Source organism: Somniosus microcephalus, chromosome 1 (assembly GCF_052327205.1).
Source record: "Somniosus microcephalus isolate GS21.2 chromosome 1, FLI_Smic_1.0, whole genome shotgun sequence".
NCBI classification, from domain to species: domain Eukaryota; kingdom Metazoa; phylum Chordata; class Chondrichthyes; order Squaliformes; family Somniosidae; genus Somniosus; species Somniosus microcephalus.
Window position 1 is genome coordinate 75,162,357 of NC_140987.1, and position 72,089 is coordinate 75,234,445.

General features: G+C 45.0%; 1 protein-coding gene across 1 annotated transcript; it reads left to right on the top strand.

The window, feature by feature from the left end:
- Positions 1-31,713: 31,713 nt before the first annotated feature.
- dusp4 (dual specificity phosphatase 4) lies at positions 31,714-57,558 on the top strand. Its single transcript, XM_085983187.1, has 4 exons — positions 31,714-32,289; positions 44,803-44,939; positions 47,953-48,172; positions 54,127-57,558. The coding sequence occupies exons 1-4, from the start codon at positions 31,929-31,931 to the stop codon at positions 54,510-54,512; spliced, it is 1,104 nt and encodes a 367-aa protein (XP_085839313.1). The 5' UTR covers positions 31,714-31,928; the 3' UTR covers positions 54,513-57,558.
- Positions 57,559-72,089: the final 14,531 nt, after the last annotated feature.

The following is a 72,089-nucleotide window of genomic DNA, read 5'->3' on the forward strand; positions in this document are numbered from 1 at the left end:
AATGATATGGGACACGGATATTACTAGCAATAATGTTATAGGACATAGGGTATTGCTGGGAATAATGATATAGGACACAGATATTACTGGAAAACATCATATGGAACACGGATATTACTGGGAATAATGAAATCAGACACGGGGTACTACAGGGAATAATAATATAGGACATGGGATATTACTGGGAATAATGATATAGGACACAGATATTACTGGAAAACATCATATGGAACGCGGATATTACTGTGAATAATGAGATCGGACACAGGGTTCTACAGGGAATAATAATAGAGGGCACAGGATATTACTGGGAATAATGATATAGGACATGGATATTTCTGGGAATAATGATATGGGACAGGGGATTTTACTGGGAATGATAAAATAGGACATGGGGTATTACTGGGAATAATGATATAGGACACGGATATACTGGGAATAATGATACAGGACACGGATATTACTGGAAATAATGATATGAGGTATGGGATATTACTTGGTATAATGATACAGGACACAGATATTACTTGGAATAATTATATGGGTCACGGGATGTTACTGGGAATGATAATATAGGACACGGGGTATTACTGGAAATAATGATACGGGACACTGATATTACTGGAAATAATGATATGAGACATGGGATATTACTGGGAATAATGAAATAGGACATGGATATACTGGGAATAATGATACATGACACGGATATTACTGGGAACAATGAAATAGGACATGGGGTATCATTGGAATAATGAAAAAGGCACAGGATATTACTGGCAATACTGGGAATAATGATGTAGGACACAGATAACATTATGAATAATGAAATAGCCCACAGTTATTCCTGGGAATAATGATAGAGGAGAAAGCATTTTATTAGGAATAATGATATAGGACACGGATATTACTGGGAATAATGATATAGGACACGGGATATTACAGGGAAAAATGATATAGGTCAAGGATATTACTGGGAGTAATGATATATGACATGGATATTACTGGGAGTAATGATATAGGACATGGATATCACTGGGAATAATGATATAGGACATGGGATATTACTGGAAAAAATTATATAGGTCATGGGATATTACTGGGAATAATGATATAGGACATGGATATTATTGGGAATAATGATAGAGGACACCAGATATTACTGGGAATAATGATATGGTGCACAGGATATTACTAGGAATAATGATATAGGACATGGATATTACTGGGAATAATGATATGGGGCATGGGATATTACCAGGAATAATGATATAGGATACGGGATATTACTGGGAATAATGACATAGCACAAAGATATTACTGGGAATAATGATATAGGACACTGATGTTACTGGGAATAATGATAGTGGACATGGATATTACTGGGAATAATAACAGGGGACACGGGATTTTACTGGGAATTATAACATAGGACACAGGGTATTATTGGGAATAATGATATAGGACATGGGTATTACTGGGAGTAATAATATGGGACATGGGATATTACTGGGCATAATGACATGGGTTATTACTGGGAATAACAATACAGGACACAGATATTACTGGGAATAATGATATGGGGCACGGGATATTACTTGGAATAATGATACAGGACACAGATATTACTGGGAATAATGATATAGGACACGGGATATTACTGGGAATAATGACATAGCACAGAGATATTACTGGGAATAATGATATAGGTCACGGATATTAGTGGGAATAATGATAGTGGACAAGGATATTACTGGGAATAATAACATGGGACACGGAAATTACTGGGAATAATACCATGGGACATGTATATTACTGGGAATAATAACATGGGACATGGATATTACTGGGAATAATACCATGGGACACAGGATTTTACCGGGAATGATAATATAGGACACGTGGTATTATTGGGAGAAATCATATAGGACATGGGTATTACTGGGAGTAATAATATGAGACAAGGGATATTACTGGGAATAATGATATAGGATATGTGTTATTACTGGGAATAATGATATGGTACATCGATATTACTGGGAATAATGAAATGGGGCACGGGATATTACTTGGAATAATGATACAGGACACAGATATTACAGGGATTAATGATATAGGATACAGGATATTACTGGGAATAATGATAAAGGGCATGGATATTAATGGGAATTATGTGATAGGATGCATTATATTACTGGGAATAATGATGTAGGACACAGATAACACTATGAACAATGAAATAGCCCACGGTATTCCTGGGAATAATGATAGAGGAGAAGGGGTTTTATTAAGAATAATGATATCAGACACGGATATTACTGGGAATAATGATATAGGACACGGGTATTACTGGGAATAATGATACAGGACACGATATTACTGGGAATAATGATATAGGACATGGATATTACTGGGAATAATGATATGGTGCATGGGATATTACCGGGAATAATGATATAGGACACGGGATATTACTGGGAATAATGACATAGCACAAAGATATTACTGGGAATAATGATATAGGACATGGATATTACTGGGAATAATGATAGTGGACATGGATGTTACTGGGAATAATAACAGGGGACACAGGATTTTACTGGGAATTATAATGTAGGACACAGTGTATGATTGGGAATAATGATATAGGACACGGGTATTACTGGGAGTAATAATATGGGACACGGGATATTACTGGGAATAATGATACAGGACACAGATATTACTGGGAATAATGATATAGGACATGGATATTACAGGGAATAATGATACAGGACACGGATATTGCTGGGAATAATAGTATAAGACACATTGGAGAAATTCAGTTGTTTGCGCCACCCGTTAGCGCCTTAAGAGGGCGATAAGTGGGGTGCGAGCCAGCTAGCGCCCGGGCACCGTGAAACCTGCGCCTCTCGCGAAATTGAGTGGACATTTAGCGGCGGTGCTAAACCGCAATGCCCGCTCAGCTGCGCACGCAGATCCTGACGTCATTTCAGAGTGCAACGCCCTTGGGGCGCCCCGGACCGGAAATTCAGTGGCGTCCCCCTCCTCTCCGCCTGCCGCTCCCAACGACAGGTTGAGTGGAATGGTTCCCAATCGCTGTGGGCCTGGGGGGGGCGCTATTTAAAGGGGGCTATTGCTGGCTTCTTTGTGGTAGCCATTTTTGGACCACTCCTTCTGAGAGAGAGAGAGAGATTTGCAGAGAGACAAAGGGAGAGAGATTTCTGCATTGAGTCAGTGCTCACTGAGGTACTTTTGGCTTCTGACCAGAACTTTGTAGTTGGTTTGCTTTTTCACCGGCATAACTTTGAGTGGCCACATACTATGGGGGCTGCAATGGATGGGAACGTCGGGCTTCTCCATTACATTGAGAGGGCTCAGAGACGCAGAGAGAGAGTGTCAATCATGGCCAGACGGAGGAGGGCCAACAGGTGTTGGCACACGAGACCTTACCATCCCAGGGTTTTCCGCCACCAGTTCTCATACATCAATATGTCTGAGGAGCAGTGTTTTCAGAGGCTGCGATTCAGCAAGGAGGTGGTCACTGAGCTCTGCCACCTGCTTCAGCCAGATCTGCAGCCTCAACTGAGGAGCAGGACGTCTCTGTCGGTGGCAGTGAAGGTAACAGTGGCTCTCAACTTCTATGCCACCGGCTCCTTTCAATCTGCTACTGGGGACATTGCCAATATCTCCCAGTTCGCGGTGCATTGCTGCATCCGTCAAGTAACGAATGCCCTCTTTAAAAGGAGACGGCACAAATCTCCTTCCCCATGACCCTGGACAAGCAGCAAGAGCGCGCAATGGGATTTGCAAGAATAGCGGGCTTCCCCATGGTCCAGGACGCCATTGACTGCACACATGTGGCTTTGCGGGCGCTGCAAGAGAATTCCGAGGATTTCCGCAACCGAAAGGGGTTCCATTCTTTGAACGTCCAGTTGGTCTGTGACCACAGACAGCTGATACTCGCTGTCAATGCCCGCTTTCCAGGCAGCAGCCACGATGCCTTCATCCTGCGCCAGACTTCTGTGGCAGACCTTTTCGAGGCCCCGGCTCACCCAGGAGGCTGGCTTCTCGGGGACAAGGGCTATCCTCTGTGCACCTGGCTGATGACCCCGCTCCGTTCGCCCACCAGCCCTGCTGAAGAACGATACAATGAGAGCCATCAAGCTACCAGGAACATCGTTGAGCACACAATCGGCGTGCTCAAGCAACGGTTCCGCTGTCTGGACCATTCCAGAGGAGCCCTTCAGTACTCACCTGAGCGAGTCGCCCACTTTGTTGTTGTGTGCTGCATGCTGCATAACCTGGCAATCCTCAGGACTCAGCCAATGCCACCTGACATTGGAGCACCAGCAGAGGAGGAGGAGGAGGAGGAGCAGCAGCATCAAGACGGGAGGGAGGCACAAAGTGCAAGGGCCGTCCGTCAGCGGCTTATAGCAAGTCGCTTCTAGGCCCCCTCTGAGGGAATGGCTTCTGCCATTCAAAGAACATGAATGGAACCGTGCCGCAACCCCTAAGCCGGTCAAGGCAACAATTAGTTCAAAGAGCAAACATGCACATTCTGAATAAAGACACTTCTTTATTTAACAAACTGTGTGCCCTTCCTGCAGGACAAAGAAATAGAGAGAAACCCCCCCAAAAAAGTCAGTGACATAACTGGCTCTCACAATCTAGAGACAATGACCAAAACAGTAACAAAAATATGACCACGATCCTCGGCCTTCAATAAAACAATTAACAACATTTTGCCACACCTCCTACTTTTTGCCATTCGAGGGTGATCTGCTTCGCTTGCGAGATTCGCCCCTTCCTGTAGTGTATGTACCTTTAAGGGGAGAACTACTTTTTACAGCTCCTGTATACTGTAGTACCAGCAGTGACCACACCTGTATATAAACCCTGAGTAGGGATCTGTACGTTTAGTTTTAGAGTAACCCTCAGCCAGTAAACACCTGTTGCTTGTTCCCTGCAGTCTCTTGTCAAGCTATTGAAGGACACAACCTCAAGATACACGGATTTAACATTGGCGACAAGCAGATTCGAACCTACCTGCAACTCTGCAGAAGAAGGCCGATTCCAGAAGCACGGGCGTCGACCATCCAATGGAGACTCTAGCGAAACGGGCTGGCAACAGGTACGGCGCAGACCCTTTCCGCACAGTGGCAGCTAGAGCCGACCGACGGCACAGGAAAAGGCCGAGCAGCGTCGACGGGAGCGGAGAGAGGGTAGAGCGCACAGGGCGCAGCCGGTGTTCAGGACCGAGCGGCGTCAACGGGAAAAGAGAGAGGGTAGAGCGCACAGGGCGCAGCCGCTGTTCAGGACCGAGCGGCGTCGACGCGAGAAGAGAGAGGGTAGAGCGCACAGGGCGCAGCTGCTGTTCAGGACCGAGCGGCGTCAATGAGAGAGAGAGGCAGTGTTCAGGGGGCGAGCAGCATCAGCGGGGAAGAAATGAAAGTGCGGGAGACGCCATTTTGAGCCGCAGCGCAGAAGAAGGGAGAGCGCGGGAGACGCCATTTTGAGCCACAGCGGAGAAGAAGGGAGAGCGCGGGAGACGCCATTTTGAGCCAGTCTAACCACACCCAGGGATGCCGAAGAGTGGCAGTGTCACAGCGTTCGACAATGAAGTCGAAGATTGGACGACATATGTCGAACACATAGAAGTGTACTGCAAGGCGAATGAAGTGCCAGATGACAGGAAAGCGCTGGTATTGTTGAATTCAATGGGTGCAAAAACATATGGCTTACTGCGAAACCTAGTAACCCCAGAGAAGCCTGTGGAAAAGGATTTTGAAAACATAGTGTCAATCCTACAGGACCACTTAGACCCCACACCGCTGCTGATAGCGGAAAGATTTAAGTTTCACAAAAGGAACCAGCATAAAGATGAAAGTAATGCTGAGCTTTTAACGGAACTGCGCAAGCTATCGAAACACTGCCAGTTTGGAACGGGACTAGCAGATACTTTAAGGGACAAGTTTGTGTGTGGGCTTCAAAGTGAAGGAACCCAGAAATGGCTTCTATCAGAAAAGGATCTTACGCTGGACAAGGCTTTCAGCATGGCAGTATCACACGAAGCAGCCGCACGGGGCGCTGCAGAGATACAACGGAGACCGCAAGAATATGGCACAAATGAAATGTCATACGGATCAGTGAAGTGCTATCGCAGCGGCAGAAGAACACACGACCATAATGATTGCTGGTTCAAGGACAAAGTGTGCAGACAGTGTGGAAAAGTAGGACACATAGCAAGAGTCTGCAGGTCGGGAAAGAAAACCAGCAGCAAGAAATCTCCACAGGAGAAGTACAAGAAGGTACATAAAGTGACGGAGAGTAGTTCAGACAAACAGAAAAGTGATACAGACTCCGGAAGCAAGGTGCTGGGTTGTCTGAAACTACATAATGTGATCAAAACGGAGGATCACCAAACTATCTGGGTCACGCTCAAGATAGCCGGAGTCCAAGCGAAAATGGAATTGGACACAGGATCAGCCCTAACAGTCATAAACCGAAGGGACTACAAGCGGCTATTCTCACATATACCCTTGAGAGATACAGAGATTGTCTTGAAGATGTACACGGGGCTAAATGTCTACCCCAAAGGAAAAATAAGGGTGAATGTTATATGTAACGGCAAGGAAACACCAAAAATGGACCTATGTGTATTGCCAGATGGAGGACCACCACTATTAGGACGTGAATGGATCCGGAAGATACAGCTAGATTGGCATTCCATACAAGCACTGACTGTAGATGCCAAAAAGGATGACGACGTCACACCTGGACGACTGTCAAAAATGCTAACTGACACACAAGAAGTGTTCCAGCAGGGACTCGGAACACTAAAAGGCATAACAGCGACGATCAAAATATTCCTTCAATCTAGTGAGCACCTGCTCCAGGTTGGCGAGGTTCCATGGAAGTGGAATGACGAATGTAAACGAGCTTTCCAGAAGTGCAAAGAATTGATCACATCAAAAGAGGTGTTGGCTCATTTCAACCCAGCACTACCAATTCGGTTGGCGTGTGATGCATCACCCTATGGCATTGGAGCGGTGCTGTCGCACAAATTCCCTGACGGCTCAGAGAGGCCAGTAGCCTTTGCGTCTCGGTCACTAACCTCAGCCGAGCGTAACTACGCCCAGATTGACAGGGAGGCCCTCAGCCTAGTGTGGGGAGTGAAAAAGTTCAACCACTATCTGCACGGGCAGAAGTTCACCTTGCTGACTGACCACCAACCACTTGTCTCCATCTTTAATCCAAAAAAGGGCGTTCCGGTGATGACTGCGCAACAGCTACAAAGATGGTCCCTTTTTCTAGGGGTGAACCAATATGAAATCGAGTATAAGGGCACGAAACAGCATGGAAACGCTGATGGGCTATCACGCCTGCCACTGCCTACTGCGGAGGAAGCACCAGCAGTGGACCCTGTCGAAATATTTTATTCGACTATAATTGAAGGCTTGCCAGTAACTAACGCTGATATAGAGAAGGAGACCCGAAATGACCCGACACTGTCTCGGGTATATGACTTGACGGTGAAGGGATGGCCAACACATGGCGACTCACTGTTGCCAGCATTCTCATCCAGAAGAGAACAGCTGTCAGTATGCCAGGGGACCTTGATGTGTGGATCCCGAGTGGTAATTCCACTCAAGTTAAGGGAGAGAGTGCTCAATGAGCTTCACGAAGGCCATCTGGGAAGGGTGAAAATGAAAAGCCTTGCTAGGGCTTATGTGTGGTGGCCGGGGATCGATCAGCAAATCGAGGACCTGACAAAGAGCTGCTCAGGATGCCAGAAGGTCCAAAATGCACCACCACATGCCCCTCTACACCCATGGAAGTGGCCCTTATCTCCATGGCAACGGGTGCATATTGATTTTGCTGGTCCATTCATGGACTCAATGTTTTTAATAGCCGTGGATGCGCACTCGAAATGGCCTGAGGTGATCAAAATGTCAAAAACCACCACGGAGAAAACTATTGCAGTCCTACGGACCATATTTGCCAGGAACGGCTTGCCTGAGCAGATTTGCTCTGATAATGGACCACAGTTTGTGTCCGAAGAGTTTCGGAAATTTATGAAAAGGAATGGGGTAAGGCATTACACATCCGCCCCGTATCATCCAGCCACAAATGGATTGGCTGAGAGGTTCGTACAAACCTTTAAAAAAGCAGTAAGGGCCATGTGCGATGACGACATTCCACTGCAGCATAAGGTGGACAATTTCCTGTTAGCCTACAGAAATGCAACACATGCAGTCACCAACCAGACCCCGGCCATGATGTTCTTTAACCGAAGGTTGAGATCTCATCTGGATTTGCTCAGACCAAATGTACGAAGAGATGTTGAGAATAAGCAATTCCAGTACATCAATGAGAAGCCGACAAGGAGCTTCAATGTAGGGCAACCAGTCTTGGCCCGCAACTACCGAACAGAGAAATTGCAACCAGGAACGATATGCACACGGCAGGGGCCACTAATGTACACAGTGGATGTTGGGGAGAACATTGTGAGACGCCATGTTGACCAGATCCTAGAGTCACAGGAACGAGTCAACCCCATGTCTCGCGTACCTGGTGATGAACCCAACATACAGGTAGCATCTACCCCAGAAACAGTAGCATCGGAAGCTGATGAACCAACCGACGACAGGGGGCCAGAATCGCCTCCGCACCAAGAGCAAGACACTCGGGAAAGGCGCTATCCAGAAAGGATCAGGAAGCCGCCCCAAAGACTTAATTTATAAATGGACTATTTTCAGTTAATGTTGCATGTTAAAAGTGTTAATTGTAATTAGTTGATATTTAATTGTTAAATGAATGTTATGGTACTGTTAATCTAAAAGGGGAGGAATTGTAGTGTATGTACCTTTAAGGGGAGAACTACTTTTTACAGCTCCTGTATACTGTAGTACCGGCAGTGACCACACCTGTATATAAACCCTGAGTAGGGATCTGTACGTTTAGTTTTAGAGTAACCCTCAGCCAGTAAACACCTGTTGATTGTTCCCTGCAGTCTCTTGTCAAGTTATTGAAGGACACAACCTCAAGATACACGGATTTAACACTTCCCACCCTGCAGCTCCTCCGCAATGGGACCCCAGTGGCTGCAGCAAGGCTGGGGGAAGGCTGCTGAGTGTCAGAAACTGAGACTGCAGATGCCCTTGAGGGACGGCCTGGACCAGCTCTGGGCCTGGAGGGCCCGGCTGCTGACTGCTCCAACTCTGCATGGGCGGCAGCAGTCTGTCCTACAGGTGGTGGCAGCTGCAGTGGAGAAGTGACAGTGCTGGCAGCAGGAATGCTGTCATCCTGAGAGAGGACTGCAACTCCCTGTTCGGACGACACACTGGCACTCCCACGGGGCAGCACTACAGCATGCGGAGCAATCTGCTGAAGCACAGATTGCTGGCCTGCTGTGGCGCGGTGACGGCCCCGGCGAATCGTGCCCGATCCAGCAAGGGTGCCAGCAGTCAGTGCTCGTGTGGCCTCAATCTGCGTCTGCATGAGACCAGCCACTGACTGCATTGCAGCACTAAGCAATTGCGTGGCAGCCGCCTGTGCTGCGCCGAAGTCCTGGATACTCCTTGCCTGTGCTGCACCGAAGTCCTGGATACTCCTTGCCTGTGCTGCGCCGAAGTCCTGGATACTCCTTGCCTGTGCTGCGCCGAAGTCCTGCAGAATCCTTGCCTGTGCTGCGCCGAAGTCCTGGAGACGCCTTGACTGTGCTGCGCCGAAGTCCTGGACACTCCTTGCCAGTGACTCAATGGCATCTGGCATCCTTGCCACTGCAGCCATGAGCTCAGTGTGCCTGTGTTCCGCCTGGGTGCTCATTTCAGCGAGGAGCCGCACCTCTTCTGCGCTCACTGTAGCAGGACTCGAGGCCAGACTCTCCCTCCGGGGAGAAGGCCGCCGAGCTTCCCTACCCCCCTCGCATTGCTGCAGCCCGCTGGGCCCCGGAGCTTCACCCTCCTCAGACCATTCCCCCTGCTCCCCTCCAGGGAAGACGTGTCCCCATTATGGCCATGGGCTGCCTCGGCTGAGGGTGGCACTGATGGTCCGGCTTCCTCCTCGTCGTCGCCTTCCGAGTCACTCACAGTGGCAGCTTGAGGGCCTGCTCACTTGGCGAATCAGCATCTGAAAGCAGGGAGGTACAAGAGTGGCTTTAGCGTGAGGACAGGGTGGCAGTGAGGGAGGCATGAGTGCTGCAATGTACTGATTTGGCTCGAAAGTGGCAAAGGGTGCTGGTGTGAGGCACAAGTGGAAGGAGAGAGGTCAAAAAGGTGATGACCTTACCATTGCTGTCCATAACGGGGTCGGCATCTCCAGTGGCGATGGGGCCAATCATCCGGCCTGCCATAATCCGTTGGACTCGCTGCTCCAGATCGGTCAGGGCTTGAAGGTGAGGCTGGCTTCCCCCGGTCCATTGCTGCTGCCTCCTGTTATGTGCCAGCTTGCCCTGCAAGAGAAAGGACGGGCTCTGAGTACAGTGTGCAGCCCTGATCTTGGCTGCACTGCCTCCCATGGTCGAATAGCCCTTACAGTGTGCAGCCCTGATCTTGGTTGCACTGCCTCCCATGGTCGAATAGCCCTTACAGTGTGCAGCCCTGATCTTGGCTGCACTGCCACCCATGGTCTAATAGCCCTTACAGTGTGCAGCCCTGATCTTGGCTGCAATGCCTCCCATGATAGAATAGCCCTTGCAGTGTGTAAAGTGCTGAATGTGCATGTGAGTTTCCTGAAAGGGCCATCGGTGTTGGATGAGGGCTGGGCATTGGGGCTTTCAGGACCCTTTGGCCATAAAGTGAAGTCGACATGCAGGGATGAAGAGGATTCTGAAAAGGGCACTCACCCTGACGACCCGAGTGAGGTTGTTGAACTTCTTCCTGCATTGCACAGGGGTCCTAGGTACCATGCTGCTGGAGGTCACTCTGTGAGCCACCTCCCTCCAAGCTTTGCGATAGTCGCTGGGCAGCGGCCTCCTGCCACTGTCCGGGAACAGGATAGATCGCCTGCGCTCCACCGCGCCAACCAGAACCTCCAAGGCCCCCTCGCTGAACCGCTGCGCTCATTCCCTGGCCCTCTCCATGGTCCTTGGCTTAAGAATGTGGCAACAGGTCTGTCCAGGCCGAGATTCAGGGCTCCGATGCGCAGGGTGTGGCTGCAATCCAAGATCGACCCTTACCTTTAAGAGCTGACCGGCGCCAGCGTGTCTGCGTGCAATCACTAACTGGCCGCACCTGCACTGCGCCCACCCTCGGAGGTAGCGCTTCACTTCTCCGGCTTAGCGCCTTAAGGCAGTCGTGCAGCGCCTGTTTTAGCGCTCCAAAGACTTCCTGGGGCGAAGGAGGTCAATTTCGCAGTAGGTGGCGATAATTTGCACCGGGCGCGAAACTTTGCGCCCGGCCGAGACTTACGCCCCAAACAGGGCGATACCAAATTTCTCCACCATTATATTATTGGGAATAATGATAGAGGGCATGGGATATTACTGGGAATAATGAGATAGGACACGGGTTATTACTGGGAATAATGATACGGGACACGGATATTACTGGGAGTAATGATATGGGGCATGGGATATTACCGGGAATAATGATATAGGACACGGATATTTCTGGCAAAAATGATAGTGGGCATGGATATTACTGGGAAAAATAACAGGTGACACGGGATTTTACTAGGAATGATAATATAGGACACGGGGTATTATTGGGAATAATCATATAGGACATGGGTATTATTGGGAGTAAAAATATAGGACATGGGATATTACTGGGAATAATGATACGGGACATGGATATTACTGGGAATAATGATATGGGACATGAGATATTACTGGAAATAATGATATAGGACATGGATATTACTGGGAATAATGATATGGGACATGAGATATTACTGGGAATAATGATAGAGGGCATGGATATTACAGGGAATAATGATAAAGGCACAGATATTACTGGGAATAATGATATAGGACACGTGTTATTACTGGGAGTAACGATATAGGACATGGATATTACAGGGAATAATGATACAGGACATGGATATTACTGGGAATAATGGTATAGCACACAGGATATTATTGGGAATAATGATAGAGGGCATGGAATATTACTGGGAATAATTATATTCGGCATGGGATATTACTGGGAATAATGAGATAGGACTCGGGTTATTACTCGGAATAATGATACGGGACACGGATAATACTGGGAGTAATTATATGGGGCATGGGATATTACTTGGAATAATGATACAGGACACGGATATTACTGGAAATAATGATATGGGGCCCGGATATTACTGGGAATAGTGATATAGGACACGGGATATTACTGGGAATAATGACATAGCACAGAGATATTACTAGGAATAATGATAGTGGACACAGACATTGCTGGGAATAATAACATGCAACATGGGATTTTACTGGGAATGATAATGTAGGACACAGGGTATTATTGGGAATAATCATATAGGACATGAGTATTATTGGGAGTAATAATATAGGACATGGGATATTACTGGGAGTAATGATACGGGACATGGATATTACTGGGAATAATGATATTGGACATGAGATATTACTGGGAATAATGATATAGGACAGGGATATTACTGGGAAAAATGATATGGGACATGAGATATTACTGGGAATAATGATATAGGACATGTGTTATTACTGGGAGTAACGATATAGGACATGGATATTACAGGGAATAATGATACAGGACACGGATATTACTGGGAATAATGGTATAGCACACAGGATATTATTGGGAATAATGATAGAGGGCATGGGATATTACTGGGAATAATTATATTCGGCATGGGATATTACTGGTAATAATGAGATAGGACACGGGTTATTACTGGGAATAATGATATGGGACACGGATATTACTGGGAGTAATGACATGGGGCACGGTATATTACTTGGAATAATGATACAGGACACAGATATTACTGGGAATAATGATATAGGACATGGGTTATTACTGGGAATAATGATATAGGACACGGGGTTTTACTGGGAATAATAATATGGGGCATGGATATTACTGGGAATAGTGAGACAGGACACGGGGTGTTACTGGGAATAATGATATAGGACATGAATATTACTGGGAATAATGATATAGGACACGAATATTACTGGGAATAATGATATGGGGCACAGTATATTACTTGGAATAATGATACAAGACACAGATATTACTGGGAATGATGGTATAGGATTTGGATATTACTGGGAATCATGAAATGGGACATGAGATATTACTAGGAATAGTGATATAGGACATGTGTTATTACTGGGAGTAACGATATAGGGCATGGATATTACAGGGAATAATGATACAGGACACGGATATTACTGGGAATACTGGTATAGGATGCAGGATATTATTGGGAATAATGATAGAGAGCATGGATATTACTGGGAATAATGATATGGGGCATGGGATATTATTGGTAATAATGAGATAGGACATGGGTTATTACTGGGAATAATGATACGGGACACGGATATTACTGGGAGTAATGACATGGGGCATGGTATATTACTTGGAATAATGATACAGGACACAGATATTACTGGGAATAATGATATAGGACATGGGTTATTACTGGGAATAATGATATAGGACACGGGGTTTTACTGGGAATAATTATATGGGGCATGGATATTACTGGGAATAGTGAGACAGGACACGGTGTGTTACTGGGAATAATGATATAGGACATGAATATTACTGGGAATAATTATATAGGATACGAATATTACTGGGAATAATGATATGGGGCACGGTATATTACTTGGAATAATGATACAGGACACAGATATTACTGGGAATGATGGTATAGGATTTGGATATTACTGGGAATAATGAAATGGGACATGAGATATTACTGGGAATAGTGATATAGGACATGTGTTATTACTGGGAGTAATGATATAGGACATGGATATTACAGGGAATAATGATACAGGACACGGATATTACTGGGATTAATGATATAGGATACAGGATATTACTGGGAAATAAGATAAAGGGCACAGATATTACTGGGAATAATGATATAGGACATGTTATATCACTGGGAATAATGGTGTAGGGCACAGATAACAATATGAATAATGAAATAGCCCATGGTAATTTCTGGGAATAATGATAGAGGAGAAGGGGTTTTATTGGGAAAAATTATATAGGACATGGGATATTTTTGTGAATAATGATATAGGACATGGATATTACTTGGAATATTTATATAGGACACGAATATTACTGGGAATACATAGAAAAAACATAGAGATAGGAACAGGAGTAGGCCATTCGGCCCTTCGAGCCTGCTCCGCCATTCAATGAGATCATGGCTGATCTTCGTCTGAGATCATAGCTGATCTTACCAGTTCAGTACCCCGTCCCCGCCTTTTCTCCGTAACCCTTAATCCCCTTAGCCTTCAGAAATATATCCAATTCTCTCTTGAAAATATTTATTGAATTAGCCTTCACAGCCCTCTGTGGCAGGGAATTCCACAGGCTCACCACTCTTTGAGTGAAGAAATTCTTCCTCATCTCTGTTTTAAATGATTTGCCCGCTATTTTTAGACTGTGGCCCCTGGTTCTGTGCTCCCCGGCCATTGGAAACATTCTCTCTGAATTCAGCCTGTCCAGGCCTGCCATAATTTTATATGTTTCGATGAGATCCCCTCTCAATCTTCTAAACTCCAGTGAGTACAAGCCCAAACTATTTAATCTCTCTTCGTAGGTCATTCCCGCCATTCCAGGTATCAGCCTGGTGAATCGCCGTTGCACTCTTTCCATGGCAAGAACATCCTTCCGCAGATGGGGCGACCAAAACTGTACACAATACTCCAGATGCGGTCTCACCAGCACCTTGTACAGCTGTAGTAAGGTATCCCTATTCCTATACTCGAACCCCCTTGATATGAAGGCCAACATACCATTTGCCTTCTTGATCGCCTGTTGCACCTGCATGCTCTCCTTCAGTGACTGGTGCACAAGAACACCCAGGTCCCTCTGCACTTCCCCATCTCCCAATCTATTGCCATTTAGATAATAATCTACCCTCCTGTTTTTACCCCCAAAGTGGATAACCTCGCATTTATCCACATTATAGTGCATCTGCCACGTATCCGCCCATTCCCCCAACCTGTCCAAATCGCACTGTAGCCTCCTGACATCCTCATCAGAGCCCACCCCTCCTCCTAGTTTAGTGTCGTCAGCGAATTTGGAAATATTGCATCCAATTCCCTGATCCAGATCATTTATATATATTGTGAACAGCTGGGGTCCCAGGACAGATCCTTGCGGCACCCCGCTGGTCACTGCCTGCCACTCCGAAAACGAGCCGTTTATTCCAACTCTCTGTTTTCTATCCGCCAGCCAGTTCTCTATCCACGTTAATACTTTGCCCCCAATCCCATGAGCCTTAATTTTGCATGATAATCTTTTGTGTGGAACCTTATCGAAGGCTTTCTGGAAGTCAAGGTACACCACATCCACTGGCTCTCCCCCATCTATTTTACCAGTTACTTCCTCAAAAAATTCCAGCAGATTAGTCAAACACGATTTACCCTTTGTAAATCCATGTTGACTCTGTCCGATCCTTTCCCCATTTGTCAAGTGCTCCGCTATTTTATCCTTAATAATGGACTCTAGCATTTTGCCCACAACCGATGTAAGGCTTACTGGTCTATAATTCCCTGCTTTCTCTCTACCCCCCTTTTTAAATATTGGGGTAACATTAGCTACCCTCCAATCCACGGGTACTGTTCCCGAGTCAATGGAGTTCCGGAAGATGATCCTTAGAGCATCTGCTATCTCCAGGGCCACCTCCTTAAGTACCCTAGGATGTAGTTTATCAGGCCCCGGGGATTTGTTGGCCTTCAGTCCCCTCAACTTACCCAACACCATATCCCTAGAGATACTAATTTCTGTCAGCTCCTCCCTCTCATTAGTCCCTATGTTTGCCGATATTCCTGGGAGGTTATTTGTGTCCTCCTTTGTGAATACAGAACCAAAGTATGAGTTTAATTGGTCTGCCATTTCCTTATTCTCCATTATATATTCTCCCGAATCGGACTGCAAGGGACCGACTTGGGATTTTACCAGTCTTTTCCTCCTGATATACCGATAAAAGCTTTTGCAGTCTGTCTTTATGTTTGCTGCAAGTTTACTTTCGTATTCTATTTTCCCCTTCCTGATTAATCCCTTTGTCCTCTTTTGCTGTATCCTGTACTGCCCCCAATCTTCCGGTCTGGTGCTTTTTTTTGCCAGTTGATATGCCCTTTTTTTTTATTTTATGCTGTCCCTAATTTCCCTCGTTATCCACGGTTGAGTCACCTTTTTAGGTTTATTTTTATGCCAAACCGGTATAAACATGTTCTGGAATTCTTCCATTCTATCTTTGAATGCTTGCCATTGTCTCTCCACTGTCAATCCCCCCAGAAACACCACCCAATCAATCTTACCCAATTCCCGTCTCATACCCTCGTAATTCCCTTTATTTAAGTTCTGGACCTTAGTCTCTGATTCAATTTCCTCACTCTCCATCTCGACTGAGAGCTCGATCATATTATGATCGCTCTGACCCAAGGGGCCTCGTACAAGAAGATTGCTGATAAGTCCCTTCTCATTGCACAATACCCAGTCTAAAACGGCCTGATCTCGAGTCGGCTCCTCGACATATTGGTCCAGATAACCGTCCCGAAAACATTCCAGGAATTCCTCCTCCTCAGAATTTTTACTAATTTGGGTAGTCCAATCAATATGTAAATTAAAGTCACCCATGATGACAGCTGTGCTCTTATCGCACGCTTCTCTAATTTCCCTTTTTATGCCTTCCCTCACCTCCATATTACTATTTGGAGGCCTATATATCACACCCACTAACGTTTTCCTCCCCTTGCTATTTCTCATTTCTACCCATACAGATTCCGTTTCATCCGAGTTAATATCCTTCCTTTCCATTGCATTAATCCCCTCCTTTACCAGCAATGCTACCCCACCTCCCCTACCTTTTTGCCGATCCTTCCTAAATATTGTATATCCCTGGATGTTAAGTTCCCAGCCTTGCCCACCCTGCAGCCACGTTTCTGTAATCCCAATCAAATCATACTTGTTTACCTCTATTTCCACAACTAATTCATCCACCTTGTTCCTAATGCTTCTAGCATTAAGATACAAAGCCTTCAGGCTTGCTTTTTTCACACTCTCATTATGAATTAGTTTGGCCCTTTGTGTTTCTCTCCTTTGCTTATTGCTTCTCACCTTTCTACCATCTATTTCTGACTTCATATGACTTCCCTCTTTTCCACTACCTAGGTTCCCATCCCCCTGCCAAATTAGTTTAAATCCTCCCGAACCGCCCTAGAAAATATTACCCCGAGGACATCGGCTCCCTCACAGTTCAGGTGTAGACCGTCCCCTTGGTACAGGTCACTCCTCCCCAAGAACTGGTTCCAATGCCTCAAGAATTTAAATCCCTCTCCCTTGCACCACTGCTCAAGCCACGTATTTAGCTTATCTATCTTACTCTCTCTAAACTTATTAGCTCGTGGCACTGGTAGCAATCCAGAGACTACTACCTTTGAGGTCCTACTTTTCAATTTAGCTCCTAACTCCCTAAATTCAGCTTGTAGGACCTCCTCCCTCTTTTTACCTACATCGTTGGTACCTACATGTACCACGACAACTGGCTGATCCCCCTCCCCCTTCAGAATGCTCTGCACCCGCTCCGAGACATCCTTGACCCGTGCACCAGGGAGGCAACATACCATCTTGGAGTCTCGGTCTCGGCCACAGAAACTCCTATCTATCCCCCTTACAATTGAATCCCCTATCATGATAATGATACAGGACATGGATATTACTGGGAATAATGATATAGGACATGGACATACTGGGAATAATGATGCAGGACAGGAATATTACTGGAAATAATGATAAGAGACATGGATATTACTGGGAATAATTATATAGGCCATGGATATTACTGAGAATAATGATATAGGATACAGGGTATTACTAGGAAAAATTATATTGGACATGGGATTTTACTGGGAGTAAAGGTATATGACATGGATATTACTGGGAATAATGATATAGGACATGGATCTTATTGGGAATATTGATAGAGAACAGGATATTACTGGGAAAAATGAGATAGGACATGGGATATTACTGGGAATAATTATGCAGTACATGACTATTCCCGAGAATAATGATACAGGACACAGATATTACTGGGAATAATTATATAGGACATGGGTATTACTGGGAATAATGATATAGGACACGGATATTATTGGGAATAATGATGTAGGGCACAGATATTACTGAGAATAATTATATGGGGCATGGGATAGTATTGGGAATAATGATAGAGGGCATGGGATATTACAGGGAATAATGATATGGAGCACCTGATATTACTGGGAATAATGAGATAGGACACGGGTTATTACTGGGAATGATACGGGACATGGATATTACTGGGAATAAAGATATGGGACATGGGTTAGTACTTGGAATAATGATATGGGGCATGGGATATTACTGAGAATAATGAGATAGGACACGGGTTATTACTGGGAGTAATGATACGGGACACGGATATTACTGGGAGTAATGATATGGGGCATGGGATATTACTGTGAATAATGATATAGGACATGGGATATTACTGGGAATAACGACAGCACAGTGATATTACTGGGAATAATGATATAGGTCATGGAATTTTACTGGGAATTATAATATATGACACGGGGTATTATTGGGAATAATCATATAGGACATGGGTGTTATTGGGAGTAATAATATAGGATACAGGATATTACTGGGAAATAAGATAAAGGGCACAGATATTACTGGGAATAATGTTATAGGACACGTTATATTACTGGGAATGATAATATATGACATGGGGTATTATTGGGAATAATCATATAGGGCACGGGTGTTATTGGGAGTAATAATATAGGACACAGGATATTACTGGGAATAATGATATGGGACATGAGATATTACTGGGAATAATTATACAGGACATGGATATTACTGAGAATAATGATACAGGACACGAATGTTACTGGGATTAATGATATAGGATACAGGATATTACTGGGAAATAAGATAAAGGGCACAGATATTACTGGGAATAATGTTATAGGACACGTTATATTACTGGGAATAATGGTGTAGGGCACAGATAACAATATGAATAATGAAATAGCCCACGGTAATTTCTGGGAATAATGATAGAGGAGAAGGGGTTTTATTGGGAAAAATTATATGGGACATTGGATATTTTTGTGAATAATGATATGGGACATGGATATTACTGGGAATAATGATATAGGCCATGGATATTACTGGGAATAATGATACAGGACATGGATATTACTGTGAATAATGATATAGGACATGGGATTTTACTGGGAGTAATGATATATGACATGGATATTACTGGGAATAATGATATAGGACATGGGATATTACTGGGAATAATGATATAGGACATGGATATTACTGGCAATAATGATATGGGACACGGATATTACTGGGAATAATGAGATAGGACACAGGTTATTACTGGGAATAATGATACGGGACAAGGATATTACTGGGAACAATGATATGCGACACAGGATATTACTTGGAATAATGATACAGGACGTGGATATTACTGGGAATAATGATATGGGGCACGGGATATTACCAGGAATAATGATATAGGACACAGGATATTACTGGGAATAATGACATAGCACAGAGATATTACTTGGAATAGTGATATAGGACATGGATATTACTGGGAATAATGATAGTGGACACGGCTATTACTGGGAATAATAACATGGGACACGGGATTTTACTGGGAATGATAATATAGGACACAGGGTATTATTGAGAATAATTATATAGGACACAGGTATTACTGGGAGTAATAATATGGGACACGGGATATTACATGGAATAATGATACGGGACATGGATATTACTGGGAATAATGATATGGGACATGAGCTATTACTGGGAATAATGATATAGGGCACGTGTTATTACTGGGAGTAACGATATAGGACATGGCTATTACAGGGAATAATGATACAGGACATGGGTATTACTGGGAATAATGATATAGGACACAGGATATTACTGGGAATAATGATATAGGACACGGGTTATTACTGGGAATAATGATACGGGACATGGATATTACTGGGAAAAATGATATAGGTCAAGGCTATTACTGGGAGTAATGATATAGGACATGGATATTACTGAGAATAATGATATTGGACACGGGATATAACTGGGAAAAATTATATAGGATACGGTATATTACTGGGAGTAATGATATCTGACATGGGATATTACAGGAATAATGATATAGGACACGGGTATTACTGGGAATAATGATATACGACACGGGATATTAGAACATAAGAACATAAGAAATAAGAGCAGGAGTAGGCCATTCGGCCCTTCGAGCCTGCTCTGCCATTCAATGAGATCATGGCTGATCCTCTGTCTCAACTCCATTCACCAGCCCTATCGCTATATTACTTGATGCCCTTACTAGTCAGAAATCTATCGACTTCTGTTTTGAATATACCCAATGAATGAGCCTCCACAGCCCTCTGGGGTAGAGAATTCCAAAGATTCACCACCCTCTGTGTAAAGAAATTTCTTCTCATCTCAGTCCTGAATGGCCTACCCTTTACCCTGAGGCTGTGAGCCCTGGTTCTAGACTCCCCAGCCCCTGGTTCTAGACATGGGGTATTACTGGGAATAATGAGATAGGGCACAGATATTACAGGGAATAATGATATAGGATACAGATATTACTGCGAAAAATGAGAGTGGACATGGATATTACTGGGAATAATATTATGGGACATGGGATTTTACTGGGAATGATAATATAGGACATGTTGTATTACTGGGAATAATCATATAGGACACGGGATAGTGCTGTGAATAGTGAAATAGGCACGGATATTACTGGGAATAATGATAAAGGACACGGATATCACTGGGAATGATATAGGACACAAGATATGACTGGGAATAAGGATATAGGACACAGATATTACTGGGAATAATGATAAAGGCATGGAAATTACTGGGAATAATGATATAGGACACGTGGTAATACTGTGAATAATGATGTAGGCCATGGGATATTACCGGGAATAATGATATAGGACACGTGGTAATACTGCGAATAATGATGTAGGCCACGGGATATTTCTGGGAATAATGATATAGGACATGTGATATTACTGGAAATAATGATATAGGACATGGATATTACTGGGAATGATGATATAGGACATGGATATTACTGGAAATAATGATATAGGGCACAGGATATTACTGGGAATAATGATATAGAACAGATATTACTGGGAATACTGATATAGGACATTGATATTACTGGGAATAATAATATAGGACACGGGATATTACTGGGAATAATGATATAGCCCACAGTTTTTCCTTGGAATAATGATATAGGACATGGGGTATTACTAGGAATAATAATATCGGACATGGTTATTACTGGGAATAAGGATGTAGGACATGGATATTACTAGGAATAATGATATAGCACATGGATATTCCTGGGATTAATGATATAGAACACGGGCTATTCCTGGGAATAATGATATACAACACGGATATTGCTGGGAATAATGATATAGGACACGTGGTATTACTGGGAATAATGATATAGGACATGGTTATTACTGGGTATAATGGTATAAGTAACAGTGTATTACTGCCTCTTCCCTCTGGCATCTTTGAGTTTCACTGATTAAGTTATGATCCCATCGTCTTATTGATGCAAACTTCTCCACTTTATTATTTTGCGACAGAACAGTGGTCTTTTCTTTCTTAAACTGAGTGCATTTATTACGTAGAAATCTACTTTGGTACGTATACATGCCGAATAGAATGGATTGTTAGATACTGGTTCGTTAGCAGTGTTTGCCCCTGGCTGTTATATAGCATCTTTCATTTCCCCACAATACCACAAAGGAATTGTTTTTGAAGTACAGTCACTTTGTAGGGAAGCATGGCAGCCAATATTTGCACAGCAAGGTCACACAAATAGACGTGAGATCAATGACCAGTTCATTTGTTTTTAATAGTAAAAGATGTAATAGCAGAGCACTTGGAAAGCAGTGACAGGATCGGACAAAGTCAACACATAAGAGATTAGCGTGCAAAATTCAGGCACATGGGATTGGGGACAAGGTATTGACTTGGATAGAGAACTGGTTGGCGGACAGAAAGCAAAGAGTTGGAATAAACGGGTCGTTTTCCGAGTGGCAGGCAGTGACTAGTGGGGTACCGCAAGGATCGGTCCTAGGACCTCAGCTGTTCACAATATATATTAATGATCTGGACGAGGGAATTGGATGTAATATCTCCAAATTTGCAGACGACACAAAGCTGGGTGGGAGAGTAAGCTGTGAGGAGGATGTCGTGAAACTCCAGTACGATTTGGACAGGTTGGGTGATTGGGCAGAAACATGGCAAATGCACTATAATATGGATAAATGTGAGGTTATCCACTTTGGTGGCAAAAACAGGAAGGCAGATTATTATTTGAATGGCAATAGATTGGGAGAAGGGGAAGTGCAAAGAGACCTGGGTGTTATTGTGCACCAGTCGCTGAAGGTAAGCATGCAGGTGCAGCAGGCGGTTAAGAAGGCAAATGGTATGTTGGCCTTCGTAGCAAGAGGGTTCGAGTACAGGAACAAGGATGTCTTGCTACAGTTGTACAGGGCCTTGGTGAGGCTGCACCTTGAGTATTGTGTGCAGTTTTGGTCACCTTACCTGAGGAAGGACGTTCTTGCCATGGAGGGAGTGCTGCGAAGATTCACCAGGCTGGTACCTGGGATGGCAGGAATGACGTATGAGGAGAGATTGTGTCGATTGGGCTTATACTCACTGGAGTTTAGAAGATTGAGAGGGGATCTCATCGAAACCTATAACATTCTGTCAGGCCTGGACAGACTAGATGCAGGAAGAATGTTTCTGATGGCCGGGGAGTCCAGAACCAGGGGTCATAGTCTAAGGATAAGGGGTAAGCCATTTAGGACTGAAATGAGGAGGAATTTCTTCACCCAGAGAGTGGTGAACCTGTGGAATTCTCTACCACAGAGGGCGGTGGAGGCCAGTTCATTAAATATATTCAAGAAAGAGTTGGATATATTTCTTGACGCTAAAGGGATCAAGGGATATGGGGAGAAGGCAGGGACAGGGTACTGAATTTGGATGATCAGCCATGATCTCATTGAATGGCGGAGCAGGCTCGAAGGGCCAAATGGCCTACTCCTGCTCCTATCTTCTATGTTTCTATGTTTCTATGAAAGGGACTAGGGGAGCGCTATTTAAAGGCGACCGCTTCCTGTCTTTTTTTGTCGGTGACATTTTTGCACCATGCAGTCTGAGAGAGAGAGAGACTTCTGGAGAGATTCAACGCTGTGTGAAGGAGTTTTGAGTACTGAGCAGCACTTTGCAGGTTTATTCTGATTTGCCCTTCCTTGCTTCGCCAGCACTCCTCGGTAGCGCCTCACTCCTCGGCGCTTGCGCCTTAAGACAGGTGTGAAGTGCCTGATTTAGTGCTCCAATCACCTCCAGGGGCGATAAAAGCCAAGTTTGATGTCGGAGGCGATAATTAGCGCCAGGCGCTGTACTTTGCGCATGGCCGATAACGGCGCCCCAAACGGGGCGATACCAAATTTTTCCCCCCAAGTCTCTGGTGTGGGACTTTAACCCACTACCTTTTGACTCATTGCTACTAAGCCAAGGCTGACACCTGAGAAGGGTGGACTTGGCTTAAAGAGGGAGCTGGTTGAACAGATAAGCTTTAGGAGGTTGTTGAATGTAGAGCGAGAGGCAATAAGGCGAAATGGTTTGGAAGAGAGCTTCAAGGGCAGCAGGGTAATGATCAGTCTGCAATTGTGAAGTGTAGAGGATGGGGAATGAACAGCCACCTGGAGTCTGGAGATGAACATGGGGTGCAGCCAGAGACATATGGCTGGAGAAGATTACTCAAATAGGATGGGGAGATCAGGGGCATTTGAAAATGAAGATGAGGATGAGAATGTTGAAATCAATTTGAGGCAGTGGAACTGGGCAAGGAAGGGGGGGGTGATGGCGATCGGGGGGTGGTGATGGTGGGGGGAATGGCGATGGGGGAATAGTGATGGAGGGGCGATGTTGATGGGAACAATGTCGATGGGGGTTGTTGGCGATGGAGGTGGCGGTGATGTGGTGTGGCTGTGATGGCGGGCGTGGATGCGATGGAGGGGTGACGGTGATGGGGCGGTGGCTGTGAATGGAAGGGGATAGTAGTAGCTGGAGCCTTCAGTTTCCACACGCAGCTAAGGATATTTTAAATACTTACCTTGTTTGTTGCAGTCTGCAGCGGTCCCTTTAAGTACTGTCTTTTAGGCCGCCTATAGACCTGGTTTTCCTCAATGCAGCCGCACTGGTACCAATATTGCAAAGGGGCCCTCAAACAGCTGTTAGGTCCCTTATTTGAATATGCATAGGGCCTATCGCCTGTTTCAGGCATGGGCCCTGGATACCTTTTTATTTGCCTGTACCAATATGGTGGCAGCGCACTTCTGGCTCGTAATGCAGGCGCGCTTCCTTCCTGCCCTATTAGAGGCTTAGGTGCTCATTTAGTGTGCGAAAAATGGGCGCTGCATGGTTAAATTTCTAGGTCAATCAATCCTTGAGGTCATGAAGCTGTGAATGAGGCTTTGTGTTCGAGTGTCTGAGCGGTGAATTTGTGTGAAAGGCCATTTATCGGCTATTTCAACATTTGCCCCTAAGCAGACTAACACTCTCAGAGGAATTTTACACGACTGTGCTCAGTATTTGCTTGTTAATATTTTCATGTTGCGAGTTCAAAGTCCATGTGCCCTATCCAGTCAATGTAGGCTTTATAGAAGCAAAGGTCGTCTGAGTCAGAAGATCCTGAGTTCAAGCTGTACTCAAGATACTTCAGCATATAATCTAGACTGAGGGAGTGCTGCACTGTTGGAGGTGGCGTCTTTTGGATGAGAGGTTAAACTGATGCCCTGTCGGCTCTCTAGGGAAGTGGGTGATGATGGCAATGCCCCACTTATTGCCTATCTCCAATTGCCCTGAGAAGGTGACGGTCGGCCTTCTCCTTGAATCCTTGTGGTGATGGTGTTTCATCACACAATGGTGTTAAATAGGGAATTCCACGATATTGACCCAGTCCCATTAACATATATCAAGGTCAGGATGGTGTTTGGCTTGGAGTTGAGCTTCGAGATGATGGTGTTCCCATAATATTACTCTGGCCTTCTTGGTGATAGTGGTCACATGAGGGAGAGGTGCTGCAGAAGTAAAAGGTGGACATCAAAGATCCAATGGCACTATTTGAAGATAGTTCAAATTTATCCCTCAACCAATATATAGAAACATAGAAACATAGAAGATAGGAGCAGGAGTAGGCCATTCGGCCCTTCGAGCCTGCTCCGCCATTCAATGAGATCATGGCTGATCATCCAAATTCAGTACCCTGTCCCTGCCTTCTCCCCATATCCCTTGATCCCTTTAGCCTCAAGAAATATATCCAACTCCTTCTTGAATATATTTAATGAACTAGCCTCCACCGCCCTCTGTGGCAGAGAATTCCACAGGTTCACCACTCTCTGGGTGAAGAAATTCCTCCTCATTTCAGTCCTAAATGGCTTACCCCTTATCCTTAGACTATGACCCCTGGTTCTGGACTCCCCGGCCATCAGAAACATCCTTCCTGCATCTAGTCTGTCCAGACCTGACAGAATTTTATACGTTTCGATGAGATCCCCTCTCAATCTTCTAAACTCCAGTGAGTATAAGCCCAATTGACACAATCTCTCCTCATACGTCATTCCTGCCATCCCAGGTATCAGCCTGGTGAATCTTCGCTGCACTCCCTCCATGGCAAGAACGTCCTTCCTCAGGTAAGGTGACCAAAACTGCACACAATACTCAAGGTGCGGTCTCACCAAGGCCCTGTACAACTGCAGCAAGACATCCTTGTTCTTGTACTCGAACCCTCTTGCTACGAAGGCCAACATACCATTTGCCTTCTTAACTGCCTGCTGCACCTGCATGCTTACCTTCAGCGACTGGTGCACAAGAACACCCAGGTCTCTTTGCACTTCCCCTTCTCCCAATCTATTGCCATTCAAATAATAATCTGCCTTCCTGTTTTTGCCACCAAAGTGGATAACCTCACATTTATCCACATTATCGTGCATTTGCCATGTTTCTGCCCAATCACCCAACCTGTCCAAATCGTACTGGAGTTTCACGACATCCTCCTCACAGCTTACCCTCCCACCGAGCTTTGTGTCGTCTGCAAATTTGGAGATATTACATCCAATTCCCTCGTCCAGATCATTAATATATATTGTGAAAAGCTGGGGTCCTAGGACCAATCCTTGCGGTACCCCACTAGTCACTGCCTGCCACTCGGAAAACGACCCGTTTATTCCAACTCTTTGCTTTCTGTCCGCCAACCAGTTCTCTATCCAAGTCAATACCTTGCCCCCAATCCCATGTGCCTTAATTTTGCATGCTAATCTCTTATGTGGGACCTTATCGAAAGCCTTCTGAAAGTCCAAATACACCACATCCACTGGTTCTCCCTTATCTATTTTACCAGTTACATCCTCAAAAAATTCCAGTCGATTAGTCAAGCATGATTTACCTTTTGTAAATCCATGTTGACTTTGTCCGATCCTGTCACTGCTTTTCAAGTGCTCTGCTATTACATCTTTTATAATAGACTCTAGCATTTTCCCCACTACCAATGTCAGGCTTACCGGTCTATAATTCCCCGCTTTTTCTCTACCACCTTTTTTGAATAGTGGGGTAACATTAGCTACCCTCCAATCCATGGGTACTGTTCCAGAGTCTATCAAGTTCTGGAAGATGACCAGCAATGCATCTACTATCTCTAGGGCCACTTCCTTAAGTACACTGGGATGTAGACCATCAGGCCCTGGGGATTTATCGGCCTTCAGTCCCATCAATTTTCCTAACACCATTTCCCTACAAATACTGATTTCTTTCAGTTCCTCCCTTTCATCAGACCCTATGTTCCCCGGCATCTCTGGGAGGTTATTTGTATCCTCCTTTGTGAAGACAGAACCAAAGTATGTATTTAGTTGGTCTGCCATTTCCTTGTTTCCCATTATAAATTCCCCTGATTCTGACTGCAAGGGACCTACGCTTGACTTCACCAATCTTTTTCTCTTCACATATCTATAAAAGCTTTTACAGTCAGTTTTTATGTTCCTTGCTAGCTTACTCTCATATTCTATTTTCCCTTTCTTAATTAATCCCTTTGTCCTCCTTTGTTGACTCCTAAACTGCTCCCAATCTTCAGGATTATTGCATTTTCTGGCCAATTTATATGTCCTCTCCTTGGATCTTATGCTATCCCTAATTTTCCTTGTTAGCCACAGTTGAGTCACCTTTTTTGTTTAATTTTTATGCCAAACTGGGATGAACAAATTTTGTAGCTCATCCATTCGGTCTTTGAATGTTTGCCATTGCCTATCCACCGTCAACCCTTTGAGTGCCATTCCCCAATCAATCCTACCCAACTCGCTCCTCAGACCATCGTAGTTTCCTTTATTTAAATTGAGGACCCTTGTCTCTGAGTCAACTACTTCATTCTCCATCTTAATGAAGAATTCAATCATATTATGATCGCTCCGACCCAAGGGGCCTCGTACAACAAGATTGCTAATTAATCCTTTCTTGTTACATAATACCCAGTCTAAGATGGCCTGATCTCTAGTTGGTTCCTCGACATATTGGTCCAGGAAACCATCCCGTAAACACTCCAGGAATTCCTCCTCCACAGTATTTGACAGCATAATGCTCCCCTCAACCTGTCGTTGCTAGTGGCAGGCGGTAAGGCAGGGGGCGCCAGTCAATATCCGGTCCGGGGCGCTAACGGGGCGCTGCGCACTCGACTGATGTCACAATCTGCCGGTGCAAGAGATCATGGCGGTAGTGTTTAGCACCGCCGCAAAATGTCTAGTTAATTTCGCGAGCGGCACAAACACCGCCGCACCCGGCCTCTAGTTGCTTTGCGCCTCAATTGGCACCCTCTTAAGGTGCTAACGGGAGGCGCAAACAACTGAATTTTTACCCCTTGAGCTCATAATCTAGGCTGACACTCCAGTACAGCACTGAGGGAGTGCTGCACTGTCGAAGGTGCTGTTTTTCGGATGAGACGTTAAACCGAGGCCCCGTCTGATCTCTCAGGTGGATGTAAATGATCCCATGGCATTATTTGAAGAAAAGCAGGGGAGTTCTCCCCATGTCCTGGCCATTATTTATCCCTCAATCAACATCACTAAAAACAGATTATCTGGTCATTATCACACGGCTGTTTGTGGGATCTTGCTGTGCACAAATTGGCTGCCGCGTTTCCTGCATTACAACAGTAACTACCTGTAGTGTATGTACCTTTAAGAGGAACTATGTTTTTGAAGCCCTTGTATACTGTAGTACCAGTAGTGACCACTCGGGTATATAAGCCTGTGTAGCGTCTTGTGTTGTTAGTTCACCTCCAGACTTTGTTCAGTAAACACTTGTTAAATCAACTCCTGCATTCCGTGTCTCCATTAACACACGGATCTAACACTACCCCATCAAAAGTATTTCATTGGCTGCGAAGCGCTTTGCAACATCTCAAGGCCCTCAAAGGCGCTATATAAATGCAAGTCTTTCTTTGCTAGTCAGGTCGTGCCCTGAGGGGGGATTTAGACTCTCTTTGCACTATAGCTGCACTATCCCACACACATTGTACCAGTGCTGCAGTTCCAGTGTGAATGCAGCCTCAGTGTCCAGTATTCATGCCTCACCCCACACATTGTATTGCATCCACTTGGAATGCTTTGTGTGTTTCTTTTAAATCTTGGCGATATCACGCTGCTGTGAGCACACACAAAGAGAAGGGGTTAAAAATCAGCAGGAGTGACTTGCTGCTACCTGGAGCTCAGACCATTTCAGGCAATGAAGCCCGAGGGTCGGAGCCAGTCTTTGTAAAGACCAAAACTATAGCAAACGGCAGGGGGGATGTGTGAACGGAATCTAGGACACTTGGTGATGACGTTTTGTCAGAATTCGCACAGATATAAAGGAGGGGGGAGGTGCAGTTCAGAACAGTTACTTATTCAGTCAGATCCCATGGGAACTACTAACTGATCCCGCAGAATGTAACCGTACGAGGCTCTCCTGCCCCAAAAAGAACTACGCACCGTGCAAAACCCCCCAGCAATGATCGGTAGTAAATGATAAAAGGACCGTACCTTGAGAATACCTCATCTTTCTGGCTTCGCCAGTTGCCCCAGGCTACATCTGGGGTGTAAGGTTGCGTGGTTGCATGTCTATAAGTGAGTTTATAACCGTGATTGTTTACATCCTATCGGTGAATCTATCTCCATGTTTATGCTTGTCTATCTGTGTATGTGTATCTCTTCCTCTACCTATATGTGAATCTGTGTGTATCCCTATATGTGTGTGTTTGTATCCCTAAATGTGTGTGTGTATCCCTATATGTGTGTGTTTGTGTCTATAGCTGTATGTGTGCCTCCATCTGTGTGTATGTATATATTTGTCAGTATATATCTCTGTATGTACTTAGTTGTGTGTATCTTTCTATGTGTATATCTGTGTATGTATACCTCTGACTGTGTGTCTCTGTATATATCTGAGTGGTTATCACTGTGTATATTTTTGCGCAAACCTCTGTGTGTGTAAATACCTGAATGTATATCTTTGTATGTCTCTGTGCGTATATCTCTGAGTGTGTATTCTGGCCTCTTGAGCATCCTCGATTTTAATCGCTCCAGCATCGGCGGTCATGCTTTCAGCTGTTTAGGCCCTAAGCTCTGGAATTCCCTCCCTAAACCTCTCCACCTCTCTACCTCCCTTTCCTCCTTTAAGACACTCCTTAAAACCTACCTCTTTGACCAAGCTTTTTTGTCATCTGTCCTGATATCTCCTTCTGTGGTTCGGTGTCAGATTCTCTTTGATAACATTCCTGTTAAGCACATTGGGACATTTTACCATGTTAAACGTGCTATATAAATATAATTTGTTGTGTGTATATCTCTGGAGTGTGTGCCGCTCTATGTGTATCATTCTGTACATCTCTATGTGTGTACCTCTGTGTGTACATATATACCTGAGTCTATATATCTGTGCATATATCTTTTTTTATTTGTTCATGGGATGTGGGCATGGCTGGCAAGGCCAGCATTTATTGCCCATTTCTAATTGCCCTTGAGAAGGTGATGGTGAGCCGCCTTCTTGAACTACTGCAGTCGATGAGGTGAAGGTACTCCCACAATGCTGTTAGGGAGGGAGTTCCAGGATTTGGAGCCAGCGACAATGAAGGAACGCCGATATATCTCCAAGTCAAAATGGTGTGTGACTTGGAGGGGAACTTGCAGGTGATGATGTTCCCATGCGCCTGCTGCCCTTGTCCTTCTAGGTGGTAGAGGTCACAGGTTTGTGAGGTGCTGCCGAAGAAGGCTTGGCGAGTTGCTGCAGTGCATCTTGTAGATGGTACACACTGCAGCCACGGTGCGCCGGTGGTGGGGGGAGTGAATGTTTGTTAAGGTGGTGGATGGGGTGCCAATCAAGCAGGCTGCTTTGTCCTGGGTGGTGTCGAGCTTCTTGAGTGTTGTTGGCGCTGCACTCATCCAGGCAAGTGTAGAGTATTCCATCACACTCCTTACTTGTGCCTTGTAGATGGTAGAAAGGCTTTGGGGAGTCAGGAGCAATATTCCCTTTAAGTTGCGTGGCCACGTGGCCATGCAGTGGTCTGGAGCTCCTGCACAGCTGGCTCACCAGCTTTTAAATGCAAAAACTGCGCATGCATGGATTTTTGAATGGGCTGCGCAGCCTGTTAAAGGGGTCGTGCTGCCCAAAAAAATTTAGAGAGAACATTGATCAGGAGGTGAGTCACTCACCGCAGTATACTCAGCCTCTGACCTGCTCTTGTAGCCACAGTATTTATGTGGCTAGTCCAGTTAAGTTTCTGGTCAAGGGACGGTGGCTATACTCTCTCTTGTTGGAGATGGTCATTGTCTGGCACTTATGTGGTGTGAATGTTACTTGTTATCTCTATGTTTTCCTCTGAGTGTGTACCTCTCTGTGTACACCTCTTTGTGTGTATATCATAGAATCATAAGATCATAGAATGATACAGCACAGGAGGAGGCCACTCGGCTGGCTGTGCTGGCTCTTTGGTCGAATTAATCAATTAGTCCCATTCCACTGCCCTTTCCCCACCGCCCTGCAAATGTTTCCCCTTCAAGTATTTATCCAATTCCCTTTTGAAAGTTATTATTGAATCTGCTTACACCACCCTTTCAGGCAATGCATTCTAGATCATAACCACTAGCTGTGTAAGAAAAATTCTCCTCTTGACTTTGGTTCTTTTGCCAAATACCATAAATCTGTGTCCTCTGGTTACCGACCCTTCTGCCACATATCTCTGAGTGTGTATGTGTGTGTGTATATCTCTATGTACCAGTTACCTGAGTGTATCTCAGTGTTTATACAGAGCTGTGTTAGAGTAACAGTTGACCCTGCCCCCAGTATGAAGCTACCCCGTGATGAAGACGTCATTGTCCATACATGGCGGTGGAGCCGTGCTTCATTCATAAGATGAGTGCATAAAAGGGGAAGGAGTGGCCAGCGCTCTCCTGGGAATTCACAACAGTGCTGGAGTCCGTGATACGGGCGCTGGTTGTGTTTTATTTCTTTACAAACCAAAGCCAGCAGCCAGATGCGGATCGCGGGGTTCTAGTGAGGATGGAAGTGTCGGATGTTGAGTGCAGCCAGGTGAAGCGGTTCGTGAGGCAGGAGGGGCGCAAATGCCTGATCTTGGACTGCAGATCGTTCCTGGCTTACAGTGCCTGTCACATCAACGGCTCGCTCAACGTCCGCTGCAACACTATCGTCAAACGCAGAGCCAAAGGCTCCGTCAGTCTGCAGCACATCATCCCGGCCGAGGAGCCCCGCAGCCGGCTTCAAGCTGGCTTCTACTCCGCCCTCGTCCTGTACGACGAGAGGAGCCAACGATTCGACCTGGTCAGACACGACAGCACCGTCAACACGGTGCTGAACGCACTGCTGGGAGCTTCCTACCCAACTCAGATCTACTTCCTCAAGGGTAAGGGCACCAACCAGTTCCCCATTCATTCACCTGCAAGTGGACAACTTCAACCATTCGTCCCGCGTTGTCGTCGATTCACCCCCCGTTTGGTAGGATCCACTACTCGGCTGCATTTGAATGGAGGAAATTGACCTGAAATTGCTCAATCTTTTGTTAAAGGACAGCACGGTCCTAAAGTAATATTTTTTCGAGTTGCGATATTTGACATTAGAATTTTAGAAATTGACATTATAGTACTCGCGAGTCGCCACATCCCATTTGGTATTAGTGTGTGTTGGCACTAGACCTACATCTGCAATACTCGATGTAATATTAGTGTTTACTGATGGTATTTATCCATAATAGTTACCAGTAATATTAGTAATTACTACTAATAATGTGTTCATTGGTAATATTAGTACTTACAGGTAACATTGGTGCCTGCTGCTAATATCAGAATTTATTGGTAATAGTAATTACAGATAATAGTAATAGTAATCATTGGTAATAGTATTTATTGGTAATAGTAATCATTGGTAATAGTAATCATTGGTAATAGTATTTATTGGTGACAATATCCAATGATTTAATGCTAATGTTACTGGTGATATTGTTAGAATTGTAACATTCTATAAAAGTGTTCACATCGATAATTGCTGCATCTTCATTGGAACTTGCTCTTACTTTCGCTTCATATATTTCTCTGCTTGCCGATTGTTCTAATCCCATAGTCTGATTTTATTGTAAAGTAAGATTGTGTAAGGGACCCTATCGCCGGCCAAGTTAGGAACAACGGTGTTCATGAATTTCCTTTCCCATGTGCTATTACACCTAAACCGCAATCGTTTTCTTTTAATCTGTTGGGAGAAAATGAGAAACCAAACGGCAAGGGGTAGCGAGGGCTCGGTGTTGGCATCCAACGTGTACTGTGGACAGGCACAGGACCCGCGTTAGGACTTTAGTGTCATCCTTTTCTGCGGAATACAGCTCGTGGAGGACAAAAGTGCACGGGAAGATGTCAGGTGTGGATGTGAGGAGTTGTGCGGTATGTTATCTGGGGATGGATGCGTTGTGTTGGGACTGCAGCATTGTTTGCGCGGCTGAGCTGAATGGCAGATGCACGAACAGCGGCTCTCACAGTTGGTCGCTTCAGTCTCTGGGGGTCTCACATTCTCTTCATTCACGATTGTAAGAAATACTCCCTCCCTTCCCCCCTCCTCGGCCATCGCTGTCCCCCCGTCGCCCCATTGCAGTCTCAGCTCTGCCAGATGGGATGTTCATCACATGAAACATCAAACAAAACAATTATTATACAAACACACACAGGCTGTGAAATGAAACGATTGCTGCGGCACACCAAGCTGGCAGGAGATGTGTCAGCCTGGGTCGCGGAACTTCGCCGCATTGCACGTTTAATCCATCACCCCGTGCTATTTATGAATGAAACGTACATACAGCTTAACTGTGTGTTTAATACTCCAGAGGTTTCCCCATGTACCCCTGACTGCTGCTGCTGTTACAGCTCCCATTTGTGCACTAAAGTTACAACTACTTGCAACCAAATGGTTGGTGGAAAAATGCAGTGACATTATGCTGTTAATTAACTACATGTTGGGAATGTATCTTCCGGTGAGCCCTGTCTGTGGCTTGTATTGAACAACCGAACAGTGGCGCCGTTTATTTTAGGCTTGTTCTAAATTCTATTTGGTTGCTGGCTGTTCAAATGTTTACCATCCAGATCTGTAGTCATGTCCCACCCTTGTTAATGAATCGGCCCAGAAATGTGTGTGTGAGTTTGTATGTGTGTGTGTGTGTGAATGAGTGTGTGCTTTCTCTCCAGTGTACAGAGTGGAGGATCACTCGCGTTCACTTTTCATCTGCCCATGTGGGAAATGTGCTCGTAAAGCTACAGTTCTGCCCAGAGCGTCAATCTACCCCGGTGATGGCCCTCCTAAAACTGACAGGTCGGCAGCCCAAGACACGGACGATGAGTTTGTGTATTGGCAGTTGGCTCACTTCACCGTTTGTAATTAGATCCCGAATACTACAAGCATTTGAAAAGACTATTACCTATAGCACAGAAACAGGCCATTCGACCCAACTGGTCTCTGCCGGTGTTTATACCACACACCATACTCTTCCCACTCTAATGACCTCTTCCCACTTTGCTCTTGTATCCCTCTATTCCCTTCTTCCTCCTGTATGCATCAAGCTTTCCCTTAAAAGAAAAAAGAAAGACTTGCATTTATATAGCGCCTTTCACGACCACCAGATGTCTCAAAGCGCTTTATAGCCAATAAAGTACTTTTGAAGTGGAGTCACTGTTGTAATGTGGGAAACGCAGCAGCAATTTGCACACAGCAAGGCCCCACAAACTGCAATGTGAAAATTACCAGATAATCTGTTTTTGTTCTGTTGGTTGAGGGAGAAATATTGGCTAGGACACCAGGGATAACTCCCCTACTCTTCTTCGAAATAGTGCCATGGGATCTTTTTCATCCACAGGGCCTCGGTTTAATGTCTCATCCGAAAGATGACACCTCTAACAGTGCAGCACTCCCTCAGTACTGCACTGGAGTGTCAGCCTAGCTTTATGTGCACAAGTCCCTGGAACCCACAACCTTTTGACTCAGAGGCGAGTGTGCTACCCACTGAGCCACAGCTGACACTTAAGTATATCAGTGCTATCTGCTTCAGCCATTCCATGTGGCAACTCGTTCCACATTCTCATATAACTTACTGCTTGGGTGGAGGGCAGAGAGCAAACTTGGGCAGGGAAGATTGCATGTTCATAGTGGAGCCCACTCCATTTTCCTTCCAAGGCAGACTCCGTTACAGGTTTTCCTCTCTGCACTCCACCCATATGATACTTTACACCCAGCTGGTACAGAAAGCCTATTCTAGTGTGTTTTGTAATAGACAGGGCTGTAATATAGATCAGTAACACAACAGCCTTTCACCCCGCCCATTCTCTCTTTCCCTAAGAACCTTCTGCACTTTTTCTTATATACCCAACTTCTCCCTCCCTTTCCCCTGAGGTGGGAAGAGTCACAACTCCAGATTCCCTCAGGATCCTTACATTATAAATTGTATAATGCAATTTTAACTCATCATAAAATTAGATTTTTCTTTAAATGAAGTTCTTCCCAATTTGCACTTTATCCAATGTCTAAATTCTCCAATCGTGCTCCCCCAACTTGTCTTTTCTGCCAGAGTAAACAAATGCTTCTGAGCTTCTCCAATTATCTAAACACTGGAATCACCCTGTCGACCTTCTTTATACACTTTCTTACCCCTGTGTGGACATTTGGACCCGGATATTCAAAGTGCTGGGCATAAGGGCAGTTCAAGCAGTTTTACAATATTAACTATATCAAACAACTTGCATTCATATAGCACCTTCAACATAGTAAAACATCCCAAGGTGCTTCTCAAAAGCGTAATCAGACAAAAAAAATGGACACCGAGCATATACAATATTTATTAATATGACATTGATGCTGATTTATGTAATTAGTGCATCTTCACTTATCACCGACAGTTAGTCAAGACTTCCAACTACTAGAGAGTGGCAATATCCCAATTAATCAATGAACAAATTGGAAATCAAGGGGGGAATTTTTGGGGGGGTCTGCGGGCACATTTGGTGGCGTGTTAGGTGGGAAAATATATATTTTTGACAGCGGGTAGGGAACCCGCTGTCAACCCACTGCCACGCTAGTTTCCCAGATGTCGGGTCTGTCAGCGCTGAACAGACCTGACACCAAACAGCGGGGCAGGCAATTTAGGTGATTAAGAGCTTGTTAACAGCCTGTTAAAGAGAATTTTGAGAATCACCTTAATATTTTACAAGGTCGCCCATGGGTTCCATGCTGCTCAGTGATCACGTCAGGTAAGGAGGTCAGGAGTTGTGTCACCATAAAATTATCTCTTTAGTTGACAGGTACAAATGTGGTATAAAAGCTCCCATCTCACAGCTGTTCACTTTCCAAGCTCAGAAGCTGTTGCTTTCTGCATTTGGAAGACAGATTGAGCTTTATGCAGGTTGCAAGTATTTGGAGTAAACTCTCCATCCAGTGTCACCTCATTGGAACAACCTCTCTCACCACTGACAGATCGTTTCTGTCATCTCAACCTCACCTGCCATCTATTACATCAGCATCAGTACCCTTGAAACTATCTTACCATGGTCCTCAGAATCCCACCATGATTAGCCCCAACACCATCAGCACCAGGCACACCAGCAGCACCAACAACAACACCAACCTTCTCCGCAATCAACTGATGCTGCACAGGACACAGGGCATCAGCACCCGACCACATTGCTGCCTGGGATGCCAGGAATGGCCTCACCATAGCCAGATTTACTTCACTTGATGCTGTACACCCTGGCTGCCACATGATGTGCCATCACCACAAAGCATCCCTACAATGCCCAAGCCTTTCCTTTCACACTCATCACCATTGCGGTGGATACCGTTATGTCTCACCATTCACTGCAACTCACTAAGCCACTTCCAAAGGTGCACACAAATCTGTCCAAAACACAAAGTGTTGAAAATAAAGATTCCAATGTTTGACCCACATTAACAGAAATTTCACATGAACATTGGCTAAAACACCCAAGTGCCTACCCTTGAGCATTGTTAGTTGATATGACTGGACTAGGATGAAGATGAGTGTGTGTTGTGGCTAGTGAGATGGGGAAGTGATAATGCAGATAGAGCGGGATGGGTGGAGGTGCAGGGTAAGTTGATGTGAGTAAGGATGTGCAGGAGTAGGGTAGGGAAGGCAGAGTGATGGGGATGTGATGAGTGGCACAGCAGGATGAGGTTGAGTGTGGCTTTGCAGTAACGTTTCATGATCTACTGAGATCATTGAAAGGTTTGCGCCACTGCAGCCTGGTCCTCCTGACGACATCCCTGCTTGTGTCCACCTGTGCAATGTGCAACCAGGCTGCGTTGATCTCCTGGGGAGGTCTCTTCCACCCATTGGAAGGGAAGAGAACATCCCTGCGTGCTGTGACTCCCTCCATAAGCATATGGAGGGAGTCATGGGAGAGCCTGGGTGCAGCCGTGCACCTTTGTGCACTGCTTGTCAGTGTTTGTAGCACCTCAACGCTGTCGAACACTGACAGCGCAACTGTCAAAATAAATTTGCACACAGACCCACCTCCTTCAATTGGCCGGCTTAACAATGTAAAATCACTTTGGACAGTGGGCTGGAGACAGCAGCGAGGTCAGGACCCGCCACCGACCCCGGCCGCAACGGACCTGTCGAGGTAGGAGAAATCACGGCCCAACTCCTGACTCCTATATTTTAATGATTCAGCGTTTCCATGATTCCCAAGATACACTCCTTGCTGGGAGCATTGGATGGTGGAATTACTTCTCATGTTCATACCACCAGCAGAGGTGACCAGAAAATAGTGACTGGAGGGAGCATCCAGACAGCCAAATTTCACTGAGCTGGCCATGCACCTGGGAAAGGCAGTAGTGATAGAAATGAATGGTTCTGAGACTGCACTTTGGGGAAATGAATGATGGTGTAATATATCCAAATTTGCTGATGATACAAAGCTAGGTGGGAAAGTAAGCTGTGAGGGGGACACAAAGAGTTTGCAAAAGGATATAGACAGGTTAAGTAAGATGGAGTATAATGTGAGGAAATGTGATGTTATTTGGTAGGAAGAATAGAAAACAGAATATTTAAAAAATATTTTTGATAACATCAAGCAGGAAGTAATAAAAATTTACATGAACATTTGAAGCAAATTCTATTAATTGTTATATAATCCCAAAAACTGTGTAGCATGTTTGCCAGAAACAGCTTATTTTCAGTTTTGACATTAGTTGATCATAACAGTAGTTCATTAATCTACTGTGCATACTTACCATCGTTTCTCAGTTGGACCATGTCATTACATTCTACATTTCCCTCCTCCAATTTCCCCCGCCCCTCCTTTTCCCTTTTCCCCTCTCCTAAAGGCAGGAAGATATGTTGGGACATGGCCAGCAGCAGCAATTTGGAACACCACTCATGTCAGCCTAGATAGAAAACTAGCATACTATTCCACACAATTAAGCCCAGTTCTGTCCAAAAACACACAAGAAGGCATTAGTGAATAGCGATTAGGAGTGTAAACCCGGGCTGATTATTTTCCCCTTCTTAGCCCAGGCGTGCTGAGGCCTATTGAGATCAACTAAATCAGCATAAGCCAGGAATTAAATTTGGGACCCTTCTGGTATTCTGGCCAAGTATCACAGCAGCCAGTGCTTTTACTCACTGTAGGGGATGTCTCATGTTCTATGCTTTAAAACTATTGTTCAAGGGGCCTGAAATCAGACATTTTACACAAACTGCTTCTGCTGATGACATCGTAAAAATTTGCACTGGTTACTTCTACAATGGGAAGTCCTGGCCTCAGTGGCATCATTCATGTCACTACTGGACAAATGGTGAGAAACTATTAAATGTTCACTATTGGTGTTCAGAGGGATTTGGGTGTCCTTGTACAGGAAAAACAGAAAGTTTACAGCAAGCAATTCGGAAGGCAAATGGTACATTGACCTTTATTGCAAGGGGGTTGGAGTACAAGAGTGAGGGAATCTTGCTACAATTGTACAGGGCTTTGGTGAGACCACGCCTGGTGTACTATGTACAGTTTTGGTCTCCATACCTAAGGAAGGATATACTTGCCTTAGTGGCGGTGCAACAAAGGTTCATTAGATTGATTCCTGGGATGAGAAGGTTGTCCTATGAGGAGAGATTGAGTAAATTAGATCTATACCCTCTGGAGTTTAGAAGAATGAGAGGTGAGCTCATTGAAACATACAAGATTCTGAGACGGCTTGACAGGGTAGATGCTGAAAGGTTGTTTCCCCTGGCTGAAGAATCTAAAACCAGGGGTCACAGTCTCAGGATAAAGGGTCGGCCATTTAGGACTGAGATGAGGAGAAATGTCTTCACTCAGAGAGTTGTGAATCTTTGGAATCTCTACCCCAGAGGGCTGTGGATGCTCAGTTTTTGAATATATTCAAGTTTGAGATCAATAGATTTCTGGACTCTAAGGGAATCAAGGGATATGAGGATAGGGCAGGAAAGTGGAGCTGAGGCTGTAGAGCAGCCACGAACTTACTGAATCATGGAGCAGGCTCGAGGGGCCGTATGGCCTACTCCTGCTCCTATTTCTTATGATCTTAATGAACCTGCCAGCTCTCCGGAGTGGGGCATCCATCATCTCCTGAATACAGCTGGACACAGTGCCTTGGCCAAAACCATTGCAATCTCCTCCCCATGGCATTATCCAAAAAAAATGATGTCAGCTGTGACCTGAACTGAATCAATATCCACTGGGCACACTGTGGCTGTAGTATGTACAACCTGCAGAATGTACTGCAGCAAGCACCTCTCTCCCCGTGACCTTTACCACCAAGAAGAACAAGAACATGTTGTGGGAACACTATCACCTCTAACTTGCCCTCCAAGTCACACATCATCCTGCCATGGACATTTACTGCCATTCCTTCATCACCGCTGGTCAAAATACTGGAACGTGTTTCACTCTTAACTAACCTCTGAAGTGGCCTAGCAGGCCACTCCTGTTGTATCAAACCATTAGCAGTTCAAGAAGATGGCCCACTACCACCTTCTCAGGTGCAACTAGATATGGGCAATAAATGCCGGTTTTGCCAGCAATGCCTATATCCTGGGAATGGGAAAAAAACTCCCTAACATCATTGTGGGAGCACCACCACCACAAGGACTGCAGCTGTTGCCTCGTGCCGTTAGGCATAGAAGAGATGAAAATGACCAACTTTTCCAATAGGCAAAACTAAACTAGATACTACAACTACAAAAGCAAAATACTGCAGATGCTGGAAAAAACATTTATATTCATTCCTAGGATGTGGGCGTCGCTGGCATGGCCAGCATTTATTGCCCATCCCTAATTGTCCTTGAGAAGGTGGTGGTGAGCCGCCTTCTTGAACTGCTGCAGTCTATGTGGTGAAGGTACTCCCATAGGGCTGTTAGGGAGGGAGTTCCAGGATTTTGACCCAGCAACAATGAAGGAACACCAATGTCCAAGTCAGGATGGTGTATGACTTGGAGGGGAACTTGGAGGTGGTGGTGTTCCCATGCGCCTGTTGCTCTTGTCCTTCTAGGTGGTAGAGGTCATGGGTTTGAGAGGTGAATGTTTATGGTGATGGATGGGGTGCCAATCAAGCGGGCTGCTTTGTCCTGGATGGTGTCGAGCTTCTTGAGTGTTGTTGGAGCTGCACTCATCCAGGCAAGGAGAGTATTCCATCACACTCCTTACTTGTGCCTTATAGGTGGTAGAAAGGTTTTGGGGAGTCTGGAGGTGAGACACTCGCCGCAGAATACCCAGCCTCTGACCTGCTCTTGTAGCCACAGTATTTAGCCACAGAAATCTGAAATAAAAACAGAAAATGCTGGAAATACTCAGCAGGTCAGGCAGCATCTGTGGAAAGAGAAACAGAGTTAACATTTCAGGTTGATGACCTTTCATCAGAACTCATACTACAACTGTGCTCTTCCTACTACTGTATAGAGTGTCAATATCACTTCATCAAACATTAGAGCATGGACGAACATCACTCTCATAGTGAGAAAAGTAATATTCCCACTCTGGTCTTTGACTGTAGTGCAAACTGGCCGATAGCAAATTCACAGCCTTTTTTACACCCTGCCATTGAATCAATGAAATGGAAAATCAGGCAGACTGTAAACTGGGCTCCCTGTTCACTAGTCAGGCAGTATCTGTGGAGAGAGAAACAGAGTTAACATTGCGTTACCACAAAAGACTAATTTCACCCTTCTGTTTTCTTAAATGCTTTTCTACTTGGCCTTTCCATTACTCAGCTTCTCTGAGGCTTTCCTCTCCATCACCTGACTTCTCACAGAGTATCCTGTCCTTTCTCTTCCTTATCAAGTTTCATTCAATTTGACCCACTCTCTCTCGCCTTCTCAATTGTGTCCGTCCCAAGCCCAGTCAGTTTCTCTCAAGTTGTATCAGTGTTCCTGTCCTTCACCTATCTTTTCTTGGTGTCTCACAGTCTCTCCTTCTCTCATCTGTTTCTTCGTGACCATTCCTTCCTCATTCTCTTTCATTCATTCACTCTTTCACCCTGACTCCGTCCCTGCCTCAGCTCATTTGCTGCTGAAACCCTCATCCATGCCTTTGTTACCTCTAGACTCGACTATTCCAATGCACTCCTGACCGGCCTCCCACCTTGAATCCTCTGTAAGCTTCAGCTCATCCAAAACCCTGCTGCCTGTGTCCTAACTCGCGCCAAGTCCAGTTCACCCATTACCTCTGTACTCACTGACCTACATTGGCTTCTGGTCCGGCAATGGCTCGATTTTAAAATTTTCATCCTTGTTTTCAATTCCTTCCATGGCCTCGCCCCTCCCTATCTCTGTAACCAGCTCTAGCCCTACAACCCTCCAAGATGTCTCTGCTCCTCCAATTTTCATCGCTCCACTATTGGCGGCTGTGCCTTCAGCTGCCTCGGCTCTAAGCTCTGGAATTCTCTCCCTAAACCTCTCCACCTCTTTAGCTCTCGCTCCTCCTTTAAGATGCTCCTTAAAATCTGTCTCTTTCACCAAGCTTTTGGTCACCTATCCTAATATCTCCTCTGTGGCTTGTTATTAAATTTTGCTTGATAACATTCCTGTGAAGTGTATTGGGACATTTTACTATGTTAAAGGCACTATATAAATGCAAGTTGTTGTTTTTGTTTCTGTCAAGCTGTCTCTTTTACTGATGAAGGGTCCCAGACCTGAAACGTTAACTCTGTTTCTCTCTCCACGGATGCTGCCTGGCCTGCTGAGTATTTCCAGCATTTCCTGTTGTTATGTCTCTTTTACTTGCAAGTCACCTTGTTAGATTGCTCTGTCCTCTCTCTGTCTCACCCAGCTTTACTTAGGGTAGCTTAGATTCTCTGGGGTAGAAATTCGTTGTGGCCTATTTTCAGGCGCATAACTGATGGTGCACTTCCATCCGGATTCGAACCGGGATGCCCAAGGATTGTCATAAATTGAGTCTTGGGCCATTTATAATAATAGGGGAGAGCTGCCGGCACCTCCAGAGGCAGCTGACCCAATTGTAGCATCCAATTTGGGACGCCTTCTTTACCTGCAATAGTGCTCAGGTAAATCCTGGGGTGGACGGGGGGAGGAGAATGGGAGGGGGGAGTCTGCAGGTCGGCAGTGGCCCTCAGGAGCGCTGTGGAGCCGGGAGGAGCACACCTGCGAACCAGGTCCGGCACCTGCTTTGCTCAGCTCTGCCCAATTTCCTGCAGTGGTCCTGCAATAGGCATTAGACCCTTTATTTATATATGCAAGGGGCCTAACGCCTATTTCAGGCAGGCGTCACAGTTACCCGGGCAACAGCCAATGCCAATATGGTGGCACCTGTACCCCTGGAGCAGATCAGGGGGGGCGCAACCTTGTGCTCTAAAATTGGTCTGTTTTAGTCCCGTTTTACACCCTTAAAACGGGCGCAATGAGGACCAATTTCTACCCGTCTGCCTCTGATTTTTTTTTATACTATTCCAATCACTCTTACTCCTATATGCCATGTACCTCTCAGGCTCTCCTGCCTTGCACTTACACCCTCCTTTTGCAGCTTTTCCTATTTCTGTCTCCTTTAATTCAAAATAATTAGTTATCTACGATTAGTAGATTCTCTTTCTGAGAAGTCCTCTGAATCTATTCAAGTAATTTCACATTGATTTAATCAATTTTTGTAGTTCCTTGGTATTAATTTCCTACACTTCCTGTCATAGATTTCCACCCATATTGACACTGAAAGCTTTCCCCTCGAGGATATATTTGGCCTTTGACTAAGCATCAGATCCTCCTGGAATAATAAAGCTACCTCTCCCCCAACCTGTCCTACCCATTCTACATTCTATGCTTTTGTGTTGCCGTTCTGTATCAATTTAAGTAAAAATCATAGACCTGTTCCCAAATTCCTGATACGCACTTCCAGCATGGAAAACTGCATCAGGGCACTAAAGGTGAACTGGTACCCTCATGTGTCTAATGAGTGTTTTATGTCCATGATTTCATTCTGTTCTTAATTTTGAAGCTTATGCTGCTTCAGTGACGGATGGAGTTTAGTGTAGATAAATGCAAGGTAGCGCACATCAAGCAGGAAACAGTACAGATGTGTACAATGAAGGGCATTTATCAATAAAGAGGGGATTATTAATCATTCACTGTTTCAGGCAGTGTGAAGCTGTTATCAATGATACTAATCAAATACTAGGGTACACCTTGAGGCATTTGAATTTCAGTTGAAACAAGTTATTTTAATCTTCTATCGATCACTGATTAGGCCACATATAGAAAAATGGGTGCAGTTTTGGGAACCCAATCTGTCAAATGACATTGATATATTGCATGGGCTCCACGTGGAACAACAAGGATGATTCTGAGACTCTAAGTTATGAGGAGAGATTCACAGAACTCAACTTGTTTGTGCTGGAGTGGTGAAGACTGAGTGGAGACATGATCTAGATCTTAAAAATGCTGAGAGGCATTGGCTATGTTGATGGAAGCAGTCTACTTGATTTGATCTGAGCATCGAACTAGAGCACATGGCCTCAAGTGAGACCAAGGATGAGAAGAACATTTTTCCCTATGGGGCAAATGGATATATTAATCAACTCCCAACAAAATCAACCAATGTGTTGAAAAGTTGCTGACTAAGTATCTATTGGGAATAGGATTGGAGGTTAAATTGGTAGCTATATCCCGAGAAAATCAAATGCTTCTTAAGATGCAGTGGGGGTGAAATTGATCTTCTGCGGTAGCAAAAAATGAGCGATAGCGAATTGGCAGCCTGTTTTACACCTTACTCAATTTCCTTTTCCATTCAACTCAAAAGAAAAAAAAAATTTGCGAGTTGTAAAATGGGCTGCCGATCCGCTATCGCTCATTTTACACTACTGCCAAAGACCAATTTTAACCTCCTTGGCTCCTCTGTTGCTGGGGCAGGTTGTCTTGACAGGACAGGTGGAGATGTGAGAATGGAGAGATGGTCTGAAGTTTGAGATAAATATTAATAAACACTTATGCAGAATTTACCCTGAAGCGATGAAGTGGGTGGGATAGAGCTCATGATCGGCTGGAACGTACAAGGCCTACGAAAGGATCGCACTTCATGGGCCAAATAACTATTTCTTATTCCTTGTTCAAGCATGTTGAGGGTGAAATTGGTCTTGGGCGGTTGCACAAAACGAGTGTTAGTAAATCGGCTCTTTTACACCTCGCCCGAGTGTCCTTTCCATTGAAATCAAAGGAATGGAAATTGGGCGTTGAGTAAACAGACTGCTGACTCGTTACCACCCATTTAGACCTAGTACTCAAGACCTATTTCACCCACTTTAGGTTTTTGGCATTGTAATGAATACTGTTACCAGATCCCTTCACCCTTGTAAATTACATTGGCCTCAAAAAACTGGCAGTGTGTAATAAGACTATGCTTCTTTACTGATGCAGGAGGATACGAGAGATTTTCTTCAGAGTATCCTGAGTTCTGCGTAAAGACAAAAAGTCCTTCCGGAATCTTGTCACCATCCAACATTGAGTCGCCTGAAACAAGCTCGAGTGCCTGTGGGACTCCACTCCATGACCAGGTACCATCAGCCTCTCTGTACAGTCTTTCACGTCACTCCTCTCCTTTTTCAAATCCGCAGAGATAGAATGGAGGTGGGGCTTTTATAATATCTGAGTTGTGAATGTTCCCATCTACTTACTAGCTTTTTAATAGCTTGTCCATGTTTGGAGGCTTACAGCTGGTTACAAACTTGTTAATAGTGAAGAGCCTCCATCAAATATGTTCTTAGGTGACAAAAGCAGGAGGGTGATACAAATTTGGCTGTGCCAGCTCTTACCCGGCTGGTGATTTTGTATCCCTAACAATGAAAGAGAGAAATTGCAATTATATATAACGCCTTTCACAACCTCCGGACACCCCAAAGTTCTTCACAGCCAATGAAATGCTTTTGCAGTGTGGTCATTGTTGTAATGTAGGGAAATGCGGCAGCCAATTTGTGCACAGCAAGGTCCCACAAATAGCAATGAATAATGACTAGATAATCTGTTTTAGTGATGCTGGTTGAGGGATAAATATTGGACAGGACACCAGGGCGATCTCCTCTGATCTTCTTCAAATAGTGCTATGGAATCATTTACACCCACCTGAAAGGGCAGACAGAACCTTGGTTTAACATCTCATCTGAAAGACGGCACCTCTGACAGCACTCCCTCAGTACTGCACCGGAGTGTCAACCTAGATTATGTGCTCCAGTCTCATGGAGTGGGACTTGAACCCACAGCCTTCTGACTCAGAGACGAGAGCAATGTCACTGAGCCAAAGCTGACACCTGAGTCATGGGCTGGGAGTATATCAGGAGTCAGCACAGTGGAAGTTTTACCCCTAGGTGTAAATGCATTCCAATATATTGTGTACAATGTTGCTGCGCATGATGACCAAAGGAATTCTTCCCTATGGATTTTGATATGCATTCTGTGGAAATAGTAATATGTAAATGTTCACAGAGATTTTTGCTAAATAATAATGAGTGGAGAATTTTGCCCTGCTCTCCCTCAATCCTCTGTAGTGGTGGCCCCAGGCACAGTAAGTGTTTTAATCTGTTTTTTTCTAATTAAGACAGCACCGATAAACCAATATGATGCAAAGAATCCACAGGCAGTCAGGTGGAAGCCAGAAGGTGCTGAGCAGGGCCATGTCTAGGAGAATGTGGCATGAGTTTTCCATTCATTTGATGCAGTATATTAAGACAGGAACCAAAGGTTAATTAAAGCACAAGAGGATGTGGCGGAAGATGGTTTTGCTAGAGTCAACTGGTCTCCTCCAGTTTATTACCTTTATTTTTAACAAATCCGTTTTGGAGCGTGGAGAGTCCTAACTGTGGTGTAAAAGCGTAAGAGGCATAAAGTGCTTGGGTAATTCAGGCTCCCATGTGCCTTGTATGACAATACTTAGCTGTATCTGTCTGTGATTCAGTGAAGATTATACCACACTGGTGAGAAGATGATAAATGAGTCATCTGAGTTGATCTGAAGCACATAATTAAAAGCAGAGCCAGACTATGCCCTGGAGATCTCATTAATGATTAATATTAGTTAAAACATTTCTCTACTCACCCCAAACCTTCTAATGAACTGTAAGGTGCCAATTGGGACCCAAGCTACATAATGTTTCAGAGACTGATGCTGCCATAATACCTGATGTCATAGAGAAGTGATGTCATAGAGTAGTAATGTCGTAGAGTAGTGATGTCATACAGTATTGCTCCATTTCAGCACTCATATATCTGGCAGGGTAAAGGAGCAGGATGAAGGCAGCTATCACAACCTGAATACCAGTCCCCCAGTTACCTCCTCCCATTTGCTGTTTGTCTGTAGTACAGAGTCCTCCAGAGACCAGGGAGTCCAAATCCACTCAGTGCATACCCAGCACTGTCCCAATATAGCACATGACTGAGATTGAGTGGTTAGCATTGAAAAGTTTCACCAGCCACCCCTAGCCACCAACTGATTTCTTACCAGGAATAAAACTCTGAGCAAGGCATGTGCCTGACCAGATGTAGTCAATAATGCAAAAGTTCTTAATTTAAAAGAAAGTGTTAGTTGAGTATTCCAGTTTTGCATTATACTGTAGAGGATCTGGGTTCTTTGGTGCAATCCCCCATCCTCTGTGAGATCTGATCTCATCGATCTTCTGGAGGAGCAAGTCACCAAGCAGTGGAAGGAAGGGACATCAGAGAGAGTCAAGGGCGAGGCAAAGCCATTCTCATTTATTTTGAAGCATGGGTAGAGGAGCTGAACAGGTTTTATAAGTATCTACTGGGTCCAGGAAGAAAGAGAGCACAAGAACATAGGAACAGGTTTAGGCCATTCAGCCCCACGAGCCGGTTCCGCTATTCAATTCAATCATGGCTGATCTGTACCTCAACACCATTTACCCACCTTTGCTCCATATTCTTTGATACCCTTACCCAAAAATCCATGAATCTCTGCTTGAAAGTTTCAATTCACCCAGCGCCCACAGTCTTTTGGGGAGAGGCGAATTCCAGATAAGAAGGTTTAGAAATGGTCTAAACAATGGGGAGTAATTCCAGTGCTGATGTTCTGATGGTTGGACCTTTTTTTTAATTCGCTTATGGGATCTGGGCGTCGCAGGCAAGGCCAGCATTTATTGCCCATCCCTAAACTTTACATTATGTCAAAAGAGCATGTTGTGATGAAGCATTACATACAGAAAACATTCTGTTCGTCACCTCATTATCTCGGCCTGTTTGAGGCCCATGAATTATGAAGTCAGGTCAAGCCAAATTATTCTTTTTTATACACAGAACGACTGCTGCCTATTCTCTGTTGTTCCATGGTGTTATGTTAACGCTATCTGTTGTGATACGATACGGTAATATCACAAGGCCAATTTCCTGAGTATCCAATTGCGGCGGGAGCCTTGCTTGTTAGTCGTGCATAACAGGAAATCAAGGCCCACTACTGACAGTATGTGCTCAGAAAGTCAGCCCTGTAGACAATGTGTTTGTCGCCACTGCTGTCATTGTTGTGGCAACTACTGTTCTATATACTGACTCATGTGTTTGATTATAGGGCGGTCCAGTGGAAATTCTCCCTTTTCTCTACCTTGGAAGTGCTTATCATGCATCTAAAAAGGACACACTCGACGCCATGGGGATTACGGCTCTCTTGAACGTCTCCTCCAACTGTCCTAACCATTTTGAGGATCATTATCAATATAAATGCATTCCAGTGGAGGACAACCAGAAAACAGACATCAGTTTCTGGTTCATGGAAGCAATAGAGTACATCGGTAGGACATACATTTCTAACTTCATATCCCTCACTGTTTAATGCCTGGTTTCTTAGGGGGTGAAATTGGGTGCCTTTGCACCTCCTGTGCAACCGGGTGTGGATGTTATCGACTCGCGTCATATTCGTCGGGAGTTTTGCGGTGGCGCTACGGCGTTGCGCCCTGATCTCTTTCGCCCGGAGATTGTGACGTCATCGCCATGCGTATCGCCCTGGTAGCGCCCCGGACCCGAAATTGACTTCCACTCCCTGCAGCAGCGCCGAGCGATGACAATGACAGCTTCAGGGCGATGATTAAAGGCGAGGTGGCCGAGGTAACTAAAAAGATATCTTCCCTTTCTTGTTCCACATTTTTCCCGGGGTTCCTGCCCGCGATCGATCAGCCCGGCACTCTGCTCTGAAGTCTTTGTCCCGCCTGCTGCCGATTGCGCTCCAATAAGGAAGTGGAGCGCTTTAGCACTCTACTTCCTTCTTGGAGTGCAAAACCGAATTTTTTTAAAGTTTAGAAACATTAGCATCTGGCACTAATTTTCCAAACTTTTTTAATTTAGCGCCCCGAACAGGGCTATAATGAATTTCTCCCCTTTAGTGTTTTTCCATCTGATTCCACTCAAAAGTCAGTGATTTCGTGTTTGGGGATTATTTTTAGATTAGTCTTTTGTTCCCCTGCAAAATACAGAAGGTGTCAATTTTAAGCATTCCCGATGCAGTCGTTTTGCACCCCAGCTACATCCATCTGGAAAATTGATGGAAAATCACATGGAGCACACTGCCCTCCTCGTCCAAATTGCCAACGAGCGCTCCCAGCACATGAACCTCTGAACCACAAGCACTAACTTATAAAAAGCACCCCACTGAGGCTCAATCTTTTATGGACTTCCTAGGGGGGCGATTTTCCTATCCCTAATGCCCCGTTTACGTTTCAAAACAGGGCTATAGTGGGACCAAAATTGTGAGGGAAACAGAATTGTTGACTTACCTCCCACCTCCATCAAGGCAGCCAGAACTCGAGGATCTGCTAATTGGCGGTCAAGTTATGCAGTTTTGACCCCCGATGCCATTTTCATCACGACGCGGCAGATTACCACCAGTTCTTGCTCCCTCCCACCCACCAAACATGGGCAGTACAAGTTGGCTGGTGGCCAGTAACTTGTGGGCTTTGAGGCTTAAAGGCATTTAATGTCCTCACTGCTGCAAAATTTTGGCAGCAGCTCTAAACTGGTGCTTCCCTTCCTCTGAGACTCATTCAAGTCCTCCCCCATAAGGTGCTGCCACAGGCTCTTCCAATTCGGCCACCCCACCATATTTCACGCCCTTCAGACCATCAAGCTGCCTACTTCCTTTGGGCGGCCACAGCGTACATCGTGCCCACCACCCACCAGATGTGTGCCCTAATCTAAAATCAGGCCCCGATTGATCTTCAATTAGAACTATCTAGTTTCTACATGATGTGGATAGAAAGGGCTTTAGATTGAATCACCCTCAGAATTAAGGAGATTGTCTCATTTAAACCGATAGTATTTCTGCTTGATCACATTATTGGTCACGATCAATATTCTGTTGTGTTTTTTAATCTCTGTGAATTTACTTCTTACAAACAAATGAACGTTGAGACTATCATGAGGGAAGTAGGAGTCACTGGGGTCAACTTTGGGTTTTGGGCGAACAACCAGCACCCACTCTGAAGAGGCCCCCTGTGATTTTGAGGATCTGGCTTCATTTAAATCTGGCAGGCGAGCTGCAGGGTGCCAGATTGAGGCATAAAGACTGGGCTGGGGCGGTTGCCAGAAAGGTGGGTTGGAGAGGGATCATGATCATGGATGGTGGGTGTCCCAAAACGGCAGCGGCCCAGATCACTTTTGTGGGCCCCAGAGGATAATAATTCAACACTTACGTTTAGCAACCCTCTTTGGTTTCATCACCCATGCGCTTTGGGTTGTAGGCAATGTTCCCTTGTAGGTAATTTTCTTTTGGCACCGCACGGCCCCTTTAAGGAGCTGCATGGCCCATTCAAAATATGCGCATGTGCAGTTTTTGCATTGAAAAGCCGGCCAGCCGGCTGTGCAGGACCCCTGGAGCGCTGCACGGCCGCGTAGCTTCACAGCTTAACGGGAACGTTGGTTGGAGGAGCTAAAAGGGATGATGAGTGAATGGGACTTGCTGTGAGTTAGGATACGGGCAGCAGAGTTTTGGGTAAGCTCATTTACAAAGGATCAAGGTGGGAGGCCGGCCTGGAGAGAATTGGAATAGTCGAGTCCAGAGGTAACAAAGGCATGGATGAGGGCTTCAGTAGCAGACGGGCTGAGGCAGGGGTGGAGACGGGCAATGTTACGGAGTTGGAAGTAGGCAGTCTTGGTGCTGGAGAGGATATGGGGTCAGAAGCTCAACTCGGGGTCAAGTAGGACATCACGGTTGTGAACAGTCTCAGTCAGTGGCCAGGGAGGGCGATGGAGTCAGTGGGTAGGGAAGGGAGTTTGTGGCAGAGCTTTGGTCTTTCCAATATTCTGGAGTGATTTGAATTTAAACCCAAACAGCTACTGACCAAACACGTCACCAGCAATGTTGGTACAGCAGCTCTTTCTTTTATCTATTTTCTCGGGAATTGCAAGTTGCCCTTTCACATCCATACTGCATCTTTAGTTTTGTGATATTTCACTTGAAAACCATTCACCTACTCTTTTAATAGGAACAATTTAGTGATCAGTTTTTTTTAAATGCCTGCCAATCAACATTTTTGTGTTGAAATTGTGAAGCATGAAGCTGAACCTGAAAAACTGACCATAGGAACAGAAGGAAACATAGAAACATAGAAGATAGGAGCAGGAGCAGGCCATTCGGCCCCTCGAGCCTGCTCCGCCATTCAATGAGATCATGGCTGATCATCCAAATTCAGTACCCTGTCACTGCCTTCTCCCCATATCCCTTGATCCCTTTAGCCTCAAGAAATATATCCAACTCTTTCTTGAATATATTTAATGAACTGGCCTCCACCGCCCTCTGTGGCAGAGAATTCCACAGGTTCACCACTCTCTGGGTGAAGAAGTTCCTCCTCATTTCGGTCCTAAATGGCTTTCCCCTTATCCTTAGACTATGACCCCTGGTTCTGGACTCGCCGGCCATCCGAAACATCCTTCCTGCATCTAGTCTGTCCAGACCTGACAGAATTTTATAGGTTTCGATGAGATCCCCTCTCAATCTTCTAAACTCCAGTGAGTATAAGCCCAATCGACACAATCGCTCCTCATATGTCATTCCTGCCATCCCAGGTATCAGCCTGGTGAATCTTCGCTGCACTCCCTCCATGGCAAGAACGTCCTTCCTCAGGTAAGGTGACCAAAACTGCACACAATACTCAAGGTGCGGTCTCACCAAGGCCCTGTACAACTGTAGCAAGACATCCTTGTTCCTGTACTTGAACCCTCTTGCTACGAAGGCCAGCATACCATTTGCCTTCTTAACCGCCTGCTGCACCTGCATGCTTACCTTCAGCGACTGGTGCACAATAACACCCAGGTCTCTTTGCACTTCCCCTTCTCCCAATCTATTGCCATTCAAATAATAATCTGCCTTCCTGTTTTTGCCACCAAAGTGGATAACCTCACATTTATCCACATTATAGTGCATTTGCCATGTTTCTGCCCAATCACCCAACCTGTCCAAATCGTACTGGAGTTTCACGACATCCTCCTCACAGCTTACCCTCCCACCCAGCTTTGTGTCGTCTGCAAATTTGGAGATATTACATCCAATTCCCTCGTCCAGATCATTAATATATATTGTGAACAGCTGGGGTCCTAGGACCGATCCTTGCGGTACCCCACTAGTCACTGCCTGCCACTCGGAAAACGACCCGTTTATTCCAACTCTTTGCTTTCTGTCCGCCAACCAGTTCTCTATCCAAGTCAATACCTTGCCCCCAATCCCATGTGCCTTAATTTTGCACGCTAATCTCTTATGTGGGACCTTATCGAAAGCCTTCTGAAAGTCCAAATGCACCACATCCACTGGTTCTCCCTTACCTATTTTACCAGTTACATCCTCAAAAAATTCCAGTAGATTAGTCAAGCATGATTTACCTTTTGTAAATCTATGTTGACTTTGTCCGATCCTGTCACTGCTTTCCAAGTGCTCTGCTATTACATCTTTTATAATAGACTCCAGCATTTTCCCCACTACCGATGTCAGGCTTACCAGTCTATAATTCCCCACTTTTTCTCTACCACCTTTTTTGAATAGTGGGGTAACATTAGCTACCCTCCAATCCATGGGTACCGTTCCAGAGTCGATCGAGTTCTGGAAGATGACCAGCAATGCATCTACTATCTCTAGGGCCACTTCCTTAAGTACCCTGGGATGTAGACCATCAGGCCCTGGGGATTTATTAGCCTTCAGTCCCATCAATTTTCCTAACACCATTTCCCTACAAATACTGATTTCTTTCAGTTCCTCCCTTTCATCAGACCCTATGTTCCCCGACATCTCTGGTAGGTTATTTGTGTCCTCCTTTGTGAAGACAGAACCAAAGTATGTATTTAGTTGGTCTGCCATTTCCTTGTTTCCCATTATAAATTCCCCTGATTCTGACTGTAAGGGACCTACGCTTGACTTCACCAATCTTTTTCTCTTCACATATCTATAAAAACTTTTACAGTCAGTTTTTATGTTCCCTACTAGCTTACTCTCATATTCTATTTTCCCTTTCTTAATTAATCCCTTTGTCCATTCAGCCGCTCAGGCCTGCTCCGCCATTCAATTAGATCACGATTGTTCTACATCTCAACTCCATTTACCCGGTTTTGCTCCATATCCCTTATACCCTTTCCCAACAAAAATCTTATTTCAAAGGTCTAGGAACCTCTGTGAAAAGAGAAACCTCCTTGACATCTAACCTCAGTTTAAGTAACATATATGCAGAGAGTTCCGGTAGCTTCTTACACATAGCCTAAAACTACTAAAATTAACTGCTGTGTGTGATACTCGTGGTCTATAGATAATCATTGACAACATTTCATATAATTCCCTTAAGCATTTTCCCCATTAGATTAACCAATCAGTGATCATCTGGTTGTCCCTTATTTCCCTCTTGGAAAATTGGAATCACGTACACGGTCCACAACATTAACCCTTGGATGCTACTCCAGTAACTTCAGAGATCCCAAAATATCTGCCAGAGCATCACTAATTTCCTTTCACACCTCCCCGAGAGTGCTAGATGTAATCCATCTGGCCCAGGAAGCTTGTCGACATTTAATCCTTCAAGTTTCTGCATGACACATGCCAGTAAATAGAAACGACTTGAGAGAGGGAAGGAGTCCTTGCTGTAAACATTCTGAATGGAACATAAAGCTGGTGTCATTTCATCACCATCATTGGACAGTTTGAGGCCCCAGGAAGGAATACAGATTAAATAAACAGTGTGAAGAAGCCAAGTTTATTAGGCTCCTGTCTGCAGGTCTGAGTGACTGTGAAAGATAGTATAATAAGTGACTCCTGTACAAAACTGTGAACGATTGGGAGATATTTCACATTTCACATACTTTTCAAAAGGGATCATTAGTTTTTTCTTGGAAAAAGAAAGGTAAAAGCGAATTATTGAAGAGATTGATTCTTGAGGGCTGTGTGGTGTGCCGGGGTGGGTTTGTGCTGGAGTGGGGGTGAGTTCTGCTGGGGTAGTGTGGGTTTGAGCTGGGGTGGGGTGGGGTGTGCTGGGGTGGGGTGGGTTTGAGCTGGGGTGGGGTGGGTTGTGCTGGGGCAGGGGTGGGTTTGTGTTGGGGTAACTTTTATTTACCGCACTTCTGGATAATAAATCGGAATGTGAATCCGTTAGGATCCAGGTTTGATTGGTGTATATATTTCTTTCCCATTTCGATTGTATTCAGACTCTCTCTTGCTACACTGCTGCTTGTTTTGAATCCGCTCTTCCTCACACATGTCTGCTGTTCTTTTTCTTTTCAGATTCTGTCAAAAATGTTGATGGCCGAATACTGGTTCACTGCCAAGCTGGCATCTCGCGATCCGCCACCATCTGCCTTGCTTATTTAATGATGACCAAACGCGTGCGGCTGGAGGAGGCCTTTGAGTTTGTCAAGCAGAGACGGAGCATTATCTCTCCCAACTTTAGCTTCATGGGACAGCTGCTGCAGTTCGAAACTCAGATCCTGGCGTCTTCGTGCTCGGTGAAAGCTGCCAGTCCTTCAGGGGCCCTCAGGGAGCAGAGCAAATCTTCATCAACCCCGACCTCTCAGTTTGTCTTCAGCTTCCCCGTGTCTGTCAGTGTTCATTCAACCCCAAATGGTCTCAGTTACTTACCCAACCCCATCACAGCATCACCAACTTACTAATTGACGAGAGTTAACAAACCCCACAACACATCTATAAAATATGTCCAATAGCTCATCCAGTCAAGTAGTTAATTAAACAGTCTGAACCTCTCATTTTAAAGGAGCAGAAGTAGCTTGGCATTCGATTTTGACAATAATTAACTTCGAAAAAAAAACTGGCTAGTTTTACACCTCATTTCTTAAGTGCCAAGACTGGAAGCTTCATTTTGCAATAAGTCACAATTCACTTTTGAATAAACATGAAGTTTTATTTGACTTTCTAATTAAATGCATTTGCCTCAGTATTTATATTGCGACTACCAATTAATGCAAGATTCCTTCTCGACGAGCAAGCTACCAGTGTGGGTTCCCATGTTAATCTTCCGGTCAGCACCAAGTTAATATCTCGTTGCCCATGAGTAACTTGTACTGAGACTTTCTTCTGGTGTTTCCACCAGTGCCAGAATCTAAAGTGGACAAAATGAATACAAGGATCACACTGTAAGTGTGAAAGAGAGACCTTCATTAGTGCCAGGCCAATCAATTAAGCTTTCCAATCTCCCTGCCACATGCCTGACTGGATGGGGCATTTAGGGAATCCTCCTCTCTCTTTCTTGCTGCATCTTGACTTGGGCTTTCGGCTGGTTTACCCAAAGGAGAGTTTGGGACCTGTTTTTCAGCTTTCTGAACTGGAAGGGGAGTTGGAAACGAGCAGGGATAAGTGAGAAAATAAAACATCAAAATACAAACGACAAACACTTCTCTACTTGATGATCTGTTCGTGGAAAAATGATCCCCAACAATATTGTAATCCATGTAAGAACAGAAAACCATCTCTTCTGAGATGGGACGCAACAGTCCCACTCACAGTTAGGAACAGCTTGGATTTCCAACTTACACAGAAAATAATTCCTCATCTGCAAGCCAAGTTATCCTTGTCGATGGAAGGAAATGGTGTGCTGCAGTCTGCAGGGACAGACTGGCCATATGGGAGTTTGGGACATTTCATGAATGGATCCACAGCGCTGCCGTAGCCACCAGATAATCCTGCGCCCTTTGGAGGAGCCAGATTGCCTTCCTGGTAAACTGATTGAATCCCACGTCCAAAACACTACAGACAGAAAACCAGTCGCAACTCAGTTGAAAGGTGAAAGCTAATTGGCTGAGAGGTGCCGCCCGCGGCAGAGTGAAGCCAGCTCTCCTGTAGGTTCCCCTGATGACATGTGGCGTGAGTCAGCCACAGGTATGGAGAGAGGTCAGGGGTCAGCACAGTATCATGTCAAAGAAATACTGTACCTTTTAAAATGCAAAACCAATGTAGAGTTGAAAGCACAATTTAAAAAAAAATAAGGTGTGATTCAAGAGAATGATTGAACTTTATTGCACTGTGTAGCCACACTGAAGACAGGCTGAACAGTGAATGGGTTTGACCATCAATCTCCAGCACTGTGGTGCGGGCATTACTGTTTAGTTCTGTACAGGCCACAGATCTTTTTAAGCTATAATTTGCTTTGAAATCAAACTCTTTACCAACAGCAATTTACTCTGGACCTTTTTGGAAGCTATTTCTGGTTGGCTGGGTTTGAAGATCAGAAATGAGCCTTCTGTTGACTAGTCCACCTTCATTAAACGATACCCTGTAGATTTTCTGATGCTCAGTGATTTTATTATCTTTTAAACCTCTTTTCCAAAGCCAGTTGTTATTGCGATCCCTACGCAGTATGACTGGCTGGTACAGCATTGGTCTTGTATATATTTCTGACTTCAGTCTTTTTTTAAAGCATCAGAGGGAGTGCTGCGGTTGGGCGGGGTTATTTTTTGAGTGTGCGATACTGGAGGCTTGACTGGCCAGGCATATCTGGAGGGCAAGGCTCTGCACCTGTGGCGCATGCTCAGAAAATCAACCGAGTGTCTCAGGTGCGTCCATTCAAATTCAATATTTTTTCTACTTGTCAATATAATGGGCCAGAATTTGATGGGAAAATAATGGCGAGTGTAATGCGCACGCCATTATTAATGTGTGAAAAACACAGCAATTTGTGGTGAGGAAGAGATACGGCATGAGTTGCGAATCACCACAAGTTGCTGGACGATTTGCGCCACTCCGCCGTTAGCCTCTTAAAAACGGGAGTTCGCTCTCAACCTCCTCGTGAGTGTCAAGAAATTGCTGGATTTGCACCATAAATACGAATTAAACTCGCCACAGGAAGTTAGGGCTGCTATTTCATGCCGTGAGGACCCTGTTAATGGGGCAATTTATGGTCTTGACAGGCTACTGAACTTCGGATGCCCAGAAAGGGAACAATTGAAACCGTGGAGTCTCACTCCTGCAGGTAGTAAATGGTTCCTATAGATTTTTTTAATTTAATTTTTTTCTGACTGTTCCTTTCTGTTTCTTTTATCTCTCTCTTAATCCCATCTTTCTTTCCCTCTCTTTACTTATCTTTCTGTATCTAATTTTACTCTAATTCACCCTACTCCGTTCTCTGTCGTCGCTCCGTTTCTTTCTCTCTTTTTAACTTTAATTGGCTATGGAGATAGACTATTGGTCTCATTGTTCGCCAAGGTCCCAGATGCCCCTTTGACCGTTATCATTTCACACTTCCAGCAATTTGTGGCACATAACTCATTGGAGCTGAAGAGCGAGGAAAAAATCCATCCTACGGCGCTCACCGCGAGATGTCCCGCTCCAACAAATTCTGGGCCAATAAGAATCATTGTTCAATCAGAGTTTTATGAGCCATTGTTTAAAAACCTACATGTGGAGCACCCAGGATTGGAGCCTTACCTGAATGGAGATCAGGACACAGAATCGATGCTGTACTGTTATAGCCTTATCTCCGGCCCGTACTCCCACCTAGCAAGACTCAGAGCATCAGAAAATTATCCCTAATGCAATATACACGAGTGATCATTTTGATATTTGCACATGTCCTAGGTATTTATGAATAAGGAGCAGTAAATGTTATTTCAGAAATTGCTTGAGAAAAATGTACAATAAGCAGTATGTGACTGTGTTGTGGTATTTTATACTTTATATATAAATCATTTCATTTGTCACTCTGAACCTCTTTCTGATTTATTTATTGCCCAAGGAGCTTTTTGTAAAATAAGAAATAAAATGACACCTTTTCAACTTTCATTGGCTGGCATAGGTGCTTTGACACTTCTTTACTGCTTTTGCAACAATCTGCAGGTATTGTTTCCATGGTTACATGGACCTGGAGTGCAGTTTCTGCTGTTTACTGCAGCATATATGTGACAGAGGTTCACCATTGCTGTAAAACGACAAATTTACTGAAGCGTATATGACATGACTGACCTGAGGTAAAAATATTCCACATCAAAACTGACCTCACAGATTCCATTTTTTATTTATTTATTCTCGGGATGTGGTAATCCCTAGTTGCTGTGAGAAGATGGTGGGGCCCACTTCATAGGGCATTAAAAATTAGGCGAAAGTTGTGGAACCAGGATCACGTGTAGGCCAAACCAGGTAAAGATGACAAGTTCCCTCAGTAAAGCGCATAAGTGAACCAATCCATGGTCAGTTCTCTGATGCCAGCCCACAGATTAGCAGATTCAATCAGTTTAGCTTCATAACTTTTGACAGGATTTGAACTCACAAGCTCTGGGTTGCATAATCCAGTACTCTGTCATTAGGCTGCTGTACTCGATATTACCAACTGCTCTACAAAACTTGCGAGTAATTTTGTTCTTCCCTCCTCAAAACCTCTTATTGTCAGTTATTTACATCGTATTTTTATCGCCCTACCTCCCATGGTGGATTTGCAGGCAGTGAATTTCCACGGGGGGGGGTGGTGGGGCGCGGATTCTGCACCCCCTCACTCGCCATAACTTCATTGAAAGTTACGGATACACCGAATAAACAGCATAAACCACCGAATTTACAGCAAGCCAGTGGGAGACCCCCTGCGGAAATCTACCTCCACAGTACCTCCTTGAGATGCAAGTACTTTTGTTGTATTGTCCTTCTGTTTATTCTTCCTCAAATCCTTTTCTCTACTTACAGTTATAATTTATTTACCTGACTTGTAGTCCTTGCTGGAGCTGTCGTCAATTAGCATTGCACAAATAGGTTTCCCTCACTGTCCAGTCTCCGCTGACTAGAACCTGGGAAAGTTGTCATTTAGCATGGTCCAGACCTGCTTGGCTGATCACAATGTCTGCATCAAAACATCTTAGAAACATCCTTCACTGGGACCAGCAGAAATATCAGTCCACTCAACAACACAAAAATAACTCACCCCAAACAACGCAGTTAGCTCAGTATCTTCAAATACGTAATGATAAAGTCCTGTTCTCCCATCACCCCTGTGCTCACTGACCTACACTGGCTCCCGGTCCACCAACACCTCAAATTTAAAAGTCTCATCCTTGTGTTCAAATCCCTCCATGGCCTCGCCCCTCCCTATCTCTGTAATCTTCTCCAGCCGTACAAGCCTTTGTGATCTCTGCGCTCTTCCAATTCTGGCCTCTTGTGCATCCCCGACTTCCTACTCCCCAACAGTGCCTTCAGCTGCCTAGGCCCTAAGCTCTGGAATTCCCTCCCTAAACCTCTCCGCCTCGCTACCGCTCTCTGCTCCTTTAAGACGCCCTTAAAACCTACCTCTTTGACCAAGCTATTAGTCACCTGTCCGAATATCTTCTTATGCGGCTCGGTGTCAAACTTCATCGATAACCGTCCTGTGAAGAGTCTTGGGGCATTTTCCTGCATTAAAGGTGCTTTATAAAACCAAGTTGTTGTTGTTGACTTAAGGCAGAGTTTCCCAAACTTTTTTTGCTGAGCCCCCATCAGAAATTCATGTCCCATGCGCGACGCCCTCTTTCTAAGAAACAGCGGATTAGAATTTTGATCACGCCTGAAAATGGGCACGCAGTGGGTGGGCGCGCGCTACACATTTCTGTTCATGTGGTCCCAGGCAGCATGTGAAATTGATGCTGGGACTTCATTATCAGGAGTCAGGTGGCAACCAGTGCTATTCATTGGCTGCCTGCCCGATTGGGGGGCTGGAAATTGGGCGTCTCTAGCACTATTTAGAGTCATCCAACACATTTTAAATTCAAGGTGCACTCTGGCTAAAGGCAGCAGGGAGTGCTTGTAAGGAGAAAAAAGGCTGCAAGACCCACATCCAATGCTGCCTTGGAGGCCCTGGTCCAGGCAGTGAATAGGAGCAGGTAGATCCTGCTTCCTCTGGGGGAGAGAAACCTTCCAGCAATACCTTCACCACCAGTGGGAAGAGGTTACTGAGGAGTACAATGGCAGGAGCTTAGCTCCCAGGACATGGCTGCAATATAGAAAAAAGTTCAATGATCTCACCAGAGTTGTCAAGGTAAGAATACTGCTCTCTTACTCACTGTTCACACCTCCACCATCTCCAGCCTCACTACTCAATACTCACCTCGCCCGCTTCCCCTCACTCTCTGACAATTACTGCACCATACTTCAATCCACCTTCTGATTCCCATACTCACACACCACTATTGCAACCCTCACTTCCCCACACCTCACATCTTATACACTGCATACCAACATATCCTGTAAACACCTCACAAGACTGTCACTAACACACTCCCTTCTTTCTTGTGGGAGAAGATCGGCCACAACTCCAGACGGGAGGCTGCCAGCGGAGGAGGCCGAGACCGAGGCCACCTGCACACCCTCTCCCCCATGGAAGAAAACGTGCTGGCCATCACAGGTAGGGGCAGGGTCATGGCCGTGGTGACTGGCAACGCTGGAGGGTTTCTTCATATCTTCTCCTCTTTATTCCTGCTTCTATCTCACCCTACACACTCTGCATGACAAACTTCAGCTGCTGCTTTCATCTCCACTGTTCTTCAAATCGTATCCTGGGATCTTTGACATCCACCTGAGACAGCAGACCATTTGGTTTAACGTCTCATCCGAAAGACTGCACTGAAGAGTCAGCCCGGATTATGGGCTCAAGTCTCTGGGGTGGGACTTGAATCCATGACCTGCTGACTCAGAGGCGAGTATGACTGAGCCAAGGCTGGTACCATAGGCGTGAAAGGCCAATACCCAGCCAATGGTACAACTCAGACTCACTTTCATTACATTTGTTAAACAATGCTTGCTTTTAAGGCATAGATTTATAATCAGATAAGGCGGTCGGTGAGATAGAAACATAGAAACATAGAAGATAGGAGCAGGAGTAGGCCATTCGGCCCCTCGAGCCTGCTCCGCCATTCAATGCGATCATGGCTGGTCATCCAAATTCAGTACCCTGTCCCTGCTTTCTCCCCATACCCCTTGATCCCTTTAGCCTTAAGAAATATATCCAACTCCTTCTTGAATATATTTAATGAATTGGCCTCGACTGCCTTCTGTGCTAGAGAATTCCACAGGTTCACCACTCTCTGGGTGAAGAAATTCCTCCTCATTTCTTTCCTAAATGGCTTACCCCTTATCCTTAGACTGTGACCCCTGGTTCTGGACTCCCCGACCATCGGGAACATTCTTCCTGCATCTAGTCTGTCCAGTCCTGTCAGAATTTTATAAGTTTCAATGAGATCCCCTCTCATTCTTCTAAACTCCAGCGAGTACAAGCCCAATCGACCCAATCTCTCCTCATACGTCATTCCTGCCATCCCAGGTATCAGCCTGGTGAATCTTCGCTGAACTCCTTCCATGGCAAGAACATCCTTCCTCAGATAAGGCGACCAAAAATGCACACAATACTCAAGATGTGGTCTCACCAAGGCCCTGTACAACTGGAGCAAGACATCCTTGTTCCTGTACACAAACCCTCTCGCTACGAAGGCCAACATACCATTTGCCTTCTTAACCGCCTGCTGCACCTGCATGCTTACATTCAGCGACTGGTGCACAAGGACACCCAGGTCTCGTTGCACTTCCCCTTCTCCCAATCTATTGCCATTCAGATAATAATCTGCCTTCCTATTTTTGCCACCAAAGTGGATAACCTCACATTTATCCACGTTATATTGCATCTGCCATGCTTCTGCCCAATCACCCAACCTGTCCAAATCATCCTGGAGTTTCTTGGCATCCTCCTCACAGCACACACATTGTGTCATCTGCAAATTTGGAGATATTACATCTAGTTCCCTTGACTAGATCATTAATATATATTGTGAATAGCTGGGGTCCAAGGATCAATCCCTGCGGTACCCCACTAGTCACTGCCTGTCACTTGGAAAAAGAGCCGTTTATTCCAACTCTTTGCTTTCTGTCTGCCAACCAGTTCTCTATCCAAGTCAATACCTTGCTCCCAATCCCATGTGCCTTAACTTTACACGCTAATCTCTTATGCGGGACCTTATCGAAAGCCTTCTGAAAGTCCAAATACACCACATCCACTGGTTCTCCCTTATCTATTTTACCAGTTACATCCTCAAAAAATTCCAGTAGGTTAGTCAAGCACGATTTACCTTTTGTAAATCCATGTTGACTTTGTCCGATCCTGTCACTGTTTTCCAAGTGCTCTGCTATTACATCTTTTATAATGGACTCTAGCATTTTCTCCACTACTGATGTCAGGCTTACCGGTCCGTAATTCCCCATTTTCTCTCTACCACCTTTTTTGAATAGTGGGGTAACATTAGCTACCCTCCAATCCATGGGTACTGTTCCAGATTCCATCGAATGTTGGAAGATGATCAGCAATGCATCTACTATTTCTAGGGCCACTTCCTTAAGTACCCTAGGATGTAGATTATCAGGCCCTGGGGATTTATCGGCCTTCAATCCCATCAATTTCCCTAACACCATTTCCCTACAAATACTGATTTCTTTCAGTTCCACCCTTTCATCAGACCCTATGTTCCTCGACATCTCTAGGGGGTTATTTGTGTCCTCCTTTGTGAAGACAGGACCAAAATATGTATTTAATTGCTCTGCCATTTCTTTGTTCCCCATTATAAATTCCCCTGATTCTGACTGCAAGGGGCCTACGCTTGACTTCACCAATCTTTTTCTCTTCACATATCTGTAAAAGCTTTTACAGTCAGTTTTTATGTTCCCTGCAAGCTTACTCTCATATTCTATTTTCCCCTTCTTAATTAATCCCTTTGTCCTCCTTTGTTGAATCCTAAACTGCTCCCAATCTTCAGGTTTACTGCTTTTTCTGGCCAATTTATATGTCCTCTCCTTGGATCTTATGCTATCCCTAATTTCCCTTGTTAGCCACGGTTGAGTCACCTTTTTTGTTTTATTTTTAAGCCAAACTGGGATGAACAAATTCTGTAGTTCATCCATGCGGTCCTTGAATGTTTACCATTGCCTATCCACCGTCACCCCTTTGAGTGACATTCCCCAATCAATCCTACCCAACTCGCGCCTCAGACCATCGTAGTTTCCTTTATTCAGGACCCTAGTCTCTGAGTTAACTACTTCATTCTCCATCTTAATGAAGAATTCGATCATATTATGATTGCTCCAACCCAAGGGGCCTCGTACAACAAGATTGCTAATTAATCCTCTCTCTTTACATAATACCCAGTTTAAGATGGCCTGATCTCTGGTTGGTTCCTCGACATATTGGTCCAGGAAACCATCCCATAAACACTCCAGGAATTCCTCCTCCACAGTGTTGTTACTGATTTGGTTAGCCCAATCTATATGTAGATTAAAGTTACCCATGATGACTGCCGTGCCCTTATTGCATGCTTCTCTAATTTCCCTTTTAATGCCATCCCCAACCTCCGCATTACTGTTTGGAGGTCTATATACCACTCCCACTAACGTTTTCTGCCCCTTGGTATTTCTCAGTTCTACCTATACAGATTCCACATCATCAGAGCTAATATCCTTCCTTACAATTGTGTTAATCCCCTCTTTAACCAACAATGCTACCCCACCTCCCTTTCCTTTTTGCCTATCTTTCCTGAATATTGAATACCCCTGGATGTTGAGTTCCCAGCTTTGGCCACCCTGGAGCCATGTTTCCGTAATCCCAATCAAATCATATTCGTTTACCTCTATTTGCGCAGCTAATTCATCCACCTTATTACGAATGCTCCTTGCATTAAGACACAAAGCCTTCAGGCTTGCTTTTTAACGCTCTTAGACCTATTAGAATTATTATTTACTGTGGCCATGTTTGATTTAAACCATTGATTTCTCTGACTGCCACTTTTGTTTTTCTCCTTCCTATCTTTTGTTTTTTTCCTTGTTTCCCTTTCCTCTGTCCCCCTGCTCAGGTTCCCAACCCCCTGCCATTTTAATTTAAACCCTCCCCCAGAGCACTAGCAAACACTCCCCCTGGGACATCGGTCCCGGCCGTGCCCAGGTGCAAACCATCCGGTTTGAACTGGTCCCACCTTCCCCAGAACCGGTTCCAATGTCCCAGGAATTTGAATCCCTCCCCCTCGCACCATTCCTCTAGCCACGTATTCATCTGAAATATCCTTCTATTTCTACTCTGGCTAGCACGTGGCACTGGTAGAGATGTTCTTCTGTATTTCCGATAAAAGGATCAGCCTCGAAACAAACAATAATTTAGCTCCCATTCTTGGAAAGCAAGGAACTATTCATGCAATTACATAATGTATTCAGAAACCATAACACGCAAACCTTTCCCTCATTTAACTTCCTGCACCAGGTTGAGTACCTGTGAGAGCAAGCAACCTCAACACAGAGCCCATAGCGTTCCCCCAGTTTGTCTGAAATAGACGGCTCTGTGCTGCCAGCTCATTGCTGTGTAGAGTGTAGTCCTCTTAATTCAGAGTCACTTAATTCAAATGATCTTATCATTAATTTTCTAGCACTGAGTTCCACTTTGCTGTGTTATTTACACTGCTTAATTCAAATTATTGGATAAGTCAAAACTATTTTGCGCAAAAAATGACTTTGAAGTAGCAGGAGTAGACTGTGTGTACAGGAAAATTCTCAGTGGCCATAATTAGATAGCCGGGGAAATGGTATCAGTCCCGCAGAGTGCACTGACAATTCAACTGACTTAGAAGTTGAAGTATAAAAAACTGTGAATTGTCTTCTAATCGTTTGGCGTGGCCTCCATCACTTTTGAGACAGTTGACAAGGATTTCAGTCAGCTAGGGCGGGCCCATATTCTTTTGAGTACCGAACACAAACAATCCCAGATCCCAGACACCAGCCACGTTCATTAAGCGTGAAGGAGACAATATCTTGTTAAAACAATCTAGAAGACTGGAGGGAGGTATACAGTGGTGTTCCCCAGGGTTCAGTACCAGGACCACTGCTTTTCTTGATCTACATTAATGACTTGGACTTGGGGATACAAGCCATAATTTCAAAATTTGCAGTTGACACAAAACTTGGAAGTGTAGTAAACACTGAGGACGATAGTAATAGACTTCAAGAGGATATAGACAGGCTGGTGGAATGGGTGGATGCATGGCAGATGAAATTAGTGCAGAAACGTGTGAGGTGATACATTTTGGTAGGAAGAATGAAGAGAGACAAGAACAGAGAGACCTGGGGGTGTTTGTGCACAAATCTTTGAAGGAGTCAGGACAGGTTAAAAAAGCAATTAATAAAGCATATGGGATTTATAAATAGAGGCATAGAGTACAAAAGCCAGGAAGTTATGCTAAACTTAAATAAAACACTAGTTCAGCCCCAGCTGGAGTATACATAGATACATAGAGATAGGAACAGGAGTAGGCCATTCGGCCCTTCGAGCCTGCTCCGCCATTCAATGAGATCATGGCTGATCTTCGTCTGAGATCATAGCTGATCTTACCAGTTCAGTACCCCGTCCCCGCCTTTTCTCCGTAACCCTTAATCCCCTTAGCCTTCAGAAATATATCCAATTCTCTCTTGAAAATATTTATTGAATTAGCCTTCGCAGCCCTCTGTGGCAGGGAATTCCACAGGCTCACCACTCTTTGAGTGAAGAAATTCTTCCTCATCTCTGTTTTAAATGATTTGCCCGCTATTTTTAGACTGTGGCCCCTGGTTCTGTGCTCCCCGGCCATTGGAAACATTCTCTCTGAATTTAGCCTGTCCAGGCCTGCCATAATTTTATATGTTTCGATGAGATCCCCTCTCAATCTTCTAAACTCCAGTGAGTACAAGCCCAAACTATTTAATCTCTCTTCATAGGTCATTCCCGCCATTCCAGGTATCAGCCTGGTGAATCGCCGTTGCACTCTTTCCATGGCAAGAACATCCTTCCGCAGATGGGGCGACCAAAACTGTACACAATACTCCAGATGCGGTCTCACCAGCACCTTGTACAGCTGTAGTAAGGTATCCCTATTCCTATACTCGAACCCCCTTGATATGAAGGCCAACATACCATTTGCCTTCTTAATCGCCTGTTGCACCTGCATGCTCTCCTTCAGTGACTGGTGCACAAGAACACCCAGGTCCCTCTGCACTTCCCCATCTCCCAATCTATTGCCATTTAGATAATAATCTACCCTCCTGTTTTTACCCCCAAAGTGGATAACCTCGCATTTATCCACATTATAGTGCATCTGCCACGTATCCGCCCATTCCCCCAACCTGTCCAAATCGCACTGTAGCCTCCTGACATCCTCATCAGAGCCCACCCCTCCTCCTAGTTTAGTGTCGTCAGCGAATTTGGAAATATTGCATCCAATTCCCTGATCCAGATCATTTATATATATTGTGAACAGCTGGGGTCCCAGGACAGATCCTTGCGGCACCCCGCTGGTCACTGCCTGCCACTCCGAAAACGAGCCATTTATTCCAACTCTCTGTTTTCTATCCGCCAGCCAGTTCTCTATCCACGTTAATACTTTGCCCCCAATCCCATGAGCCTTAATTTTGCATGGTAATCTTTTGTGTGGAACCTTATCGAAGGCTTTCTGGAAGTCAAGGTACACCACATCCACTGGCTCTCCCCCATCTATTTTACCAGTTACTTCCTCAAAAAATTCCAGCAGATTAGTCAAACACGATTTACCCTTTGTAAATCCATGTTGACTCTGTCCGATCCTTTCCCCATTTGTCAAGTGCTCCGCTATTTTATCCTTAATAATGGACTCTAGCATTCTGCCCACAACCGATGTAAGGCTTACTGGTCTATAATTCCCTGCTTTCTCTCTACCCCCCTTTTTAAATATTGGGGTAACATTAGCTACCCTCCAATCCACGGGTACTGTTCCCGAGTCAATGGAGTTCCGGAAGATGATCCTTAGAGCATCTGCTATCTCCAGGGCCACCTCCTTAAGTACCCTAGGATGTAGTTTATCAGGCCCCGGGGATTTGTCGGCCTTCAGTCCCCTCAACTTACCCAACACCATATCCCTAGAGATACTAATTTCTGTCAGCTCCTCCCTCTCATTAGTCCCTATGTTTGCCGATATTCCTGGGAGGTTATTTGTGTCCTCCTTTGTGAATACAGAACCAAAGTATGAGTTTAATTGGTCTGCCATTTCCTTATTCTCCATTATACATTCTCCCGAATCGGACTGCAAGGGACCGACTTGGGATTTTACCAGTCTTTTCCTCCTGATATACTGATAAAAGCTTTTGCAGTCTGTCTTTATGTTTGCTGCAAGTTTACTTTCGTATTCTATTTTCCCCTTCCTGATTAATCCCTTTGTCCTCTTTTGCTGTATCCTGTACTGCCCCCAATCTTCCGGTCTGGTGCTTTTTTTTGCCAGTTGATATGCCCTTTTTTTTTATTTTATGCTGTCCCTAATTTCCCTCGTTATCCACGGTTGAGTCACCTTTTTAGGTTTATTTTTATGCCAAACCGGTATAAACATGTTCTGGAATTCTTCCATTCTATCTTTGAATGCTTGCCATTGTCTATCCACTGTCAATCCCCCCAGAAACACCACCCAATCAATCTTACCCAATTCCCGTCTCATACCCTCGTAATTCCCTTTATTTAAGTTCTGGACCTTAGTCTCTGATTCAATTTCCTCACTCTCCATCTCGACTGAGAGCTCGATCATATTATGATCGCTCTGACCCAAGGGGCCTCGTACAAGAAGATTGCTGATAAGTCCCTTCTCATTGCACAATACCCAGTCTAAAATGGCCTGATCTCGAGTCGGCTCCTCGACATATTGGTCCAGATAACCGTCCCGAAAACATTCCAGGAATTCCTCCTCCTCAGAATTTTTACTAATTTGGGTAGTCCAATCAATATGTAAATTAAAGTCACCCATGATGACAGCTGTGCTCTTATCGCACGCTTCTCTAATTTCCCTTTTTATGCCTTCCCTCACCTCCATATTACTATTTGGAGGCCTATATATCACACCCACTAACGTTTTCCTCCCCTTGCTATTTCTCATTTCTACCCATACAGATTCCGTTTCATCCGAGTTAATATCCTTCCTTTCCATTGCATTAATCCCCTCCTTTACCAGCAATGCTACCCCACCTCCCCTACCTTTTTGCCGATCCTTCCTAAATATTGTATATCCCTGGATGTTAAGTTCCCAGCCTTGCCCACCCTGCAGCCACGTTTCTGTAATCCCAATCAAATCATACTTGTTTACCTCTATTTCCACAACTAATTCATCTACCTTGTTCCTAATGCTTCTAGCATTAAGATACAAAGCCTTCAGGCTTGCTTTTTTCACACTCTCATTATGAATTAGTTTGGCCCTTTGTGTTTCTCTCCTTTGCTTATTGCTTCTCACCTTTCTACCATCTATTTCTGACTTCATATGACTTCCCTCTTTTCCACTACCTAGGTTCCCATCCCCCTGCCAAATTAGTTTAAATCCTCCCGAACCGCCCTAGAAAATATTACCCCGAGGACATCGGCTCCCTCACAGTTCAGGTGTAGACCGTCCCCTTGGTACAGGTCACTCCTCCCCAAGAACTGGTTCCAATGCCTCAGGAATTTAAATCCCTCTCCCTTGCACCACTGCTCAAGCCACGTATTTAGCTTATCTATCTTACTCTCTCTAAACTTATTAGCTCGTGGCACTGGTAGCAATCCAGAGATTACTACCTTTGAGGTCCTACTTTTCAATTTAGCTCCTAACTCCCTAAATTCAGCTTGTAGGACCTCCTCCCTCTTTTTACCTACATCGTTGGTACCTACATGTACCACGACAACTGGCTGATCCCCCTCCCCCTTCAGAATGCTCTGCACCCGCTCCGAGACATCCTTGACCCTTGCACCAGGGAGGCAACATACCATCTTGGAGTCTCGGTCTCGGCCACAGAAACTCCTATCTATCCCCCTTACAATTGAATCCCCTATCACTATAGCCCTATCCCTCTTTTTCCCGCCCTTCTGTGCAGCAGAGCCAGTCATGGTGCCCTGAACCTGGCTGCTGGTGCCTTCCCCTGATAAGTCATCTCCCCCAACAGTACCCAAAACGGTAAACCTGTTTTGGAGGGAGATGACCGCAGGTGACTCCTGCACTACCTTCCTGCCTTTACCCTGCCTTTTGGTCACCCATTTACTGTCTGAGCTAGCCTTTACCTGTGGTGTGACCAACTCACTGAATGTGCTATCCACAAGATCCTCAGCATCGCGTATGCTCCAGAGTGAGTCCATTCGCAGCTCCAGCGCCGCCATGCGGTCCGCTAGGAGCTGCAGCTGGACACACTTCCTGCACACATAGTTGTCAGGGACAGTGTCCCTGATTTCCCACATGGCACAGGATGAGCATGGCACGGGTCCGAGCTGCCCTTCCATGACTTAACCCTTACAATACCCTTTTATTTACTACGATTTAGCTTAATTATTGAATTCTACTTAGAATAAGTTTGTGAAAGTACTCACCAACCAGTCACCTACCTGTTTTCTGGTGTTGTATTTTCACTGCCGCCTCCTGTCCTGGAACCTTTTCCACCTAGGTTAGGCTCCTGAAATAAAATAAATTGAACCTACCTTTTCAACTTCCCCTAACCCCTAAAAGGTTAGAGGAGGTGGAAGGGTGGGAGACACTACACTGTAGTGTTTCGGGTTTAGCAACAGCTCCACCTATATAAGAGTTACTGGCCTCCTGCTCTCCTGACTGCACCAGCTGTGAAAGAAAAAGCCCGCGAAAGGTGAGCTTTTAAACTCACCAGTTACTGGCCTCCTGCTCTCCCGACTGCACCAGCTCTCTCCTGGAACCTGGATTGGTCGGTGCCTCTGACTGCTCCCTCTCCAGCCTTTAAGCTCTCCCGCCTCGGGCTGCTCCCGCGCAGGTCCGCTGCTTCTCCGGTCTCGGGGCTGTGGGCCTCGGTGCCTCTGACTGCTCCCTCTCAAGCCTTTAAGCTCTCCCGCCTCGGGCTGCTCCCGCGCAGGTCCGCTGCTTCTCCGGTCTCGGGGCTGTGGGCCTCGGTGCCTCTGACTGCTCCCTCTCAAGCCTTTAAGCTCTCCCGCCTCGGGCTGCTCCCGCGCAGGTCCGCTGCTTCTCCGGTCTCGGGGCTGTGGGCCTCGGTGCCTCTGACTGCTCCCTCTCAAGCCTTTAAGCTCTCCCACCTCAGGCTGCTCCCGCGCAGGTCCGCTGCTTCTCCGGTCTCGGGGCTGTGGGCCTCGGTGCCTCTGACTGCTCCCTCTCAAGCCTTTAAGCTCTCCCGCCTCGGGCTGCTCCCGCGCAGGCCCCAGCTGGAGTATTGTGTCCAATTCTGGGCACTGCACTTTAGGACGGACGTGAAGGCTTTGGAGAGGGTACAGAAGAGATTTACTAGAATGGTTCCAGGGATTGTTGTGTATTTTGAATGTTGTATTTGAATTGTCCCATATAGCTTACCGTAGTTGTGATGTGCAATGCACTATGGGAAATAGAGTGCATTGAGTTGAAGAGATTCTTCTGGAAGTAATGGCTGTGAACTGAACTCTGTCTCCTGCGTACTCTTGTAATTGTTATACAAGCAAGGTTAATAAACTCTTGAGATTTAACAAAAGTGGCGACGAGGACGTCTGAACTTACGTGGCTCTGCTGTGCGGAAGATAGTCAGGTTTTACGTGTTTAAAACTGTTATTTTTGCCGTGGACAGTTAATTAAAGTGAGGCTGGCTCGAGGATAAAGGAGCTTGCAATGGCGGGAAGACGAGACGGCATATAAGGTACCAACGACTTGAGGAAGGGGAGGAAAAGCAGTGAGTAAATCGGGAAGGACATTTATTCAACTGTGAAACGATCTGTGAATTGAAGCCCTAAATAACTGATAGTGATTTTAGTTGAGTTCAACATTGGAAGGATCCCTAGTGAATGATAATTAGGAGCCTGAGAGAAGGAAAATGGCTGGAATTATCGGTAACATTGGACCGTTTGATGAGAATGTCGAACAATGGAGCTCATACACAGAACGATTTGAATACTTCACACAAGCAAATGACATTGGAGGGAACAAAGTAGTACCTACATTGTTAAGTGTGATGGGACCAAAGGCTTTCAATCTTTTGCGTACTTTAGTGCATCCAGATAAACCAGGGACTAAACAATATAGCGAAATTGTGAAGATACTAAAAGGGCATTTTTCACCCAAACCCCTAGTCATAGCTGAGAGGTTTAGGTTCCACAGGCGTAACCAGGAAGAAGGAGAAACAGTGACCATGTTTGTAGCTGCACTAAAAAGACTATCAGAGCACTGTGAGTTTAATGACATGCTAAATGATACTATAAGAGACAGGCTAGTGTATGAGAACTGAAACCATACAGAAGAGACTATTAACGGAGAGTAATCTGACACTACAAAAGGCCATTGAAATCAGTATTTCCATGGAATTGGCAGCGAAGGAAGCTCAACAGTTGGGTGCAACAGAAAAAGTGCACAAAGTAAGAACAGAGAGCCAAGGGCCATGCTTCCGTTGTGGCAAAACGGGGCATCTTGCATCTGCATGCTGGTGTGTGGACATGGATTGCCACAACTGTGGTAAAAAGGGACATATTCAGCGAGCATGCAAAAATAAAAAGGACACAGAGAAAACGTCAAAGACGGAAAGAAGAAAAAAAACATTCAGACAAAAGCTCTGTAGAACAGGACAAAACAGAGGCAAGTGACACTTCAGAGGAGGAACTATCACTGAACGTGCTGACTGTAGCTGGGGATTCGCATGGCTACTGGGTCTCACCCTTGCTAGAGGGGCAGCCTGTGCAAATGCAGATCGATACCGGGGCAGCAGTATCTCTTATGTCAGAGATAGTCTACAAAAAGACATTAAAGCACCTTCCACTTCAGCCAGCTAACCTAGCGTTAAAGACATATACCGGTGAAAGAGTAACCATGAGAGGTATCACTGAGGTCACAGTTCAGTTGAATGGACAAACTAGGAAGTTACCACTCTACGTAGTTAAAGGAGACTACCCCTCCCTACTGGGACGTTCGTGGATGGAGAGAATAAAATTAGACTGGTCATCAGTCTACATGATGTCACACAATGATCCAGGCTTAACCGCCATCTTAAAGAAACATGCAGAAGTCTTTAATGGAGAACTGGGTAGCATGAAAGATATTACTGTGAAGCTTCGTATTAAGCAGGATAGCAAACCCAAGTTCATGAAGGCACGACCCGTACCTTATGCCATCAGACCAAAAGTCGAGGCTGACTTAGAAGCCCTAGTTGAAAGCAGAGTACTAGAACCAGTCAGCGTGAGTGAATGGGCAACACCCATCGTACCAGTGCTCAAGAAAGGGGGTGGAGTTAGGATATGTGGAGATTTTAAAGTAACTGTT

What these genes read in the sequence shown, in the direction of transcription:
- dusp4 (XM_085983187.1), top strand. Translation starts at nt 31,929, where the DNA reads ATGGAAGTGTCGGATGTTGAGTGCAGCCAGGTGAAGCGGTTCGTGAGG. An exon ending in TCAGATCTACTTCCTCAAGG is followed by an intron (nt 32,290 to 44,802) that starts GTAAGGGCACCA and finishes TTACTGATGCAG; the next exon opens with GAGGATACGAGAGATTTTCT. An exon ending in GGAAGCAATAGAGTACATCG is followed by an intron (nt 48,173 to 54,126) that starts GTAGGACATACA and finishes TTTTCTTTTCAG; the next exon opens with ATTCTGTCAAAAATGTTGAT.